General features: G+C 37.3%; 1 protein-coding gene across 1 annotated transcript; it reads right to left on the bottom strand.

Annotated features, from left to right (window-relative positions):
* Nucleotides 1–14,178: 14,178 nt before the first annotated feature.
* Nucleotides 14,179–68,683, bottom strand: ADGRA3 (adhesion G protein-coupled receptor A3). The gene is made up of 19 exons (XM_071556702.1): nt 68,233–68,683; nt 56,171–56,242; nt 49,327–49,398; nt 47,968–48,039; nt 47,013–47,084; nt 45,289–45,449; nt 44,290–44,503; nt 43,268–43,432; nt 35,459–35,660; nt 32,262–32,411; nt 29,463–29,624; nt 28,990–29,193; nt 27,693–27,906; nt 27,345–27,553; nt 22,259–22,383; nt 21,602–21,725; nt 18,386–18,531; nt 15,941–16,036; nt 14,179–15,752 (listed from the first exon to the last, which is right to left on the bottom strand). Exons 1-19 carry the CDS (start codon nt 68,505–68,507, stop codon nt 14,510–14,512), a joined length of 3,978 nt encoding a protein of 1,325 aa, XP_071412803.1. The 5' UTR covers nt 68,508–68,683; the 3' UTR covers nt 14,179–14,509.
* Nucleotides 68,684–72,089: the final 3,406 nt, after the last annotated feature.

Below are 72,089 nucleotides of genomic sequence, written 5' to 3'. Positions count from 1 at the left end.
GTACCCCTGAAACGTGTCCATTGCAATGACAAAAGGGAAAATCTCTGAAGGCATATCTGGACCTGTGTCAGTCTGTTGAACTTTCTCAGACCACTAACAGACCATTGTCAGGTGACTTACAGAAGGGTTTAGAGTTGTAACTTGTTGGTCAACTTGCCTGTGATTATTATTATTATTATTACAGTGCACATTCATATTAAAGTAATTTTGTGCTGCTTTATATATCTGTAATGGAAACCATTTCCACCATGACTTCCACAACACAAAATAAAGCTACAGCAGTTCTAATGAATGACTTTGTCAGAGTTTTCTTTCAGAACAATTTTTGTAATGGTAATATATCCCAGAATTGCCATTTTTGTTCCTAGAAGAATTAAAATGAAAACCCCAGACTTAAGAAATAATCAACAAATTTGAGGCAAAAATTTTGAAAATACTCAATTAACTGTTGCTGGTTTACTTTAATTCATGTATTCTGTGACCTAGTATTGTGGTAGAGCTTGCACTGTGCCAGTTCTTTTCTTGGGGCAATTCAATTTGAGAAAATCACAGCATGAGATCATACTTTTGTCTTCTTGGGCATGGGCTGGAGGTGGAAAAAATTCAGTTTTGCCGAGGTAAATTAAGTTCCTCTCCCCATTGCCACTCTTGTTTAGGCAGGTAATAGGATTTGCATTTTGTTAATTGTTTATGGGTGAGAGGAATAAAAAGATTTTAATTTAACAAAGAATCTAATTTTGGATGGTACTTGCTCCTTCTCTCATCAATATTAATCTGAGGAGTCATAGTATTTTCAAGGGTTAGTGTTGACTTGGGAGAGAGATCTCCTCTTTATACCATGTTACAGTGGTGGGAGGACAAGCTCAGTCTGTGATTGTCGGGAAAGCAGAGTTGCCCTTGCCAGGGGTTACCCACATGCTAAGCAAAGATTCACTGTCTGTGGATTTTGCAGTAAGACTACTGGGGCAAAACAAAGAACTATGATGTAGGAAATATTTGCATATTGACTGCATATTCCTCTGGCTCAGGTGCCTGCAATAAATCACACATGAAAGGATTTTACACTGCAGTATAGAAAAATGTGCACCTTGCAATACAGCCTTCAGAGAGCCATCTTCTGGGGGAAAATGGACATCTGCCAATGTAGTAAATTGTATTTTATAAACAAAGAAAAAAGCAGCAGCAGCAAATAAAACCTTGATGACTTCTTAAAAAAAATCAAAACACAAGACTGTGAAATGGGATTTTACAGTGTGCATTTTCAGTCAGAAGCAAAGATGTCTGTGATCTCTATGTAAGTAATTTATTAGCTCCTAAATCACCTGGGATCTTCTGAAAATATCCATAGGCATTTTTACATTCTTTAATTAACTACCAGGGGATATTTGGAAGAGGGTGAAGCTGCTGCATTTCATATACACACCCACACACATACATGCATGCATACAACCTCTCTTTTAACTTGTAACAGATCCTAAGAAACTAGCAAAAAATATAGAATGAGTAGAATTACCCAGAGAATTTGTGTTCAGTTCTGACATCAACAAACATAGGCTTTTGTTAGCCTGGACCCAAATTTCTGTTCTTTGTTCTTAGCCTAAATAAAACTTCTGTTTGGCTAACAACAAAACCATCAACCTTTCCTTGATTGAAGTGGCTGGTTTACTTTTTGCTCTTGGCTCTCTGCTTTCTTCCATCATTCCTATCTTTGGTTTCAGTGGCTTTTAAGGACAGCTGAATATGCTTTCGCCACTACTGTTGGACATGGGGAACCACTGGAGTCCATCACATGTACAAGTTTGTCAAGACTCACTTGAGATGGGTATAGTAAACAAATATGTTAACTTGGGCACTCATGAGCTATTGTTGCAAAATCACTGTTAGACATTGTTCATGCAATGAATACTTGAAACTCCTGTTCTCATGCTTTAGGAAACTTAGTGTCAGGTGATAATATATTTCCTGTATCTTGAATGTTTACGTGATAAAAATTGCATAGGTTTAGAGATGGTATCGTTTTAACTAGTGCCTTCATCGGCAAATAATCCCATGAAAATTGTAATGATGATTCAAGACCTAACAGACTCCTAAACAGAACTTAAAACTGACTCTTCAAGCTCATACAGGATGCATGTATATAGGTTAAATTCCATTGATTTCCTGGGATTTCCTAAGGAAAGTTTTAATTTCCTGGTGTTTCTTGATACCTTTATGATGATTTCCCTGCCATTTTAGACAGTCTTAATGAATGCTACACTTATTTAAAAATTACCAGGAAAAATCCAGAAGACAGAATTTGTCATGGCATGGCTACAATGACAAGGGTTTTGTTATAAGGGGTTTGTTGCACCACATATTTCTCTTCTGAGATTGAAAGGTGAATATTTCAGCACTGTACTCTTTGCGGAGTGCTGGGTTGCATGGAGATGAGTATATTCCTGTCCCTAGCTTTGAAATTATTTCAGAATCAGTGTCATTATGTTACAGTTAATAAGAGAAAAGAATGTCTTTCATCTCCAGAAGCAATTTACAGCTTACAATAAACTGGCACATAAACTCTTCAGAAGGATCACTTTGTGCATTAACTTCTCCTGCACCTTACAAATCTATTTAACCGTGAGAGTCAAAATGTTTTGCTGAGCGGACATTAGAGCCTGCAGTTCTTTGATTAAACTTCTCACATGGTACAGTGAACGTTAGAATAGCTCCCTAATACAGGTACAGCATTCCAAAAAAACAAGGTAGGCACACTGTGATTTTGAGTGAAAGCTTTGATTTTTGTTAATCTGCTAATACAATAGGATATGAGGGGTTATTCTGCATTTTGCTGGTATTAACATTGGAACCGAACTTAAGCTTTAATACAAAGGCCAGCTGTTATCTGTTTCTCTACAGCTTTAACTTTGGTGTTTTCATACATTTTAGGGAGTGCTGATTGTTATTAATTATAAATCACTTTAATTTATTTAATTCTCTGACTCGGTTCTTAACACACAAGTTGCACACGCACCATATAGATACCATATTTCAGGTTCCCTAATGCAATAAATATATTGGACAGGGCTGGACAGGCAAGGCTATTTTCTGTGTCTGGGATTCATAGCTAGACCCTCTAAGTATTTGGAGTTAATTTTTCACTCACTTCACAGGTGATCAATGAAAGCATCAAAGTAATTTAATATATTATCTACAAAATAATGCAATTATTGGTTTGGGAATATGTTTACATTGTTCTAACAGGATTTCCATAAGAACCCAAAAGCAAAGACTTTGGCAGTTTGGGTGAGGGCTGTTGGGGTTTTTTTATGCTCTTGCATCAGACTCAGAATAGGTGGTCAGATAGTGCAGGATTTTGCAGAGTTAATAACAGTACAAGGACCAGAAATTGTATCCTTTGAATGCACATCAGTTAAAAATAATACAAGGATTATTACTTGAATGCAGTATTACTCACCAGTTTTCTGCATTTTCTGGTTTTTTTATCACAGCTGCACTACGCTCTTAGTTTCTTTGCCACCTCTATAACTGGAGAAGATTTTCTGGTGATGATCTTGACTGTGCTCTCATTTGGGAACTTTTTCCATTTTAATGTGACTGCAGGCAACTTTGAAAGTCTGCTGTCTATTGAAATCCATGGCAACATTCTCTCCATGAGTGATACTGTCTATTGTGACAGGCTTGCATTGCCTCCTTACCATTCTGTTATTCACATTGTTACTTCAGATTATTTATTTATTATTATGTTCCATCCCTATGTTTGTGATGAGTGTCCAATCCTTTATTTTGCTCACAACTGGTACAAGTGGCGTGTCACTAGTAACATAACAATTTATTTCTAACTTTGTCTTAATAAATTTTTTCCTCTATTCTTTCATCTCAAATCTTCCTAGGATCTTTCAGGCCCTTAAAGTTATTTCTGTAATCATAGCCCTTCGGAGTCATGGGAGAACTGGGAGGCAGAAGCAGCAGCAGACAGTGGAGTCCGGTCTAGTTGGCCTCAGAGCCCTGTCATAAATGTAAAATTTTTCTACGAGCCATGTTTTCTTTCATATTTTCTTCTTCCATTCCCATTTGATCTATCCTTTTATGCTTCTTTGCTTCCTGCTCACTTTTGCATGAATAAGTGGAGCACAGTTCATGGGAGAATTTTTGTCTCCCCACTATAAAATACATTTGGATGTAATGCCACTGAAAGCATAAGCATTATTTAAGTTTGAACAAAGGAAATGTCATTTAACTTGTAACTTGAAATACACCAACTTTAATTTTGTTCTTGAAATGAAGAAGGGAATCTTTGCATTATTAAAGATTGGACTTTTTTTAATAGCAAGTTTCCTTAAAACATACAGATCTAAACATTTCCCAGGACTCTCGATTCAATTCTTTACACTTTGTTTTATATGTAGAATATTGTCTCTCCTGATATTGTATGCTTTTAGTTGTCCTCCCACATCAGAGAACAGCTGCTGTCATTCAAAGATCACAGAAATTTGTGGGGAAAAATCAATGGGTTTGGCTTCCTTCTCACTGGGCTGTAGGCAGCTGTCTTTGTATGAAGCTTATACTTCTGGAGGAAAATAGGAGAGCTGAAACAGACAGAATACAGTATGCCTTATTGTATAAAAACATGGATCAACAGTTTTGTTATTGTCCAAAGATTTCCATCTTCCATAAGTCATTTGGTTGATATATATGCGGTGTTTTTCCTTATATTTATTGCACACAAGGCAAATAATTACAAATGAGTCTGTCTGTAATTCCTCCATGGGCTGAGAGCTGACCGGTGATGTGCTGCAGTGGCAGCTCTCCAAGAGAGCTTTTCCAGAGTGAAACCCAGGTTTGTTACTTGCAATTGTTATATACGAGGTCAAGGCAGATCAGTTGTGCAGGTCAGGTTTTGGAAAGGAGTATGAATTTTCTTCCTGCAGAATTTTTAGTATGCTATTCTGGGTGAGCAGTAACTTAGCAGGTAACTCAGACTGTCAAGGCTGGATTTGATCATGGCTAGCATGAGGGCATCAGATCACTGAGATTCCACATCTGTGAAATAAGGAGCTCTGGCCTCATTATCAAAAGGCACATTAAGGTATCAGCAGCTTCCCTTCCAAATACCTGCTTGACAGCACCCTGTCTTTGATTTCATCTGTGCAGAACATGCAATGGAAATGGCAAGTGCAGGGGATGAGGTGTGAGCATTAAGAGGCATTCACTATAGATCTGTAGTTCTGGATACTTATCCTGTAATAAATTGAAAAACTTGTCCTAATATAAAAATACTCTCTTACAGTAACTTGGATCTTTTCAGCAGGCACAATTCAAAAAGAAAAATCCATTTTCTTAAGGAAGTTTGCATGTGTCCTTTTTTCAATAGAGCTATATAAACAGCCTTTTTTTAAGTTATGTTGGCAATGAGGCATATATTTAGAATTTCTGTCATGTTCTTTCAGAAATAAAATATTTGGGCTTTTTATTTTCTGAGGTGTTCTGTGTCTAAAGAATGATGATTTAGTATTCTCTCCCGAAGACAAGGCTAAGGTGATATTACCTGTGGAAAAGCAGAAGCCCAGGAATATTGTAACAGCTCTTAGAAACACCTTCAGATAATCTTTTTCACTTCTGGTTCAGACTCTTAATGGTATCATGCTACTATAGAGCCCATCATCTTTACATAGGTGAACAGTTGTCTCACAGGTAAAATCCTGTGGCCTTGCAGAAATTTATCATCTCTGCTTTCATTTCAATGATGTTGAATAAAGCTTTAAAAACCACTTCACAGTTAAATAGAACCATTGTGCAACAGAAGCCAGTACTCCTGGGGGAAAGGGAAAGGGTGTGCAGGGGATGTAATGTGGGCTTTTTGGGTTTTGCTCATTACACTACATATCTTCAGGAAAAAAATAATTTAGGAAATGAGATACTTCACATATCTGTTTGACAAGCTGAGCTACCAACTTGCTGAGTTAACAGCTGTTATCTGTTAATTCATGGAGGTGGGGAAGCGAAAAAACCCCTCCAAATATGCCTATTTAAGTTGAGCATAAGTTGTTTGACAGCAGGGAAGAAATAATTTTACCCGAGTCCTAGGACTGTGGTAATTACACTGTTCTAAAACACTGTGTTTGGGGAACACAGATCACCCCTCCAATGGTTTTGGCCATTAATTACTGTGGTATTTCTGGCATGAAACCTCACTCCAAGTAATTTTCTCATGACACTCCTGGGTCTGCCTGCCTGTTTGCAGATAAAATCTTCAAAAACAGGCTGGTAGGGGCTGAATTAGAACCGTTAGGTGCCAGCAATTAAACTCCAGCATTATCACCATGTCTAGACACCAGGCACTCTTAGGACACCTCATCACAAGGAGCAGCTTCATCTCTGTGTCCTTACCACAGTGAACACTTTCATACCTATTACACAGTAGTATTAAAATTTTGCTCTCATTCCTTTCGGGATCTGCATCAGAAATCTGTTTTGGTTTCCTTGCCTGTCCTGGGTTGAGCTGGCAAAACACCAACTGTCCAGGACAGGGTGAAAAGGGTTCCTCCTCCCCTCAACCAGCCAAGGGAAAAAGAAGAGGGAGAGGAAAAAAACCCTCAGAAACCAGGTTTATGCTGAAACTAACTACATGTATTTACACAGAGAAGAGAAAACTAAGAGAGAACTACAATATAACACACACTTACACAAGTTACATATATATAACAAGGAATAATTTCCCACTTCCCAGTAAACACAAATTCTACCATCTTAACTACAAATCATTCTAGAGAAGTCAATTCTTCAGAGACAGACTTAAGCAGAGAGAAAAACTAAGAACAAACATTTTACTTCCCTCAGATAACATGATGTTAAGCCGGTGCTCTGGGCTTGGGCCTCCCCATTTCTTCTGGGACAGCAGAGTGTCTTGCTGGCACCACAGCTGTGAAGCAACTGAACAAGCCACACCCACACACCAGCTCTTACCCCTTTTGAGATGATGCAATATGGTATGGAATACAATATTGTTGGCTAGAAGCTGTTAGCTAGCTCAGCCCAGCTCAAGTCAGCTGACAATTTCAGGCCTAATCTGAACTTTAAAGCCTAATTTAGGCCCACCTGGCTAAACCCATAACATTGCCCATGAAGGTTTTTTGGTTGTTTGCCAGCCTGGGGTTGGGTTTTGTTCGTTGTTTGTTCTAAGCATTGGATTAAAAGTCTTTCCATCTCCTTTATCAGAAATACTGGACAAGATTAGAAAAATTCTCCTTACAATTGCCTATTTTTCATTTATACATGAGATTACTTAGGATTTCTTTACAAAACTAATGAGCAAGACATAGGCTGTCTTTCCTGTTCTTAAATCCAGAAACACTAAACATAAGATGGCAAATATAACAGGCAAGAGGAAATCACACTGGTTGAGCTGATACCTTTAATGAATGAAACTTGCCAGGTAGCTCACTTACATCAAAAAAATTATGAGAAAAATATCAAAGTATAACCAGTCTTGTCACAAAGATGAAGCCCACAGCATTCACTTCTCTCTTGGCTACTAAAGGCGACAGGAAAGCTATTGAGGGAAGAGCTGACACTACTCTGCATCGTTTTTATCAGGTGCCTTCATTTTAGATGAAAAGATGCATTTCTTGGAAACCAACAACATAATACTGCTCTAACTTTAATGAGGCATTTTTTTAAAGCTCATTTGTGTTACGCACAAGATTCAGAGAAAACTTCAGCTATGGGATAACCAGAAGACCTTACTTTACAGGACAGGATAATGTAAGTCATCATTAGGAACATGTTGAGGTAGTGGTGGTGGCTATCACATCCAAGTCACTCCAGCATGGCAGCGTTTTGGGGCAATCTGGTGGATTGTTCATTATTCACACGTGGAAGGAACAATGTGTAACGGAGGGAGACGGGTTTGTGACCTGCTGAGACGACTTTACAGAAGTTACTGCAACAGGCAACCTTATTCATCCGCTCACAAAACTCTTATACACTTCAAAAGCTGAATCCCTCCGCAGCTCTGCCACCTTGGCACTGATAATTGGTTAACAATGCTGTTTACATGACAATGCCCGCTCTAATTGGCCGATTACACACATCTGTTGAGAGTGTGGCAGGAGCCGCTGACCTCATTAACTAGTCCTTGAAGCTACAACACGCTAAGTACAGAAACAAGTTCAATACACAACTCACACTTTAGATCTAAGTGCATATAAAATCCCAACAACAATGTACTGGCTTGTCAAATATCTAGACTTTAATGGCCTGAGAATAGGTAGTTTTACATCTGCAACTGTATTTAATAAAGATGGTCTTTCAGCTATCATTTTCTGCTTCACATCAAAATCTTCTTCCCTGCAAACACTATCTGCCTTGTAGTTATGAAGCCATGATTAAATTTAAGTACAGTTGTACTTGAAAATTTGCAAGAGTAGTACCTCTTCAGCCCATAAGAGCTGAAGATTAAACTACAGTCTGATCCAGTTAAATGCTATGTGTCAACAGAGTCGGCAAGTTCATGTATTACAGCTCCTGTAAGAGCCTGTTGAAGTGTCATGCCTGGCACCTTTAGAGATAAGCCTGTTAATGATTAGATGCACACTACATCCGAGTATTTATTCTAAATATCTTGCTCAGCAGCTCCAGATGTAACCAGGGATGCCTCCTCCCCTGAGAAGAAAACTGTCCTTCCTACATGTTTCTATTTCACTAGTTGCATAATAAAAACATCATCAGCTAATGGATGAAATTAAGTCTCTGCACACTGCAGATTTTTGCTGCTCAGATTTGGACTGTGCCTCATAGGCAGAGCTTACTCATTTGTGAATTAAAGGGAAATTGCTGCAAACAATACAGAAAACTGTTCCACAGTGCCACAATGTAGAAGCATGTTGGGGACTGCAGCACACAATCTGTGTTAACGTGTAGCTGGTAAGAGATAAGGAAAAGGCTGCATGAGGAAATGTTGATCCTGACAGAAACAGAATGATCAGTCATCACATAGAACTGCAAGTGGATAAAGTGGAAATGTCAGGTATGTATTATATGAAACAGTTCATCCTGTCAAGCATTGAATAGTGACTCTACAAAGCAGTCCCTTTAGCATTTGCAAGTAAGCTGAAGTGCTCCTCCAGGTGAAAGCCGAAATTTAGTTAGAAGACAAAACATCTATACAAAAGAAAAAGCAATACTATGTCTTTACTCATTTTATGAAAAGTATACCTATGAAACAAACTCCAGATACTTAATCTATGTTATTTAAACAATTAATATTCATTCATTCATGCAACTATTGGATTTGAGGCTTTTCAGTGATGTACCATTTAAAGAGGTATATGAACCTTCTACTATATTCAGCACTTAAGTGTCAAGTGCAAAATTTTGAGAATTGTGTAATAGAAACTAAAAATTTCCTCTTAATTTTATTTCACTGTCTTAAGTCTTGCCCCATTTATTTCACTACAAAGCTCAAATATTATAAGATTTATAAGTATGATTGTACTTTGTACTGAGTAAATGCTCACTTCCGAGAAAATGCCATGTTAAGTTTAGCCCTTAATTTGTATACTCAAATTTTACATTTTGGGATTTAACTGTGATTAATTTTCAAGGACTTCCATCCTCATTAGCAATTGCTGCAGTGATTAAAGGCTGTTTGGATATTTTAAACCAAAGTTACATTAGACATGTAATCAGCTGGCTGAGGCACGCTCTGAGAAGGTCAACAAGCATCTTCTCTGCACTGACCTTTTAGCTTCTTTTGACTTTGTAGAGTCATCCTTCATGTGACTTAAGATTTGGTCTATGTTATGTGAGTGAGCCACAAGTGCCGCCAGCAGAGAAACCTGCTCAGCAGCACCAGCTTTGCAAGGGCTTTTTAAGAAGTTGTTAGGTCAGTGGGGACCAGGCAGAAGGCTGCTTTTCTCACCTGTAGCTAAGGATGACGATTTCCTACCTGTTTCAGCTGTGAGGAGGTGGTGGTGGTGAGCTACCATTACAGAGATGAAAGTTTGACATACTTGCAATCTTACTAATCGAAGAGTTTTCAAAATTTAAGTCTGGTATATAAAATAAATTATACATGTGTATTCACAGATACTACCATTTAATTTCCTCCTCCATCTACCCAAATGTGCATTTTCAAGCAATCTTGGAACCAGAGAAGGTATATAAACCTAATTTAAACTAAACCCAAACTCCTACAACAAAACAGGCCCCCTGTTTTTGAAGGCAGGGATTAAAAATTCACAGTGTGTTCATTTGAATTAGATGCTTTCTTCATGTTTTATGTTCATCTTGAACTACAATGAGAATACTATTTCTCACAGATATCTATGCTATTGTGACCCAACAAAACCAACGCAAACTGATCCTTCACTTTGCTCAAGGATGGGAAAAAACAGCATTACAGTACATCAACAGTTTCAGCAAGTAGCACAGTGTTAACACAGAACTGGTCAAAATGGAATTAAGTAAAAATGAAAGCACTTAGAAAAGTAATTGTTTCTTCCAAAACCTGAAATGTTTCTGCACCTACACTGTTAAATTAATTAGCATTGAAGCTGCTCTGATAACACATTACCTTGAGCAAACAGTAATATAGAGAGCTCTTCATTCAGTAAATGCAAAATACCTCCATCGTCCCATCTTAATTATACATTCAAGCAATTATTGTTTGCATGTGCTAATTGTGTGGTCAGATGTTCCTCAAATAAGGGAAAAGTCCCTTTTCAAAATGTCTTTTTGGTTATAACACTTTAGTCAAAGGTGTCTGTCTAATCCAAAAGCAAGTTTTATTTTCTGCATTTTTTAATGCATTCCCGGAGATGAAAATTAGCAGCACTCTGACATGATGCCTTTCCCCTATATATGCTGGCGTCACTTGTATTGCACACCATGAGGATGTCACAGTTTTTGGAGATATTTGGCTCCATTGTAAATGCCTGGTTTAGCTCTGAACTTGGAAATTGTCCATCTGGCTGCAAAACTTTAATCATTTTTCATGCATGCCTCATTTCAATCAACTTTTTCCTACTGACACTTTTTCCCCTCAACTCAGTCCGTATCCTTGGTAAAACCAGCTACAGTTTTTTAGCCATAAAGCAGGGTGTGCTTATACCCTTCTTCCTCTAAACCTGGTGACACCTGCTTTTCAAAGTCTGTTTCTTCCACTATTATACACTCACTTTTATCATGGTGACAACCAGCCCCAGCTACTGCTGTTTACAGTCTCTCCCTTTTTTTTTGTAGGTAACATAAATTGTCCCCACTTTCTGTTATCTACTCTCCTTGTATATCTGATTAGTGACTGTAGTTACTTTCTCATTGTTCCACAAAAGGGCAAAAATGAGATTCTTCTGTGCTGTTTTTTCCCCTTTGGAGCGATTTAGGTGTTTTTCATGCAAAATTTAATTACAACTCTGAAAAAAAGCTCGCTTTACACTATTAGGAAAGAACACACAAAAAACCTGAAGATTTTGTTTCCAGTTTCCTTACTAAGATACTATACTGAATAACTCCACCTTTTTTAGCGTCTAATAACATGTCTTCCACCTCTCAGTTACACAAATTCTTTCAATTTAAGATTCTTCATGAGAAACACAGTGGATGAGTGTATTGTGCAGTTAGTCAAGCCCCTATCAGAGAATAATGCCTTCATTATCATGGAAGTCAAAGCACTTGTTAGACTGAAAGCAAATGTAGGTATGTATATAGTGGTGACTGAATTGAGTATGTTTATTAGTGTAATGATTTGAGAAATACTTTTGCATTAATGACCCTATATGTACCAAGGATAGGCATAATTTATTAGGCACTTAGACAAGAGCTTTTTTTTACCTCATCAAAATAGGGCAAACTATGAAACTATGCAGAAGTATTACACATAGAATTAATTTTAAAGGCATTTTCAAGATCAGTTTCCAGAAAGACTAAACCAATGTTCAATTCCAACCAAACTTGTGAAGGTGGCAAGTGCTAAAAGCAATAGGCAAGCAGATTCTAAAGGATAACTGATCTTACCCTAAGTCCCTATCATACCTTAAGATAATAAATAATCTGTAGCTGTTTTGACATTTTCCCATATTATATATAGATTATATTATTCTAGCACTATAATTTTAAAGATAACACAAAATAGACTTGATATTTGTATTAGTACACATATTTGTTACTATGAAAAACCCACAGTACAGACACCTGATTAAATACAATCTAAAAGTAACTGAGTTTGGGCTAGCGACTATGTGTAAAGAGTCCTCGATGATTAAATTGCTGCCAACTGTGCAATACAAAAGTTCATCTCAGAGATGGTTCCTTCTCTTAGCACATGCCCTTACACTTAGTGTGTGCAATTCAGTTTTCATGACCTACAGCATTTGGAATGGATTAGGATCAAGCTGCTGGGTTTGACTTTTAAGTTAAAAAATGTATTTCTGCCACCAAGAACTCCTATGTCATATAACAACACACAAATGCAATTACAAAGCAATTAGTTGTCTAAACTGCTTAGATAACTTGTCAAATCGCTTTAAAATGCAGATATTTTATATATATTTGGACATTGGGTTAAAATTCTTTTCTTTGGTAATACCTTTAAGTTCCTTTTTTTGAGTGCCTATCCATAAAGTTGGATACAAACTGAAAGCTACCTCTTGAAATCAGCAAAACAGAATAGCAATCAAAACTGAGTCATACACTTGTCAAAATGTTCCTTAAAGAATTCTTAAATGGTAACTACTCACAAGAAGCAAAAATAGAACCCAAATCCTAGAAACACTGCCTTATCGCAGAGGTTTCTACACTGAATCCAAGATTAATTCAGACTATCAAACCAACTATAGAGGCTGCACTAATTACCTGAATGAGGCCATACACTGCAAATTATTTAACATGGCATTTGAGTACATAGAATATTAGACCTGTATCTGTACTCAGATACATTTTGCTAAAACATCCAACAGTGACAAGCCTGCACTGGGTAACCAACTAGCCACGTGCATACCATCCAATTCCATTTGTTGTTTAAATTGGATTGTGGTGTCAGTACTAGACTATACAGAAGTATTTTTGTTATTTAACATACCTGGTTTTAGAAAAATGGCTATCAGTAGCATAAACAGGTAAACGCCCAAGAATTACAATGCAACTAACAAGGTCAAATTTGTCACAGCAGCAGGATGGCATAAAATATCATGTTGTTTACATTGAAGTGTCAACAAGTATAAGAGACTAAAATTTAAGTATAGAAACCTCATAATTGACAAACAAGCTAGTCTAGAATTCATTTTACATAAAATATTTTTAGCTTGACTTATTTTTAATTCTGCTGCAATTAATTAGCTGAAGTACAATTTTTATTTTTCAAAATTTACACTATTGTAACAGATTGCAATTTTGTACATTATTGTAAAACATTAGCTATTTGTACTGCAGGAATTTACATGCTTTTTAAACCAATAAACTCATTAATATATTTCTGCTAGTGCAACTTCTTTGGGTTTTTTTAAACAAAGACGCTGTATAGTATTGAAGATTATTCTGCAACTACAAGTGAGTAAAAATTAACTTGGAACTCAAAATGCTCTCACACAAGTCAGCTTGTACAGTGACACTGAACCTGAAGACTCTGATTTTGCATACTGGTCATATTCTTACAAGGTTATTCCATGACCACCCCCCCAAGACACCTGCGCTATTGCTCTCCCAGGGTACTGCAACAGAATTGAGTTTTCACTGATATTTGCTGATGACCTTTGCAAATAAGCATCTGTTATCTGTGATTTCATAACCTTCTGAAATACAAATGAATAAAACAAATTAAAAAAAATAGGAGTCAGGTAATTATAAGGGCAAAATAGATTATTATCCAAAAACATTACTGAGTAAGCTAAAACTCTGCGCAACTGCATTAAAGTAAGCCACAGATACCTAAAAACATAACTAACCTATGCAGCAAGTATAAGACAATGATTTGGAGAAAACAAGCTGCCTGCATACTAACAATTCCCTTTAAAATGTAGCCTCTACATTTCAAGAAAATTCTAAGCCTTATGCAACTGAGCTATTTGCACTGTTTGTTTGAGAGACCAAGTATCTTCTTTAGTAACTGAAACTCCTAAGTTTCAGATGTTATTTAAATAATAATATTAAAAAGCCTAAACAAATAACTCCAACTTTGGGCTGCTGGGGAAAATACTATTTATTATACATTTAAATACAAATTTGAAATGTGATGTGGACACATCTGCAGGGTTACAGGTAAAAAACAAAATTGTACAAAGCTGTGTTCTGCAACTCTCAAGACTGATGCTTCAAAAAATTTTTCACAAAGTACCAAGAGTTCATCCTTCTAAGAACAGGAAAGATAATAACACATACAATCTTTGCTGGCAGATTATCTTTGTTCCCTCCCTGCATAAAGTACCTAGAGTTTGTAAACAGTCTCTAAAAGTGTTAATCGCTTTAAGGAATGTGTAATCACAGTTTATATAGACTTGTCCCACAAGGAATTACAATGCTACACAGTAGTTTCATGTTTCCATAATCCAGTTCTAATATTACCAGTACTGTCTGCAGTGAGCAAGGGTCCATCCTGTCCACTGCTTTTAGGTGGTCCATTCTGAATAGCTAAATTTAAGCCGTAAGATTTTTGTTGGTTTTCGAGTTCAGCTGCTATTGGTTTCCTTAGAATATCTTTTTTGTTGTTGGTAGCTATTGTTTTTTCAGTATTTCTGCTACTTTTTGGAAGCGTACTGCAAGCATCACTGCTGTCTTGTTGTGACTGGTTATACTGGCGTTCTCTGTATGCCAAATAGGCCCTTCGGCTCCTTGAGTGCCCTTCGCTGTTGCTTTGTCGAGTTTTAGGTAAGCCATTTTGCACACTTCCTTCCACACTCGTGGGAACGTCATACGCGTATTCCCTCAGTACGGCAAGTCTGCTGGCACGGTGCCCCTTGCTTCTGTTCTTATGATGCCGGCTGGGGTGTCCGTTTGTCCGAAACTGCACCTCTAAGGGAGCTACGTGCATTTTGATATCATTATCTACCGAATGTTCAGTGAGACTGTTATCAAGCTGTGGACCCGTGTTCAGTGGCAGAGAAGTAGGGTGGCACTGAGCTGCTGCAGCTTGTAAGTTAGTTAGTTTACAACCTTGAGACGAGTTTTTCAGGCTTGAGGCACTTTTATTTGTGCATGAAGATTCTGCACTACTGTTGGTACATTTTGGGGCCTCTCCGTTGGTTCCATTAGAACTGGAGGGCTGCACATTTACCTGCACTGAATATGTACTCCTTCCTGGGCAGCAAGTTGTTATCCAAGCATGCCTGACATCTTCCCTGTTAATGCAATGGTGCACCATAAGAAAGGCACTGAAGCATAAACATGTTGCCCCAAAAAAACAGCTGAAGATCAGGTCCATGGGATAATACAGGGAAACAGACAGAGCTCCAAAGATCCACAGTGTGACATACAAAACTAAAGTGAGGCCCACTCCCAGAAGCTGTGCTTGAAAACTGTGCTCATTCTCCAAAGCAGACGTGGAAACCAGTGACACTGACAACGAATCTTGATGAGCCAGTTCCCCGTGTTCATTGGTGGCCAGACGCTGTTGTTCCTCAATGGGCTCCTTAAGTTCATATTTGCGTTCAGGGTGACGTTTTAGTTGTATAAATATGCTGAGAAAATACATACAGTTTATGAAAATGATAAAGCTAGCTGGTCCATAAAACGCTCCTAAGCTAGGTTCCCAAGTCATCCAGCAACTGCAAAAGAAACAGAAGAATTAAAATTAACATCTTCTCACAAAATTCACTTATCTTTTATCAGTTCATAGAAATGGTCTTGGCTGTGCCACATTTTCTGGAAGAATCAGAATTAATTGCAGCAAGTATTTAGAGAAAAGCAAACTTACAAAACCTTACAACAGAGCTCTCAGTTATGTGGTACTTACTAAGGAGCATTAGGTCTGCTGCCGTAATTTCGTATGTTTGCTGCAGCTGTTATTCCACAAACTATGATAGGAATTCCTCCACCAATAAGGTAGAACCTAAAAAATAAATTCAGTATATCAGTGTCTGCTTAATAGTAATTGACTTAGTCACCATGAAGGAAATGAGAGCTTTCCAAGATTTTGGAAATATGCAAGTTATTTATGAACGTAAATAAGATGAATAAGGTTTGGGCTTTGGCATTCTCAGTTGTTTTTAAAGTCTTCCTCACTACGATTTTTCTCCTGTTTCAAGCTGCCTCTCTCTCACAGCTATTCACTCCCACCTCCCACTTGCAGACACTGAACCAAGGTATACAGCATTAGAAGGGAAAAACAAAAGCCATAGTCAGAAGTTGTAAACTGCTGGAACAGAATACAGAGAGTTAAAAGAAAAAGTTGTATTCTCCTGGTCCAGAGATGAACTTTCCTAATACTGTATATACTGTTAAGGAGATCAGTCATAAGAATTCATGTTACTTGGAATTTTTTTTGGATGGAGGAGTTTGGCAGATGGCAGGTGTTGTTTTTTTGGTTTTTCTTTTTTTTTAATTATTTTTAATGGACTCTAATTTTAGAGTTCATACCTCCTGCTTCCCTGTGGTGGTATTAATGAAAGCTGTATATCTTCATAAGGACAAAGAGCATATGTTGTTGGAGTATCTTACTTTCCATTCCAATTTCTATGAATTCACATTGAATTCATTAGTGGCAGATAAGTAATTACTGACAATCATTCCAATTAACAGCACTCAGTCCTGGAGCTTACATCAAATCAGTCCACATTCAGATTAGAATCCACAAGTGAAAACTGCTACTGTGATATACAGGTGACCAGTTGTTTTATCAACAGGAGGCACCTATTCTGATGGTCCTGGACGTTTCCACTGCATTTCCAATAACTAACATGAAATTACTCCTATCTCACTTGACACACAAAACAACAGTGTGAAATAAACTAAGACTTCCTGGTAAGTTGAGATACACTGAGGATATTATATAGTTGCTGAATCCTACAAAGACCAGATTCTGCCATTGGTTTATTCTGTATTTTGATGCAGCAATCAGAAGCTGGCCAGATGGAGCAGAACTTTGTGGCAATATGAGTAACACACAACAGGTAATTTTATTTTGAACATACATTTAAAAGACAACTGAAAAAACCCACATCTTTCTGTGTCACTTCCATGCAAAAACATCACATATCTATGTGACCAAGGAAATTCTTGATCTGCAAGAAGGTAGGCACTAAGAAAGTCCAAAAAATCTAAAGCATGTTTGTTCTGTTCTAATACTCCAGAGTTCCTGCCATTGTCCCACATGAAGTGTTCAGATCTGAAATCGCATGTTTATGTCTATGCAGAACTGAGTCTGTGAGGCGCATAATTTTACTGCAGCATTTTCCAAAGCAAGAACCTCTGAACAAGTAATAAGAGCTGGGAGGAAAAAAAAAAAGGAACAACAGATGTTAAAAAAGGCTACTCAATATCCTGCTGGAAGGCACAGCTGGTGGTGAGCATGGTCTCCTATAGTGAATATAACAGACTTACTTGTTCTTAAAAGAAAGATAATAAAAGTTATGGGAGCAAATACAGAAACTAAGTGGTATAAATAGTAACCTAACTTATCAATTGAATACTTCTGTATACTTGTATGTAGTATTGCAAATTTTACTTGGAACAAAATCAGAAAAGCATTTCTGTTTTTCTGCAGTCTTCATACTTTAAAAATCAAGCACTTTCAATATTTGCCTATAATCAAAGGTAATCAACTTCTGCCACCTTGTGGAGAATTTCAGCGTAGCAGTTCTTAATTAATCCAGGAGCTCAGGAGTCAACAAGAACAAAATATGTTAGTATTTTCTATGAAAAACATTTCACATAGGGTGAATTTCATGGGATAATTAGTTTTTCTCATCTCTAGGACTTCAGAAACAAAATTTTTAAGAGCAATGCTTCATAAAGAACACTATTTTCATTTGCTAATGAGTGACACTCGTCCAATTTTCAAATTTTTGAGTTATTTGTAAATAATTTTTTGAAAACATATTAAACTTTGTTTACTTAAATTGCAGTGTTTTTAAATTGCATGATAACACAGTTCTCTAAACATTGTTCCTTCTATCATAATTTAAACCGTTGGTACCTAAAATCTTAAACTACCAGTGGTGATGCTGAAACACTACCAACTTCTTAATTTACAAATCACTAACACAGCTTTGCATCTGTAATACACTAAGACCAACAGTCCTGCTCATTCTCCTGAACATAATGCTGATGAACAGAAAAATCTGGAAAGAACTTTACAGAACTGGAAATAACAAAACAGTAATGATCTGTTACATTTTCTGGTCAGAATATAAACATAGCAATCTGGGAAATAATGACTCACAAAACCAAAGAGGCTCACCTCAGCATTGGTCTGGGCGGAGGAGGTGGCTCATCAGGATCTTGACACCTTTTTGCTTTTTTGGTAACCTGCTTGTAAATATTACGAGATGTCACTCCCAGCCACAGTACTGTTGCAAGAGTGGAATAATGGAGAATTATCCCAACCTTAAAACAAGAACAACAACAAAAAAAGAATTAACTCCCAAATATTTCCTTTCTACTAAGTTAATATATTAAATACACTACTCACTATAAAGCTGAAATTTTCAAAATCTCAACTCAAGAGAACAAAAACCTTCTCTTATTTTGCATGATTGTTTATATGATTCTAAGTGTCAAAGCATTGCAGTTGTCATAAAAAAAGTGATACACGTTTTGGAAATCCATTTTCGAATTAATTGAATCTGAAATGGCTACATAGCTACAGCTGCCTCTAGGGGAAGGAAAACTTGTTAATGGAGAAAAACTTTACTGGTCAACATTTTTAAGATTACATACCAATCATACACTTTAGGAAACTGCATTTTACAAGAGACTTAACTTTAAAGTGTCTTCTGTTATAGGTATTATTCAAATTGAAACAAGTAAGGGAACAGCAATAACGGTAAGTATGTAGCAGGTGGCAAAATACAGACAGGTAACACTCATCAGCAACCTTAATACAAAGCAAAAGTAGAGAAGGCATGTATTTAACCAGCACAAACATTAATATAAAGTCTGCTTAACAGCAGAATCTGGTTGTCCTGTATTGTCTTACTTATAGGGCAATGCTGCCATGACAGTACATGCACATGGAAGAGGTTAACAATTTAATTAAAAAAAAAAAAGAGTCTTAATAAAGCTAGTGACATTTGTGTATAGAAAGCATGCAGGCCTGAAGCATTTCTCACTCTCCCCCCTTCAGTTATACTGAGCAGATGGAAGTAAGCATTTTAATGCCTGTAAAAAATTCAGATTTCACATGATCTGTAAAGGCCACATACAGGCTTATAAAATAATTTCATAATAAGTAAGCCTCAAAAACAAGAATAACAGATTAAAACCTATTTTTTGTGATAACTTTGGGGAAAATAATTTCTGCTGCACTACTGAAACACTTTTCCAGTTTTCAAGTAATGAACTAGTTTTATCTTCGTATCTTGAAAATACAAGAGAATCTCTAATTCTGTTATGAAGACAGACACAGTTGGGGTTGCTCAGCCTGGAGAACAGAAGGCTCTGGGAAGACCTTATAGCACCTTCCAGAACTTGTTTACAAGGGCATAGTGGGGAGATAGTCCTGATAACCTCTTGATGAGTTAAGGGAAATGCCTCAGCCCCCTGGAGGGGTGCTCCTAGAACCACTGTCAGAGGACAGAGACATCCCAGCGGCTTTCCAAAAGTACTAAAGCCAGACTGGTAAAATTAACAAAGGGTGGAGTGTTGTGAAGATGACATGGTCCTCCTGTGCAGTACCTTCTAATACACAGAGCCCTTCAGGCCTATGCCATCTACCACCCCAAAACCAATTATTGACTAAAGCCACCCAAACCACCTAGGAGAAAAAAGAAGGTATAAAAGCAATTGGGCATGAGCAAAAATGGGTGAGAAATGCCATCATCTCTCTGGGAGTAGCTGAGAGCAGCTGCCCTGTCTCCTCCCACCTCTCCAGACAGTGTAGGGGTGAGAAAAGCATATACTCTTTATATTTTATTTTCCATATCTTCTATTTTACTCTCTTACAATGCTTATTACTTTATACATTCTATCATATTTTATACTATGCCTGTTATATCTTACCTTATATTCTTATAATACGGTTTCACTTTTACCTCAGAACTACTCTGATGCTAATTTCACTGGGATATATCTTTACTCTAAAGGCACCTTATTTACTACCTGTGTTTTACTACTTTAATATTAATAATTATGACTTGCCTTACACCTCATAACTTACTAGGTATGTATCTTACTTTATACTGGTTGGTGTGTTCCTTTAAGGTGTGTAGCTCCCTTTATGTTTAACATGTGTGTTAATGGGAAACAGCTATATTCTTTCTTTTGTGTTACAGAGAAGGTGGTGTGCAGGTCATTTTGTTGCTCTGTGTTACCCAAGTGGCATCTAGATTTGTGGTTTAGGTTGTTGTGTTTCTGGTTAGTAGTTTTCTGTTGTTAGTTAAATCTATTGTTGGGGGTGGCACACTTAACTTTAGTGTGCTTGTCTCTGTAGAATGTTTTCTGCTGGCTTCTCTTGGGGTTTTTGGTCATCAATAAAATATAATCATGCAGCTAAACGTTATTACCGGCAATGCAAATCCCACAATAACTGTCACATACTTGTATTAAGGAAAGTTATTTCAGGTGGGACAAAAATTCTTGCTGTTAAGTGTGGTCCTCATAGCAGTGTGTCAAAGACCTTTCCAGCCTGTGTGCTGCCCACTGTAGGCCTGCAGTGTTGGGTTCCTAAGACTTTGATGTTCTGGCAGGCTTATAGCTAATACCTTCATAGAGAAAGTTCTCCCTGGCTATTAAGTGTGGTCTCATAGCAGAGGTCAAAGACCCTTCCAACCTGTGTGCTGCCCAGTATTGGGAGGTAGTGCTGGGTTCTTGACTTTGATTTTCTGGAGATGCTTATAGCTAGAATTCTCCCTGACTAAAATGGAGTCCTCACAGGAAGGTCAAAAAAATCTTTCCAGCCTGGGTTCTGTCCACTGTTCGACAGGTAGTGTTGGGTTCATAAAGCGTTTTGATTGTTCTGAGGATACCTATAGCTAATAACTTTATTTTAATACACGTGGGACAAAAATTCTTTGCCTTTCTGCCCCTCCTTTTCACATGACAGGCATGTAGTGATAGGACAAGGGGTAATGGCTTTAAACTAAATGACAGTAGATTTAGATTAGATAGAAGCAGTAATGAGGGTGGCAAGACACAAGCACAGATTGCCCAGGGAGGTGGGAGATGCCCCATCTCTGGAAACATTCAAAGTCAGGTCAGATGGGGCTCTGACCAACCTGATTTAGTTGAAGATGTCCCTCTTCATTGCAGAGGCATTGGACTAAATTACCTTTAAGGTCCCTTCCAACCAAAAACACTGTATTATTGTAAAACCAAAACATTAGGGTTTTTGTCTAAATTTTACATTCTGATGAATACTTATATAGCACTGAAGTTCTGTAGAAGGCAAGAGGGGCAAATATATATAGGAGTACAAAACTGGTAAGTAATGTTTTTGAACGTTTGCATGTTTACTTACTGCTTGGCAAATGCTGGCATTCCTGGTCTGAGTTACGCCTCCAATAAACATCACACATGTCAGGAAAATATGAAAGCTCAGGTTAACTAGCATATGCCAGCTTTTTACACTGATCCTGATCACACTGTTAAAAGAAACAAATTAGACAATATAAAACACAGCTACATTACTGTTTTCAGAAACCAACAAGATACACACGATAAATGACATATAATTACTGTTAATGATTGTTTGACTACCACATACATTGTAATCAAATCTAATCTCTGGTCTTTATCACAAGAAATTAAAAGACCCTCCTATTAACCAGCTTTATACATCTATTTGGGGCCTGACTTAAAAATGTTAGGCTTTCAAGCTTTCCCATCAACAGAAATGTAAAAGGCTGAACAGTTCGTTAAATTCTACCATCATTCTTGAACGGTCTCTTCTTTCATCATGAAGCAAAAGTGAAGAATTAAAGGAGAGACATGGTTATGAGAACTGAATTATCAAACTCAAGAAAGATGAAATAGCTATTTGCTTAACTGTTAGTTTTCATCAACCATTTTTATAGGGAAAAAAATCACCAAATGCATATCATGCTCCAATAAAAAAAATAGTCAGTCCCAGGCATGATAAAACTAAATTTTTTAGTCTAGTAATTTTGATTCATACCTGTGATGATATATGTAACTGACCATGACCATCAACAGGCACATTAGCAAAACCATGGCAGTGGCATAAATTACTGGATGCAAAAGATCAGCTGGCTGTGTATATAATTCAGCTCCTGTCAAGTCCTGACAAAAAAAACCAAAAATAACATTAGTCCACAGTATGTTTCTATTTTTTGAGACTGGAAGAATGACAAAGGAAACACAAATTAAGAAGTACCAGGAACCTTCTAGATAAAATGTTTTCCTTCCCTTCCCACTCTCCCTAAACCAACTCTCCCTAAACCAACTCTCCAATTATTTCTTTTGATGCTCCTGGGTTTCTTCTGCAATTACCTGCTATTCTGGCTGACCATTATAAATACAGCCACCAATCTTACAGAATTAAACTTCATATGTGCTTCAAGTTACATAAATGTCAGCAGCTTATATGTATGGCCAAACTTCGCGAACGAAGATTTGGGAAGGGCTGTCCCCACGTGGGTGTGCCCTTCCAGCCTGCGCAGTGGATTTTAGGTGAGGCTCAGCATGCGCAGAACTGGCCCCACTTTTTAAGTCCTGAGATTCATCTGCCACGGCCGAGCGAGCTTGGACAGTGCCAGTGAAGCCCTCAGGACTAGAACCTACAGCACCCGGCATTTCCCAGTAGGTCTCCCATCCAAGTACTAATCCAGGGCTGACCCTGCTTAGCTTCTGAGATCTGATGGGATCAGATGTCAGGGAGGCATTTAACTGCCCGGTCAGCAGCTTATTACACCATTTTCTTCATCTTAAAATATCTCTGTGTGCAGCATATAGAACAACTGTATATTTCAGTTATGATTGTCTTCTTCAACAACCCAAAGAACATTACAGAGCATGTCTAGACTGGGGGGACCGATCAACAGACTAGAGGATCATCAGAAGGATGTTGGTGAGCCAGAGAAATGGGTTGATAAAACATCATGAAATTTAGCAAAGGAAAACATTAAAAGATCTGCATCTGGGATGGAATAACCCCATGCACACAAAATACAGGCTGGGCACAACACTGATTAGAAAACAACCCAAGAACCACTTGAGGTACTGGTAGAAAAAAGCTGCCCCCAAGTCAGGCTACAGGTGACACTGCTAAGACCACACTTGTGTGAGCACAAACACTGCAATGAGGGTGAGCTGATCACTCCCTTCTGTTCAGCACTGAGACAACACCTGGCAGAATTTGAAGCTCCCCAGCACAAGAAAGGGACTAACATGCTGGATGGAGCAAGTCTAATAAATCCCTGGGATGATTAGCAGGCTGAAGCACACAATGTGTGAGGCTGAAGATGTCTTCAGTTTTTAAGAATAAAAGGAAGAGAGGAGAAATCTCATTATTATATTGAACTACCTACTGGGATGGTATAAAGACAACTGAGTCAAACCCTTCTTGGAGGTGAACCATGAAATGATGAGAGGAAACAGACATTACCAGTAAGATGGAAAATTATGATTAGATACAGGAAAAACATTCTCAAGTGGTCACATACTGCCCAGAAAGCATTGTGCCCTTGGAGATGCTCTAGGTCGTATTCAGTCAAGCTTTGAGTATCTGACTTTGAAGGCAGTCAAAATTTCATCAGGTAACTGGACCACGTGGCACCAGATGTTCCTACCAGACTGTTATTCTATGATTACTGTTTAACCAGAATAGATAGCTGATTACTCAAAGAATTCAACAGCTCCATAGCATAAGTCTTCTGAATCCACTCAGTATGACATTTTCATTTACTGAAAAGAAGAAATAATTGTTTGGAAGCAGTTACAAATTACTGGAGTTCCGGGGTGGACACACACAGGCATGACATGATGACTCAAAAAACCCCCCAAAACTTTAGTCCCTTCCAGCACAAAATAAAGTAAATTTTCTTAACTATGATTAGTGGAAAAACCTATTAGAAACATTTTTCAGAATGGACAGGATACAGAAAATTCTCTCACCTACAATTCTGAGTTAGTCACTCTTAAAGTTCTAGAGTTGGCAAAGTTCAAAAGTGTGCTGGGGGAAAGAACAAACTTGGAATTCAGAAAGAACAGTAAAAAAATTATGAGGAAGTTTCAGTTTATTTTGAGAAAAATCAGTGATATACAATCTAGTTTTAAGCTTAAAACAGGTAATCTGATTTCACAGACAGAAAAAGAGTTTTTGAATTGAAGTTTACAATTAAATTAGAGTCAGCAGTCTCTTCACCATTCCTTAAATTGTTCTTTCATCAGAATACAAATATGTTATTCCTAACTAACTCAACACCCTCATTTCAAACTAATTTAATCAGATTGTCAGTTTAATTCTCATGTGTTTGGTTTTCTTTGGCATCTGGAAAAAGGTTCTAAGATACTATGCCTCAGGCAGCCAGTGTCATCTGATTTCAACACTACCCGTGGCCTGGTTGACATCCAGCTGGAGATCCCTGGGAACTCACTGCTGTTACAAGCATGATCAAATGTTTTGTCACACCTGGCCCATGACTACCTGGAAACTAGAACTGGTTCAGACAATTCTGGTTGCTGCTTCCCGACTGGTATCAGAAAATATGATGCCATGCACATACTGGTGCAAATTTCAAGAACAAGAGCTAACAAAACCACGAGATCTACAATAATCTTCTAAAACATCTGAGAAAAACTCAGTATGACTCGCTGAGCTAGCAAAGGCCTTGACCCAATACCCACTAAATCAGTGGGATTCTTACCGATTTCACGAACATTTTCCATCAGATTTACTAAGGAGTGAGGGGAGCTAATAACATTATTTCTGAGCTAAACTGATCCTAAATTCAGTAAAAAGACATGACAGTAAATTAACAGTAGAAAAGACATTAAGAACACTAGGGGGTTTATGTCAATTAGCAGAACTCTTGTTTCTTCTCAGCCACCACTGCTGTTTTAACTTTGCTAAAAACCCATAATGAGTTTTCAGGTGAAGCTCCTGCTTCTCCCTTCTATTATTAAACAGTGGTAAAGATAATTTCCAAATAAATACAAAGTTTTACAACTATATCTGCCTAAAGTACTAGATTAGAAAACCAGGCACTCAGTGATGGGTTTCCTTATGAGAGGACTTTATATTACATTTTGAAATGCATGAAGACAGTACATTACAACATGCTTTCTTCTACACATGCATGTACTAAAGTAAAGTAGCTTAAAATAGGGTGAAATAACTCTGGTTAAGTTATTCGCCATCCAGACAGGATGATGGACTACCGTGTTCAGATTCCTCCTGCCACTGCTGTACATGTATTTGATGTTAATGACAACTGCAGAGTTAAAAAGCAAATTTCTAAAACTGAACCCAAAAGAACTGCCTATGAGCCCGAGACCAGAACCCTGAGTTTATAAATGAAATAGGTTATTATGGCTTTTTTGGTTAATATATGGATAGGCGCTAGGAAAAACTTTTTCAACAGCCACTTAGTCATCCAGATCTTCTGCAGTCTATTAACTGTGTGCAAGGAACATCTATCAGCTGAATACGACTCTGTGCCCTCCACCCACCACTGCTCCTCCATCCTCTGCATTTTGGGAAACAGCTAAACATTTAACCAATAGCAGTTTCAAGCAATACACAATGAGAGCTACTAGCAGAAAGGGAAGAAAGCTGCCCCGTTCTCTAACTTTATTGATTTCTGATTGTTAATGGTTGTCTCTATAATTTACAAGAAGATATTTATATAATCTTACCATGTAGTTTAGGAAGTCTTTACAGAAGGAGATTGAACATGCTTTTCATTTTTTCTCCTCCAGGTGACAGAAATGTGACCAATCTAAAGCATAAGCTCTCTTTACATGCATGCTACACACACAAATCAAGTTTAATTCCATTTTAAAGAATGTGGCTATATTTTAGGAAAGGATTATATATTTTAAAAATATCAAAAAAGGGAACTATAGTATTTTAACAGTTTAAAGTAATTCAAAACAGTATATCCTCAGAGCTGAAGTGAAAAATTGCTCTCTTTCAGCTCTTTTTAAAACCTTCAGTTTCACTTATGTTCAGTTTTTTGATAGCCTACCATTTAATTCTTTTTAGAGGCAGATTTTTGAAATTTCGAGTTTTTAAAGAAAAACAGCAACTTCTCATCCACTGATCAACTTTCTTCTACATATGATTACATAAAAATATGTACTTCATTCCATACTGAGTACATTAACTACAATAAAACTCGTATAAAATTTAAACTGAACAGTATTTCCTAAGTTTACTATTTTGCTCAGCTTCCTACCAGCCTACCACTTTTATGCATTGCATTCCTATCAATTAGTATCTGTGGTGGTTACTGACAAACAGGGTAGCAGTCACCAACCGTAAAAAGAGAAGCTGCCCAGGACAAGTTATGAAATCAAGAGCTCTGGGAAGAGATAAAGAAGAAATGCATCTTCACAACTGAGGAGCAATAAAGAAGATGTCTTGCTCCTTTTTCTACAACTATATTTTAGAACTGGTTAACCATTTTACTGATATCAATATGCTAAGACTAGAGTTCAGATACTCATTTTAACCAATATTTCAAAAATATTTTTGATAGTTACTACGTGTTTTGCTTTTCCATTTCAACCAATGTCTTCGAGTAACAGACCTACATATTCATGAATGAGCAATGAAATAGCTCTTCAGTTATAGATCACAGGAAAAAAAATACCTGGGAAAACACTCCTGTCAACACACAAAGTCAACAAATCTAATCTAATGCAGAGAAGATAGTTTAAAATGAAGGTAACAGTTTAAGAAAACCTGTCATTATTAGATTAAAGTTCATAAAACCCATTTGATTAAAGAGCTCATTAAAATTTCTTCCTATAATATAGTACTTTGCATATGAAAATGCTTTTGCATCTAACATATTCAATAATTAATTCTACTTTGACAGATTTCCAATTAAGCCTCATCTTACCTCAACATTTACATAAACACAAGCAAAACATAAAAGATTTATTTATTATGGCTAGTTTTATGTGAAATGGAATGTGGAAATGCTTGTTCTGTTTAACACAAGAAAAAATAAGCAGAATTGTATCTTGAAATATGTTTTAAGTTCCAGAAAGAAATGCAATTCTAAGTGTCATACCATCAAGACAGCATAGTTGCTGAGGGAGTAGCACTGAATGGTAGTAATATTTTCATCAGACAGAAGGATGCGACAACCATCAGATTTCCATCCCCCCTGTCCGTTCAGTAGATCGAAGTCCCACTGAGCTGCAACCGCATCTGCTCCATGTGCAATGCGCCGCAGTGTCACATTTATAGGGACGTTGTGACTGGCCAGGTTTAAACCATCTGTTACAAAGGAAATGTATTTGCACATCAGGTTCTCAAGAAGGAACACGTTAGCTGCTAAAATCTTTTGTTACATAAACACTAGTCAAAACAAGGAGGAAGTCAAAAATATTTCTTAAAAGTAATCATAAAGACAAACCTATCTTGGTAAGAATAACTGGAGTTACAACTGTGCGACGTTTCCCATCATCAGCCAGATTTGTTGAATTTCCTGTTGCTGGAAAAAGCTTTCCGTTGCGAAATGCAATAAGCTGAAGCTTGTAGACAGATTCATCTGCTGGTCTGATTTCTCTTTTTTGTTTTTGTGTGAAAAGGGAAGCTGGCAACTGGATAGAAGCCTCTACAATTGTGTTCTAGAAATAAACACATTTTTAAAGTTCTAAAGAGAAAATGAAATTCTTTACAGAGATTAAATTAGCAACTCCTTTAACTGAACAGTGTTAGAGATGAATGCGTTTAGCCAACTGTGTGTTGTGACAAACCTATTTGACAGTGTTTCCAAGTAATCCAGAATAAAATAGCTTAATCAAGTTATTAAAGTCTTAAAAATATTTAAAAAGAAGAAAAAAAAACTTAAGATTCTGCAGTTAGCTTACTTTTTAGAGAGAGTAAAGTTGAAGTTGGTTTTGATAAGCATGGGAAGATTAGACTATTGGCACCTAGAAGCAGCAACCAAGACAAGCACACAGACAGAAATGCTGCAATTCTGCAATAGTACTATTCAAAATGAAATGCCATATACAAACAGGGGATTTTTTAACTCCTTATATAAATAATACTTGGGCAGAGAAGCATGCACATAATTTCATACAATTATGTAAGTGTAATTTCTAATGTACATCCTGCAGTGACATTCAAGTAAATTAAGTGAGAAAAGCTAACTGGTAAGTTGGGGAATGTAACTGGGGAAGTGTTTCCCTTTTATACACATCAACATATAGATATATAGAGATATATACATATGTGTACATGTATGCATAAATGCACATACAGAAAAACAAAACTGACCTTTCAGGACTGTTTTCTATTTCATGCTTAATTACAGTATCACTCTGAGCACAGTATTTCAGATATTTAAGGAGACTGGCAATATCTGATTTAATATGTAATGAAGGTGAAAATACAGGAAAATAAAGATGTATCATTATGAACTAGGGAGCATTTCAGTTTCCATATTTACAGAATCTCTGACATGATCTTTCAATTTAAGAACTTCCAATACAGAAAACCACAGCTAATTATTAAAAGTTGTGTCCACTGAAAAAAGACCTATTTTATAATCAAATTTTAGTATTCTTTGCCCCTTTAGTTCCTGTTACAGTTACTCTGGATTACATAAAAATGTTAATTTAACATTAAAATTAATAAGTTTGCTTTCTAAATGATTTATAGCGAGGATCTTATTAGAAAGTCTGTAAGGAAACAGAATATCCAACCTTTAATGCCAGACTTGACAGTGTATTTGAAACATTGCACTTAAAGCTTAATTGTTTATCTAGATTTCCATCAGGATCTCTTCTCCCGTAATCACTGAGTCCCGAACGGTCTGACGTAGCCACTTTCTGAAATACGGTGCATGTCATCCCAGTGAAGCCAGCAGCCTTTATTACATAGGCCTCAAGAGCAATATTTGGAGAATACTGTGACAACAAAAATCAAACATGAAATAATTTCACACACTACAGAAAGGATAGTAAGAAATCTTAAAGGAATTCTCTGCCTTCACACAAAAAAACATCCAGAAAGACCATTTCTGTTTATCTGGCAGGGATAAATCTCTCCAGAATATTGCACTTCTCTCTACAGAAACAGGAGACATTTCAGAAAATGCCAGCATTAAGAAAAATAAAAGGCTATTCTAACTGAAGATCCAACAAACTATCTTCTAAACAAATAAATTCATACTCACAGTAGAATACACTTGAGCACCATTTGCAAGACGATACATAGCAATTTTCTGCAGACACTGTACAATTCTGGTGCAAGCCTTGGCTTCCCTCTGTGCCATCCACAGAACACGTTCATCAGCTAACATAATATTACTTGCTATGTCCACCATCACATCACCGAGCTAACACAGAAGAGAAATAAGACTCTTTTATAGCTTTGAAATCGTTCACCAAGTGGGATCGTTATCAGAAAATACAATGCGAGTTGTCAGCACAAAAAGCAAAAGGAAACTGGTTGCTCCTGTTTCAGTCACCTCTTGTCATGATGAGATATTGAAATACTTGGACTCAGACATTTACCTCCATTGAAGAAAAATTTTATGCCAATGTACTTTGTTTATATTTTACTTAGAAAAAAAATCCACGATATAGATATTTCATTAAAAGTAAAGAGTGCAATACTCCACATTCTGCTATACTAATTGTTTATAAAGGTCTATTTACAACCAACTTTAAACCTAAAATAAACTATAATAATAAAAATAGAAATTGTATGTAGGATGGAAGATAATAAGAGTAATACAGGCAAAATTCAGCATGCAACCTTTCTGCTTCACTTCCTTTCAGCATGTCTAAATTTTTTTGTATTGCTTTCTTCCTTGCCTTTTATTTTACATGACCTGTTTTAGGTCACAGGTATATATGAGACAAACAGCAAACACTTTTAAGTACCAGAGCTGCTTTCAAACCACAAATTACAAAGTTTTATGTTCACAATCCCCACTCTCTATGACAAACAAGTACAAACTATAAAGGGAAGTCATTTATTTAGGCCACAACTTTGCCACAGTTAATGAGCACCTACACTGACAACATTTGACCTACACCAGATATTCACACCATTTAAGGAGCAGTGACAAATACTGGACCAAAAGCAAAGATGAGTCTATTTTCTGAATTGACTGAAATGCAATCCACAACAGCTAAATTTAGGGACTGAAATTTTCTGCCTTAACAGACATCAGGTAGTGTGAGGAAGACATATCCTTTACCATCCAGAGTTCCCAGTTTCTTTTCAGAATATTACTAATAAGGAGAGAACACACTAGTTTGTTGGGTTTTTTCATTTTTAATCATTAAAATAGACAAGAATTGGAATTTAAAAATATTTACTATTTTGACAACTGTCTCTCTCAGGGACAGAAATTACAATCAGTAAAAATTCTCAAGAACTGACAAAAGCTTCTCAAGAACCTTTTGCAGGCTGTAGGCCTTTTCATTATGTTCTCAAGAAAAAAATCTTAGTTAAATTCATTGAAGGTGCTTATTATGATTTAATACTACTTGAGAAGAGGTAGCAAGTTTTACACATCAAATACAGTGATTTTACAATAAATTCCTAGTATTAGGATCCTGAAGTTGCAGAACTCAAGTTGTTTCATACTTTTAAAAGATACTATACATTATTCTTTCTCCTGCTTATCAAGGTATGTGCAAGTTTTTCCAACTGTATTGTGAATTCAGACAATCTGCGAAGAACTTTCTAAACATTTGTGTTGTTTCTTCTGATACGAAAGAGCTTTTAAATGAACCTTTTTACAGTTCATAGTATTAACCTTTCAGAATAGCCACTGTAACACAAACTAAGGATCAACGGTAAGCAAACGAAATCAGTATTAATAGCTACTAAAATTATTACATGAAACTGCACTCATGTTTCTTGAATCAACCAGCAAATCAAAGGCTGGCTTCAAGTCAAACCAACTGAAAATAAAACCCACTGTCTAAGACCCACGAATTTAACTTGATTTTTTCATAGTATCTATTACCTTTAAATATGGCAAAGTAATGTCAGATTATGTCACTCTACAGACAGTAAATCACAGTTGAGAAACAATTATCCTTATAATGCAATAAATCATCCAGGAATCTAAAACATGTTCCTATTTTAGACTAGATAAAAAACAGCCATTTAATGAGCTGCATGTATAATTCCAAAATAAGCCCAAAAAATCCAAGCTCTGATTGCAAAAAGGAGATTTGGCCGGAAAATTTTTCAAGAAGCTCTGCAAAGGATGTAGAATCTGCATTTATGGTTTGCTGAGGGGTGGATGGGTAGAATTTGGAGGTTTTTGGTTTGGTGTTTTGGTTGGGGTTTTTTGCACAAATTGAGGCACTGTGGTCTCCAATTTCCCAACATGCACTGTACAGTGAGCTCAATAAAACCTCTGTTCAGCAGTGAAACAGAGAGTTCCTACCCATTGGTGGATCTATTCCACTACCTGCATTTTTCTCCCCAACAATGAGCATTCTCTAAGATTTTAATTTAATGTCTTCTCTTACATCCTGCAAGATAGAGGAATACTGAAAACCTTAGAGATAAAGCTCAATATTGAATAAAGACAACCTACCATGGTGGAAGGGGAGAAGATAAGTCTTGTTTTATTCATTATTGAGAGGATCTCTGAGGCTTTCATTATTAGTATTTTTAGATAAGAACATACCAATGAAAACCTGTGTGACCCACTCCATATTAAATAAAAACAGACTTACTGTACCTATCTCCCTGCTCCAGTGCTGACCAGAGGTGTTACTCACATTACAGGTCCAGTGAATGCTGGAGCATCTCAGCGCGAATGCAAAGGCTGTGACCATGGGTCAGCAACTTCAGGAACCTACTAAACAAACAAAAACATGGAATAGAATCTGATAATCCACTAACTCAGTGCCTGCATAACGTTGGGAAGGTTTCACTGCTCAGAATAGTTAAGGACAAACACTCTGATTATCTTTAAAGTGATGATAAATTATCCAGTTACCTCTTTATATTTTTCAGCAAATCTTCCAAATTTCTCTATCATTTCAGCCACAAAAATAACATCCATCTTATCAGAAAAATTTGCTGCTTCAACAGTGTAAGCCAAGAGCTGTCTTGCTGTTGCCACTGCATTAGTAAGGTTGAGAGGCATCTACACAAAGAACAAAACACGAGCATTTTGAAAAAGTGAAAAGTAAGTACAAGGTAGAGACATGTCATCAATTAATAAATAAGCATTCTCTCAAAGAGGAGAGCAATACCCACAGGGATCACTGTGTTTCAATCAGCCAAAGACTACCATCTCAAGATTTTAAGCAAAACATTTCTTACAAGCCAGTGAAGCAGCATTCACATCTGCAGCCAGAAAGTGGGTTTTGTGCTATTGTCCTAGAAGGCAGAGCTATTGCACCAAAAAAGGAGCAAAAAAATCCAAAACAGTACTATCAAATGCTTGTTTTCATGTTCACCAAAGCCTAGGCATGACAACAGAAAGCTCCTAAAATATAGCATTTTAAAGCAAGAGAAGCCAAAACAAACTCAAACACACCACTGCTGTAGCGTTCACTCTCAAGTCTGTAATTATAGAAAGCATTTGGAATGGAATACGCACACAAAACCCAAGACAGATCTCCTATGACAAAGCTCATGACTTGGTTCCTGAAACAAGCTCCATGCTGGAAAACTCTTCACTAAATAATACACAACATCAACATGCCTGAGCTAGCAGGGACTGAAAACGGAAAATTTTACATAGCACAGTGGAAAGCTGTGCAAATGTTATCAGCTCTTGTTCAGAAGCTGTTTATCCATGATAATCCAAACTAGAGAGGCTCTGTCTCCCTGGTTTTTGGTGTTCAGATATCTAGTCTGCCTTACTGAATTTGGAATGTGCTATATAAGCACAACTATGTCTTTGTCCTTGCTGGTCTCAGCACTTGTACATAGAATTAAATGCAACTAATGGAAAATAACTTTTTGTCAATATGCTAAAAGTCATGCATTTAAAGTGCAAATAAAGTTCAAAGTCATAACACATGCAGAACAAATTCAACTTTCAAATTCAGATATTCTGTATAATTTCTTTGAACTTTTTTCTTTAATAATGAATTTATTTTCACCTGAAATTATAGCTGTTCAGTACAGGAACAAGAACAGTGAAATATACATGTTCTTGTACAAATGTTACAAGGGTGTAATTCCATTTTAAACTTAGACCCTTACTCCATTTAAAATACTTGGTAAAGTTCTAACATTCCAAACAGCTCAACTACCTTTTTGTTCAAAGGCTTTAAAGATGCTTATAATACCATTACATTCGAGACCTACTCCACATAAAAACGCAGCTCTACTGAGTAAAAACCAACTCCTAAACACAAAACTTGACACTTCTCCCTTTAAAAAAAGAAAAAATTGAAAGCTCTATTTCAGCATGGCATCTGTTTTCATGCATTTTTAAGTAAATAATAACAAGTTATTTACTTCACACATGAAAATTATACTTCTGCTTTTCGCATGATACCAGTCTAACCCACACATTTTAAACTTCCTATCACAAAAGCTGGCAGCATTTTTCCACAACATGATAAATGTTGGCTAACCAAAAGCACTTATAACAGGCTTAAGTATTTAGGTTCTAAAGCAGTTGGACTACAGCCCATAGGCAGGAGCAGCACGGAGAAGTCACAGGTCTTGCAGGAAAAGGTGGATTTCCAGGTAAGAAAAAAGCAAACCAGTAGCATCAAAGCAAGCACTCAAGCCAGTTGTGTCCCAAAAAGGGACGGACTAATCCCCAACATCATCTCTCGCCTGCTAACCACTCATTGAGAAACATCACCCTTCATTTCAGACCTTAAACATGTTTCTTGTGACAAGCCATAGCATGCACCTCTAGTGCTAGAAATATAAAGCAGTAAAAATAATTATGTCAACTGATAAGTTTATCTTGGGCCAGAACAGGCATTCCCTTTCTTTTCCTTCCACCCTTGCCATCTTTCTAACACCAGTGCTCACGGGTTCTCAGGGAACCAGAGCTATAAAAAGCTATGTCTGCATTAGTAATCAACGAACACAGAGGGAGCAAGTCAGTAACAACACATCGACACAATATGAAGTTCAATACTTTTGCCTCAAACTGGATTTAGCCCAAGCAAGTGGACATCCAGACTCCATTATGTATATAAATCTAAGACATCCAAAAGGAAAAATATTAGTTTAGATCCCAATTGTCTCAGTTAGGGGCTGTGATGCTTCAGATAGGCACTGTGAAGTTTATTCTAAAAGAATGTGATGTCACTGACTGAAACACATGAGACCCACCCAATGCACAGAAATCCTGCCCTGGGGTCAGACAAGCACCACCGGTCCCATGTTAAACATGGGTGGTACCAACATCATCAACTCAGGTGACCAAGCTGTATTATTAAAAACAAAAAAAATCGACCACCAAACAAACTCCAAAATGCCACAGCAAAAACAATGTCATCTTCATAATTTCACCTGTTGCACTGATCTGACAGCATACACTGGAAAACAAGCTTAAACCAGAGCTTCAAAGCTTTATGGAGTAATTTACAACACAGTACCTACATGTACAAGGTTGGTATATCACTGCAGAACAGCACTTGTGAAAGTGTGCATTAACTAGATAAGCCTCAAAAGGAGCTTGGAGCTGAAAAATTTTGTTTCATAGCTCATTTAAATTCTAGAATACGCTCATATCCTGGTAAGTGCTACCAGATTAAAGAAGCCTAGTTAATATTCACTGTTTTCACTAGTTAACTCTCATTAGTCACACCAAATCTATTAAAGATTTACAGCAACAAAGGCAGAACAGAGTTCAACCACTCTATTAATATAATCAAAAGAGCTGTTCTCCATTACAGCTTAAGCCTGCCTTGTTTCTCTGTAGCATGTGGGCAGACAGAGCACGCAGTCGACCAAAATAATCATGACAACCACCATTTTTTATGTTTTACACACAAAGAATAAAATTTTCCTTGCACTTTCCATCTGGAGGCATTCAAAAGAGATACTAAATCAAGCTCTTAACCTAAACCTACAAGTTTCACTATAGTACTCAGAGGCATAGCTCATCTAGACCACCAGTATTACCAGGTTAAAAAAGATGAAGAGTCTTTTGAGGTTTTATTTTCCTTAATTGATTTTTATGATTTGATTTTAAGGAAATGCACAAATTACCTGATTGAACATGTAAAGAACTCGAGTCACATCATTTGCATATTGGCACCTGGAGTAGTCCTCGTCTGCCCAGTACCCTCCCCTGTCGCATCTGCGCCAGGCTCTTCTCTCATCTTGTGAGCTGCCAGGATATATCCCACTGCCAGCAGAATAACGTGTACACAGCAGGTATGCTGTGATGCCTGCCAATGTTCTGGGCCACCTGGGGAGTCAAAAGGAAAAAAATCCCACATTTAGATAAATTTACATGACAAGTAAATAAAAGGATTAAGCACTGCAACATGAAATAAAGAGACACTCAAAATTAAGCATCTCTAAACTATTTAAAGGGCCACCTTGGCTCCTCTTCAGTATTTTCAAGCTGTTCATATTTGTGTCTATTAACACAATGAGTTCTAATGCTAGCGTGTTTTTTTTAATTCTTTCATGAGGTTTCAGGTGGAGAGAAGATGCTTATAAAATAGTTAAAAATAGTTTACATTTTTTAATAAAAAACCTTGCCTACTTCATGAAAAAAATCCCTGTCAACACTATCTAAAAACAAGCTGAACACTAGCTTTCTACTTGTCCTGTTGACATGCATCAATGTAACTTTCAAACAATTGCATTCACATCAGTGCCAAATTGCAAATATGAGCAGAAGATATTTAGTAGTACTTAAGAAATAGTAGTAGCAGTAGTACAACCATTTTGACTGATCCTGCAAACAAACAAAATACCAAATAGAAATTAATGGGAAAACAAATTGCTCATAATGTTAAGAAAGTAGAAAATAATTCCTTTCACTGAAGGCATGTGAAACTAAGCACGTCGTAAGAAAATCTCTAACATTCTCTCCACTTTCTCCTCTAATTTTACTGTGAATTTCATCTGCATAAACATATACACAGATAAAAAAGAAATAAAGAATAAATACAAAAATTAAATTGCAATACAGCTTTAATGCACTGATTATTCATGAGACCAGAACTGACTCAAGGAAAAATAAGAATAGAATGAAACCATGCCTGAATTAAGCTGCAATGCTGAGAAGAGAGAAAGACAGGGGAAAAGAATGCCCCACTTCTGGGGCATATGCATAAGGAGTATTTTATCATTCAGAACACTAACACTTAAATTTCTTAAGTTTCAAAAGTAAAAAGGACACATACCTAAATTTTAGAATGCTACATATCTCAAATTCAACAACCCAACATAAAACATTTAACTAAAACTGAGAGCAACTGAGCTTCATTTGCTCATCCCAGGTTTTCTGTACCATAAGTACAGTCAAGCTCCTTGAACAGCCTTAAGAGCTAATATACATTTTCTCAGTTTTCAGCATTTCAAAAGGCCTTGCACAAAGCAGTTGCATCCAAAAACTGAACTGGTCAAACAAAAAATTCTGGTGGATTACACTGTGATTCAAAGTTTCCTTTTTTATCTGGGCTGGATTTTTTGGAAATGGCCATTTATTTACTGTTATCATACTAATTAAGAAATGCTCAGAACATATCTATCTTTGACAAAAATAAAGAATTCTATGTTTGCAGGAGTATGAAGTAAACACCTTGAAGGATGTTCCGTTTCCAGGAAACTACAAATTTAAGTAATATTGCCAAAACAGACAAACTGAACAAGTCAGCACCATTTTTCTTCCTTATTCATCAGTTAAGTAACTACTCTTACTGAAGATGCTAAGATTTATCACAGTTCTTCCTCAGAGAGCTACATCCAGGGATGGACCACGGCAAAAGGTTACACTTCTCAATTGTGTTAAATAATAGCAGAGATAAACCTTTTGAGGTATACTGGAAGTCTTCTCTATCTCAAATTCCTACTTATTCTTCATCAGTTCCAACAGGTATGTTCAGTAATGGAAGACTGACTCTTATTTCAGGCCATTTTGACCATTACTTAGTTTTGGGCAACAAGCATCAAAAAGACAGTTGCTGGTGGCATCCCTATATTGCACAGGTCATGGCAACAACTACAAAAGAATTCAAAGTCAGTAAGAAATTTAATGCAAAAGACTAGACGATAAAGAAAACAAACTAAACTAGAAAACAGGGACTTAATTTTAAGTGCCTTTTATAACAGCTTTGGCATTACAGGCAACTTCTCTATATTGTAGTGATATAATTTTGTTACGACACAGAGACTTGTTACTGTGACCATCACCACAGTATTTGAACACTGAAAGAGACAGAAGATTATCTGGGTATTGTAGCAAAGCTTCATCCAGCCTAGCAAATAAGCATTCACTTAAATTCAGTCTCAGGAACCACTTCAAGTAATTAACAAAAGTGTCACCATCATACATTACCAGAAAGGAAAACTTACACCAGATTTCATGGCAATGGAGGTGGTTAAAAGAAAAAAATTTAAGGCTAATAAGCACAGATTTTAAATGTCTGGAATTATACAGAGCTATTTCAGAGAATGCAAATTAATTTAAAAAAACAGGTACGGATTCTGCAATGGGAACAGAAGATTTTTACAATCTTTTCTCCAATAAGGAAGAAAATGTAGCAGAAAGGACAAAAATCTTCCTTCGAAAAACTAACAGCTTGTGTCACAATCCCAGTAGTAACTTCAGTGCAACATTTACATGCAAGCTAGCAAGCTAGTGAAAACATCACATTGGATTGTGTCTGGCCAACTCTGATCATGGAGAGAACAAGTTACAGATCTGCTGGGGAGGGAGGGAGAATGAGAGGCATAGGGGGACACTACACATGTAAACTTATCTCTGAAATTTCAGTAGGAACAAATTGAAGTAAATTCTGATTCAACACAGGCTGGAAAAACAAGTACAAAGATAAAATACTTCTATGTTCCCAATTTTTACGTTTCCATAATAAGCCTTCAATGAACGAAGCCAAAAAGAACACAGGCAGATGAGGACAAGTAATAAAATCAGCTGGCACAGCTGTTAGAAGACATGCAGCCCCACAAATACCTTGCATAATACACCCAAACCTTCACTTCCAGAATGCAGAGTCAGGTTTCCACAAATATTGCCACTGGAGTGCCAAAACATAATTTCCAAAACCATTTATCAATGCTGAAATTTTTTAATTAATTTTCCACATCAAAGATGCCACTTTGAAACGGGTATTTGTCTCTGTCCTTACAGACAATTTTCCAGAAGTTGTATTTTTCCAAAGCATTTTCAGTTAAAAGTGTGGTTGGCTCAGTTTTGACTGAATGTATCGCCTTACAGACTGAGTGTCACATGACCTTAGGATAATTTAAATGCTGTGGTCCTGAGATGTTGCACGACACAACATCCAAGATGAATATTTTTACTGAAAAATGGCACATGCTGCTCCTTTTCTCACTATTCAGATCTAGTGGTACAGAATTAGAAAAAGAACACTTTCTCCTTGGTTTCTCAGACTAGGACTCAAATGAAAAACAAGTTTTTCAGGAGAGCTTTAAATACAATGTCTTTAAACAAGCATGATTTCTAAGCTGTATGTATCTTCTGGAACTTCTGTAGCCATCACACAGAAAAATGTGAGTTTCAGTGTTTAACACTACTGCAAAGATTATTACAAGATTATTTGCCTTTTCTCTCTCTTCATATCTCCACTTTGCCTATTTTTATTACCCCTCTCTTTCTCTTTTGTTACTGTCCTTTTATTCCTGTGGAGTTTATTTTGCATTCCTACACAGCACTTTATCATCTTTTGCCATAACCTTCTCAAAAGAATACAAGTAATGCTAGGCAGTCTTATAGTCTGTGCTACCTTTAGAACACATTTCACAGAATCACAGAATATGCCAAGGTGGAAGGGATCCACAAGGATCACTGAGTCCAACTCTTCACTCTGCACAGTACTATCCCCAAGAGTCACACCATGGGAACAAGAATATCATCTAAATGCTTCTTCAACTCTGTCAAGCTTGGTGCTGTGACTGCTTCCCTGGGGAGCCTCTTCCAGTGTCCAGCCACCCTCTGGCTTTTAATATCCAACCTAAACCTCCCCTGACATTTCCTCGGGTCCTGTCACTGGTCACCACAGAGAAGAGATCAGTGTCTGCCCCTCCTCTTCCTCTCACAAGGAAGTTGTAACTGCAGAGAGGTCTCCTCTCAGTCTCCTCTTCTCCAGGCTGAACAGACCAAGTGCCCTCAGCCGCTCCTCATGCGGCTTCCCCACAAGGCCCTTCACCATCTGCATTGCCCTCCTTTGGACACTCTCTAATGGCTTAATATCTTTCTTACATTGTGGTGCCCAAACTGCACACGATATTCCAGGTGAGGCCACCCCAGTGCAGAGCAGAGTGGGACAATCCCCTCCCTCAACAGCCTGGTGATGCTGTGCCTGATGCCCCCCCAGCACACGGTTGGCCCTCCTGGCTACCAGGGCACTGCTGACTCATATTCAGCTTGCCATTGACCAAAACCCTGAGGTCTCCCTTTCCACAGCACTGCTTTCCAGCATCTCATTCCCCAGTCTGTACATACATCTGAGGTTGCCCCATCCCAGGGGCAAATTCTGGCACTTTCTCTTGTTGAACTTCCTGTGGTTGGTGATTGCCCAGTCCTGTAATTTGTTGAGTCTCTCTGTAGGGCCTCTCTGCCTTTGAGGGAGTCAACAGCTTCTCCCAGTTTTGTGTCATCTGCAAACTTGCTTAGTATGCCTTCCAGTCCTATGTACTAGTTACTTTTAAGTAAGATGTTGACGAGCACAGGGCCTAAGATGGAGTCCTGCAGAACCCCACTAGAATTTAGATATCTACAGACACATTTTACTGTTGAAACCAGTGTATTACTTGTATAATGACTTAGAAAGCTTTCTACTAAACCAGACATAGAAGGTGGGCAATTTAAAACTCACAGCTTTCTGCTACAATCTCACACACACAAAAACAATACAAATGCACAATGTCCCGAAGAGAAATGCTTTTGAGGAACAGTATTCCCTTGTCTTCTCTCCATTCACAATACCACTTGTACGGGTACGAGTTTGTTTGCAATCCAGTGGTGAAGGAGATAGAGAAACCGATTCCAGCTTTAACTACATTTCCCTTACTCCCCATTTTTCCTAAACGAATATTAAGCTGCACCATTCTCAGTCATGACCTGTTTTCCTCCCAGTACCTGTATGAGATGACCTGAGAAGGCATTCTCCCTTGTCGATGAAGCTGGAGAGGACATCCCTACAGCAGGGCTCAGAAGGTGCTTAATGGCATGAAATTCTCACCATCCAAACAAAGGTCATGTAAGTCTGTATTCTTAATTTCTTGTGAGTCTAAGCTTGAATATCTTTCACAGTTTATTTAACTGCTAGCAGAAGTGCAAATTGGGACTGTATTAACACTTATTTAATTACTCTATAATTAGATGCTCAAAATTTATCACATATACATGAGAGTAGACAGCTGTGGGGGGAAAAAATGGTTCATTTACTTTTAAGTACTGTAATTTCATTTCGGGGAAAAAAAAACCCAGACAGTGAAATTATAAAAGAATCCTTTCCTTCATATGTATTAATTCTGTTTTGAAAACATTCATTTGTTTAAATGAACAATAACTTTTTTACAATGAGCTTTTATATCATAATTTAATTAGCTCACAGATAGCCCTGTATTTTTTTCTTATTACATCTAATTCTCTAAATTCAACATGATAATTACAAGTTTAAAATATATTATATCCAGTGAATAACAGCTTTCAAAAAGACAATTCTTATATTTAAGAAACAATTCTATCAACTACCAGCATAAAATTACATTAAACAAAACAGTTAAAGGACTTACTGAAGCAGAAGTGTTTTAACATGCAAACTGTACATTCAATTGATTGGTTCCATATTCATGGATATTACCTGAGTAAGACTTAGAAGAATATTTAATTTAAAGAAAACAGATTCCATGACGAAGTTTTTGCCTAATCTTTATAAACTATGCTAAACTATTACTAAGCCAAAGACACTGAAGACAAGCATCGTCTTCCGCTATCTCAGTTTCCCCATCTCTGCAGGGACGCGGGAAAAAAAAAATCTAGATGCCAGTTTTGAAACACCTTCCAAGTTACAATGACTAACCAGTTTCAACTCAAAAACTATAAAATCAAATTCACCTAGGATCATTTACAACCATCTGCTCAGAACCATTTTCTCACTAGTCAAAGCATTATTTCCATATGCTCTCAAAGGTGAAAAATTACTCTTTATTATTACTCTACCTAAACTATGAGTGGAAGTCTGTTATAGTAAACCCTGGTATCATGAACTTTTTGATAAGCTGAACATTTCCTGAAATCTTATTTCTTTCTACTGAATTCCAGAGGGAGTAAATCCTATTACACTGAAAAGTCACTGAACAGCACAGGTTAATTTAATGGAAAACACTTTGAAATAAGCCTTTACCATCTGTTTTCACCTCTAATGGCAAATCAAAGAAGAACAATTCACACTTGGATCATAAAAAATGCATAAGTGATTTAAATAGATGTGTTCTTTGATGAATACAGCATGCATCTGTTTGACTTTCTTTGCCTTTTATCTTAAGCAGCAAGTTCGCATTTTCTAATGTAATGCTTATCCCTGCAGTTAAAACCACCATAGTGCAAAAAGATATGCACAAAGTTTCTTACATAAATAATTCCCTAAAATGTGAAAGTGAAGTTCTTCAGTAGTTCCAAATTGCACTTGTGCAGCAAGTGATCTTGACACAACTTTCTTTACTAATAGTTGCTCGTATTGCTTTCTTCTCAAACTGTCCAACTAATGAATATAAAGAAGATGAACTTGGAACTAACACTATCAGCCAGGACTTTACCTAAATTTTTGCTACAACTGGATAAAACCTATTGCACTTCAAAGCTTGTCTTGTCTCTACCTTCAAAATTATGTCCCAATAACATGATTTAACTTACTTTTCGTTCCTTAATATAAAAGATCTATGGTCTTAAATTAACTATAGAAAATGACTTCAAACAACTCTAAAGTACACAGGGAAAGGAAGAAAATTTTGTGTCAACAAAAGACCAAGCAGAAGATCAATGCAGCCAAGCAGCATAAGAAAAGTGAAATGAGCGGATAAAAGCGGTTTTTACAACATTAAGAAACCCTATGCACCGCAGTGAACACAATGCTACTACATACATTAGTTCTCAGTAGGAGCTACTGCAGGGAGGTACAACACAGAGTAGTTATAAAGGGAATTACCTTACATATAGAGAATCTATACAGAAGCTATCTGTTAGAGCTGGCACCTCCAGGAGTAACGTGTTGTTAGAGTGACCAGCAGCAGAAAGATCAGAAAAGGGAAAACAGGTGAAAAGATAAGAACAAAAGATAAAATACTCTGCAACAGCCAATACAGTGGAGTATCAGAGCTATCACTACAGTGCCAACAATCATTAAAAGGAAGCAGTACTATTCACATTACTTACTCTAATATAGTGATAGAAACCCTCGAACTACATAGTATATTACTCACAGTGATTCTATTGTATGTGAGCAGAAGGATTTTAAACAGAGAATGATAAGCTGGTAGAAATCACACTGTCAGTACATGGTCCAACTCTAAATTACAGGTAATCTAAAGAATTTTAATTCTATTCCAATAATTCAAATGATTTTTCAAATGTCATAGCTTAATTTCAGTTTCTTTCAAGGATCTGTTAACAGGCTGAAGGTTTATTTCATGGTATAGCTTCATGCACTGCTGTTAATACATAATCTGGAACAGTTAAAAACTTACTACACACCATTTACAAGCTAATATCCACATAGGTTCTTTGAAAGCATAAAATCTTAGTTAAAACCAAAATTAAATGAATTTTCCTCTTTAAAAAACCCCAAGGTTACTAACCTGAAATCCCCTTTATTGTTCACAACCCTCTCTGGAGGGCAATACTGTGCAGAACTTTCTAATACCACAATGTCTACTGTCCGTGTGTTATTCCCACGTCTGGTTTGTATGTGGCAACCCCAGTTTCCTGTGGAACCAGCCTGAATGTTTGAGATTGTCAATGCACTGGGAAGATAAAATAAACAAATAAAACCCAACAGTCTTGCAATGAAATTTATATAAGCTTTACCAAAAGATGAAGTACAGAAATACAATGAAGAAACAACAAATTACATGCAATCATGAGTGATCTTACAAAATCAGAGTTATCTACAACTCAAGGTACTCTAATAGAGAATTATTTACTATTCTTCAACCTCTCAATATTGCCAAGAAAGGGAAGTAAAAGCACAGTCATGGGAAAAAGTCTCTTGACTGCAGAAAGAAGAGATGAGAAGTCCAAATTCCTTAAGTGTTATCAATGGTCTTCAACACAAAACTTTTAGTTTTTCCACAAAGGCCAAACTAAAACAAATTCCTAAATGCATGATTTGTTATAAAGACTGAAGAACGAATTCCATATTATAACTACAGGATATATAACCACTCTGTAGATGCTGAATAAGTCAAGAGTAAAGAATCCAAAAGTAGTTTAGTTAAATCCCTTGTTTTCAACATTTTCATCATTTATAATTCTAAGAGAACAAATGTACCCTACCACAAACATACTTTACATGAACTGCACTGGGTAAAACTTGAAGAAAATTAAAACCCTAGTGCAAACAGTTCTGGGCAACCTGCTCTAGCTAATCCTATTTCACACACATACGTTTGACTGATCAAATCTCTAGACCTCCTTCCTTAAACTTTAAAGTAAGCAGCAGATATGTCAAGTTACAGACCTCCTTCCCTGCTTGTGATGGTTCTGTCTACACATGTTCACTCGGTGAGAATACGAGTGGACTTTACTGCTTATGGAAACAGTCACTAAATCAGAGCAGAAAATAAGGAGTAGGAAATACATTTTGTCACTATGGATTCACCTTGCAATCAGTGAGCAATTATGAATCATCTTTTTTTCAACAAAAATACCCTGGGACTCATCAGTTTCCACTATCTTCCCATCCTGATACCACAAGACTTTCATGTCTTGATCAATATACGAAGCCATACACTGGAAGGGCAGACTGTCTCCTTCAAACACAACCTGACGATGAGATGGAGTCATATAGAAAGATGGTAGTTCAAGTGGTGGTTCTAGAATTCAAGAAATAAAACCACAATTAATAGTAAGAATCTGATATAGACATCATTTTCAAAAGAGAAAACAGTGAGTATCAATTATTGATATAATCTCCTTGTAAGTTACATCCTGCAAGATTTATATAAACATTTAATGCATCAAGTATTGAAAAATACAAATTATCATATTCTTTTTTTAAATGTGTACTCATTTAATATATTTCAAAAGTTTTTTGGTAGCCCACATCCAAAAGAATGAAAAAACCAAATTGGAAGGAAAAATATATTTATGCATTTTATTTCTTCACAGTTTCTCACTACTAAGACTTAAAAACCACAGAAACAAATATTTTTTTTTATTTTTACAGATGGAATAATTGTAATACAAAAAGGAAATTAAGTAAACTGGTCATGGTTTCATCACAAGAAGTCTACTCAAGAAAGGAATCAGTGTGTAGGAAAGTAACTCATAAAATTAAGATCTTTTTAACTTCAGAATTTTGGGGTTAGAATAATTCATACATCTAAATATAGAGTAGCAGAAAAAAGGAGTTTAGAGAATGCTACTCATCCTTTGTTTCTACAGATTAACATCCACAATCATCAATTTACTTATTTCCAAAAGCAAGCAACACTGAATGACAACCTAATTTCGGCCTTTGAAAAGGAGTCACTATTACCACGGTCGTTCAAGTGCTGAACTTTAGAGATATAAAGCAAAGCAGAAAAAGTTTGTTCATTAATATTAACAGAACATGGAATGCTTTAGAAAACATGTATCAGTCGTTGGGAGTGCTTACCACAGGTCAGAAGCTCCTGCTTAACACCGGTCACCATCTGTGACTGAAGTGACTTGGGATAGGCACACTTAGTCTCACGTACAGTTATATTTCTTTCTTTTAACCACTGATGCATCCACAGTATGTTGCAATCACAAAGAAGATAATCAGTTTGAAATTCTCTGCAATAAAAAATAGGTATTCACAGTGACGAACAGCAAAATGTCAAGGTCTGAAAACTTGACATTAATAGCTGCGTGATGCCTCTCGTTGTCACAGGCACACAGAGAAGCAGCATACTCCAGGATACAGCTGAGTTCCCTGCCTCTGCCCACTGGAACATACTCTAATCCTCTGCAGGTTGTGGGCTGAGAGCAGAAGGACATACTCCCTGAGAAGAGGAATTCTCTTCATAAATGAGGAATGTCTAATACCAGCACATGAAAAAACTTCTAGTAATTTCCTTCATGCAGGGGGTTCAAGCATATGCACCATCATAACTTAAGAACACACTTCACTGCTTAACTTTAAAAATCAAATGCTTAAACAATAAAATCAACAGAAATATAAAAATAGCTTCTCACCCATTTCATTTTCCAGAACCACTAGTCACACAATTTTAGCCTGCTTTATGAAAATCATAAGGCTCTTAATTGATTCATAAGCTCTTCTCTGTATAATTTAGTACTTTCTACTAAAAAAAATATACCTGTCCCCCCCATAGATGTCTGTTGAATCCGCTAAATTAAAAGAGATTAACGTTAACTAATTTTGTCTGTTTGGGAATTAATAATTTATCTGTTTAGAAACAGTTAAAAATATACCAAAACATATGGCTACGTCTACACTGTTTGTTACACCTAGTGAAAACTTTTATTTTGCAAATGTCTAGAGGATAACACAACATCACAGGCAGAACACTTCAAACACTAAATCAACATTCCTGTGAAACTCCACTTGGTGTTTGTTCACAGGAATTCCTCCAGGTACACACATTTTTAATGGCAACGGTTATATTCAGGTTCTCCTGTCAGATCTGTGGTTTCTTGGACAGTGGCCTTTACACACACAATTACAACATGAGCAATAACAACTTATGAGCAATTAAAAGAAGCTCGATAAAGGAAAGAAACATTTGCTTTTATAAACAAGAAATTAACCCAGTGTCAAAGCCAGAAATCAAAGCTTTTGAGAAAGTCCCAGTACAGTGAGCCAGTTGTCATGACTACCAGGAGAAATGCAAGCTAATAATGAGCACTGATTTTTTGTCATTTACTTTCTTCCATACAAAAGATTACAACTCGTGATACTAAGAGAGTGCAAAATAACATGAGATTGAGATGTAACCATTGTTACATGTAACAAAACTGTAATGCCTTCGAAGACTATGATCTTCCTTTAAAAGTACCTGTTCCCTTTGTTATAGAGGTATGAAATGCTATCTATTTACCATAAATAAATGTAACATACAGAATAAAACTTCTGGAAGCCCAGATGCCAGCAGAGCTCTGTTCTTTCAGAACTATGTAATAGATAGTGTGCAGCTTTTTAAAGGGGTTGTATAAACATCTAAATATCTGTACATACATGTACTTGCCTGTCCTTATTCAGGGGATAAAAAACACTGTTAGGAGGATTAAAAGTACAAATACAAAGCTGTAGTATAGGCAAGCATACATAGTATGTTTTTCTGTTATGAACACACGGGAACATGCAAATAAAGATTACATGCGGTATGTACTTACAGAGACTTCAGTGAACCAAGATGATCAAATGTTCCCTGTGTAACTGTAGAAAATAGATTTCCAGAAAGATTCCTGAGAAATATAAGTATCATTATTTGAATCTTAGGCTCAAACAACTGACATGTGAAACATAAAAAAACCCCCTTCAAGGTAACACTGTTTTTTAAAACTACAAGATACTATTATGACACTCTGTCATAGTTCACAAGTCTAAGAATAATAATCAGGTATCAATAGCCTAGCAAAAATACCAAAATAAACTATTCCCCAATACTTCTGGTGTAGGTGAAGAATTTTAAGATTGTGAAAAAAAATGTGAATGCAAATACTTTATTTTTAATTAAAGCAATAATAAGCACATGCTGAGCAAAGCTTTCAAGAAGCTTAAAAACTCTATTCACAGTGAACAGATGTGTTCCTATTAACACGCTGTAAGAAGCATGTTTGATCCATCAGAATACTTTTTAAAAAATATTATACATATCACTTCCTATATATAATAGTGATAAGCACTTTGTGTAAGGAGCCAACAACCAGGGCAAGGAAACATTCCATAATCATACATGTTATTCACTTAAAAGCAAATGGACAACTACAAAACACATGAGAAATCCAACTAAACATACCCACACTGATGCCACTTTAGGAGGCATGGACACTAAAAGATTCTATAACCCTGAAATATTTTTCAAAGGAAAATATTTTGAACAGTTTGCTAGTTACTGCCCTCTCTCTTGCTATACCTTCCAACAAACTGGAAAATGATTGCCTGGGCCACCAGAGCACCAAATGGTATGGGGTTTGGGTTGGCCCCACTGCTCTTTCAGCTTGCTGCTGAGTGAAAAAGCTGCCTGTCTTCTAAGTGCACACTTAAACTGCTACCCTTAAACCAAAGAATGTTAACTTACATAAATCTAAAATGTAATTGTATTTATATAAAACAAATTATACTTACAATCTAATAAGGTTTACAAGTCCTCTAAATATATCTGCATTCAGGCAGCCTATTCTGTTATTAGTTAAGTCTCTATAAATAGGAAAAAGGAAAAATTAGAATACACTGGTTTATTTTCAAATTAGATACAGTCTGCTAACAGAAGCATTTGAACTCGCATTTATGAGTAACAGATTGCACCACATATGTATTTGGTCTTTTTCAGCAAAACACACAAGGTACTATTGTATGGGTATATATACATGAATACAGACTCTTTAATGAACCTCTTAAGTAACTACAGTTTGCCCATACACAGTTCAAAGAGCCTCATTAGCAAATTCCATATTAGAATAGGATGGGCTTACATCCCTACCACATAAATTTTCATATTGATGCAGCATATTTATTGTATGTGACACGTCATTTAATTTTTAATGTGTCAGAGACCTATCCCAAGGCATGTATTATACATGAATAAGTCCACTTGTATTTATACTTGGATAAATATTTAAATGCTATATATTTTTCACTAGGTCTTAAATCAAATTGTCAAAAATTCTTAAAGGAATAAAAATTAAGCTTGCAAGTAGTAACAAACCAGAACTGGTCCTTCAATTTTACTTTTAAGGTTTTCAAAAGTGCTATTACCTACATACTTTCCTTTTAAGTAAGCCAGATCAGCTGACCAGTGACAAATGAACACATATACTATAAAAAAATTAAGAAGGAAAGACAGGGTGGGAGGGAGGTAGTGGCAAAATCACTAAGACTTAATATTGTCACAGATATTCCAAAAAACTGGACTGTTAAAAAAAAAAAGAAAATCATCATGCTGACATCTTGTTTTTCTAGTTTCATCTGGTACAGAACTTTTACAGCCAAGGCATAAATCCCCCAAAAATGTGTTAATAGGAATGTTGGCACAAGTTGCAATGAAACAGCATTAACAGTGCAGTAACTTCAGCATATTAATAGCAAGGCACTCTATGTTCCACTATGATCTATGGAAAACAATAATCAGAAGGTGTTTAACATTTAACAAAACACGACTTGATGGCATCAAAGCTCTGGATAAACATTCACTCAGTGATGTTTCAAGCCACTGAAATACAAGAAGAACGGAATAATACAAACGACTGCCAGTAAGAACAAGTGAGACTGCCAGGCCACAAGCAGTGGATGTTCTTCAGTCATAAGACTGAAAGCAGGTTTTCTTTTATACATGTGTGTATCTGTGTGTATAAATTTAGACAGCATATAAATATATATTCAACTTTTAATATATAATAGCTTTGCTGTCTAAATTTCCAACACCTAAGACTCTGAGGGTTTTTTTGTATGTGTTGTTTAAACTGACTGGTTAGATATATTACTTACAGCCTTTTCAGAGATGAAAGCCCCAGAAAAGCTCCTGGATCTACAGTACTAATGAGATTGTTCTTAAGATCCCTATGGGGAAAAATTAAGACATTACAGTTACCATAAATTACACTTTAAAACTGATATACATGCATGAAGATACACCAAACTTCCCTAGCTTGTTTGACAACTTCCAAAAAAACCACGCAAAACTAACATCACATTTTTACTAACTCTAACAGAATCTTTCAAAATCTGTATTTTAACTATAAGGGGGAATAGAAACAACATGTGTATTCCCTTAAATATTCTATCAGTTCATATCACATGAAAGAGCATAGAGTCAACGATACTTTGCCACAGTGTCTGAACAGATTACAGTTATGCAAGGTGAGATATTTGCTTATTACACAGTACGATACTGTTTAGCACAAGGTTGTCTTCTTTAGCCTATCCAATTTTCAATACCTCAGTAGTGCCCAGCCTACCAAAAGAAGCAAAACATGATCCTAAAAATACACCAAAGACACAACACTGAAAATTTCCACCCACATTCCTGGCAAAAAAGCAAAGCCCTAGCTGAAAATCCCAAATAAAGTGTGTGGAAAAAACTTCAGAGCAGATTTTTAAATATTGTTTCCAATGATTGTAAGGAGAACTGTAAAGTAACCATGACATTAAACTGCTTTACTAATTGTACAAGTGATATAGGAGTTTTAAGTCCTAACTTGAAATATTCTGCAGATACAGCTGAATTTGAAAGGTCACAGAAAGCAGCTGACAGCATCTATAGGGTTTTGAACAAACGTGATCAGTGCATGAAGACTAAAATTATTTTTACCTCCTTATTCACCCAAGATTTTTATTGCACTACTATCCGAAACTTCACAGACACTCATTAATACAAGTAAAATTTCTCACTCCTCGGTAACACCTGAACATTCTTCATTTGAAAAGAAAATTAGTAACTTCATTTAAAAGCAGTGTTTTAATATGCAAGACTAGAAAAAAAATCTCCTAAATCTACCACAACATTAAGAATTCTGCCTGAAAGAGAACTGCACAAGAGGATTATATCTACCATCACACAGATATGCATGACTGAAAATTCAACTCATCCCAAGATTTCACAATAGCATTTCCTTCAGACAGATTAACAAATCATAATACACCAGTGTCATGGCATGTAGATCACACTTGAATGCTGTAAATAAACATTTTAAATACTTGAAATACTTTGAATTTACCTTGCAATACAGTAAATAATTTTCATATATACACTTATTCCAACTTTATTTCCTTGCCCTCTATAGTGGCAGTATCAGGAGCCTGAAGAACTGGCTCTTTGAGCAGGCTTATAAACACCGTACCAGACCACGACAAATCTGACAATATTAAATGTTACTCATAGCTTATTTACCATCAGTCTTTCGGGCAGCAGGGAAGAAAAATTATACTTACTGTTCATATCTTAAATTTTGGCTTAAAATCATATAACTCCCACTTAAAATTTCACTGTTGAAAACACCAAAGGAGAAAAACCTTCACATCATGGCTTGGAAATCCACTAGTCCAGGCTATCAGTGATCTTTAATTTCACTCTGGAAATGCAAAGATTGCTCCCTGATACAGCTCTTTCTTAAATCCTTTGCAATGGATTCATATAAATGAATGTCAAAAGTGTTAGAATTTTCTCAACCTGCAACTACAGCAGTTGTGGAGTCTCAGGCTGGGTTTTTTTTTTTACTCCTCCCAGTGGCACTCCTTAATAGGCAATAGCTATGTATCCATCTACCAAGAAGTATTAGAAGAGGGAAACTGTGAAATAAGAGATACCTAGAGGTGTCACAATTAACAGAGCTAACTAACATGGCTGGCAGCTCTTCAGCTGCCAGTAGAAGATGTTCATACACAGGCTGGTACAACTGCCAGAACTCCAGCATCTAGGACAGTTTTGACATGAAGAAATTACAGTAATGGTTAAACGAACACACTGATATAATTCTCACATAGAAGGGAGGTGGGGCAAACAATCTCATTAGAAAGCTGTGTTTGGTTTTCAAGTTTTCATTGTTTTTAACACGCATAAATACTTATAAATAGTTTTAGCAACAGGAAGTTAATAATCTCAGACATTGATTTTAATTTCTTTTGGCAAAGCTCAACCAAGATATAGTTATAGATAATTATTTATCCAAATAGAAGAAAATCTGTCCAATATAAATCCAAAAGAAGAATATTTCAGTTAGGGTAACATCTTTTATCTTATAGTAACTATATTTTTCACCAAGCAATTAAAAACACTGCTTAAAAAAAAGGCAGTAAAGCAATCTGACACTGATAACCTATTAAAAGATTCTTAATTTCTCCCTAAATTTAAGTAAATAAGGATGCCCCATATTTATCAGTGAAGGCGACTAACTGATGTTATAACAGTAGAAAAACTTGGGGTTTAAGAATGTATTGAGGTCAGTCATGTAGTCCAAATTCTGGCTCAAAGTACAACTAAATCAGATCAGCTGCTCCACTGTAACATCCAGTAAAGTCCGGAAAACCTCGAAGACACAGATTTCACATCACACAACTCTCTGACCATTCTCATTCTAAGAGATATTGCTGTGTCCAGTTGGAACAGGCTTTAACCAAAACCATGATTAAGTGGGCAAACAGCAACTTAACAACAAGCAATAATATTTTTAAGGCTGGAACACCACACTTAATGTTCTTGTTAAGATGTGAAAAACACCTTAACGAAGATAACTTAAATTTAACTGTGGTTTGCCATGTAAAAAAGAAAACATCCTCTAATTTCATTAGACTTTATAATGATGTTTCAGTAGCCAGTTGTCTATGATTTAAAAGTTAGCATGACAAACTCAGAATTCTGAGTCAGAAGGGACACACGAGGATCTTTAATCAAGACCAGCTTTTAAGTGAATGGCCCATATGGGGATCAAACCCACAAGCCTGGCGTTACTAGTACCATGCTCTGAGTGCACATATACACACTAAAAAATTTACTGCTTTCTACCTCAGCACAATGAAGACTGTCTTAATTATTAATAAAGCATCCTGCAGGCAAAAAACAAACTATGCATATATACATATACTGACATGTATACATTATTTAGCTTTCTGAACTACCACTGGATATATTATCTTTTCTTCCTTAACTCAACTTGAAAATGAATGTCAGACAGGAAACATATGAGCTACCATGGACTCCTCCTATATGAAGTGCCTTTTCAAAAGAGAAATGAAGGAAGAGGAAAAATTAAGTAATTACAGAAATAGGTTACACATTATATAAAGTCAGCCAATCCTTCCCACAGCTCTAAGGGTGTAGACTTTTTGCATGCAAATCCCACAAATGTTCAAGACTCAAATTTTAAGTTTCACAGAATCACAGAATGGGTCAGGTTGGAAGGGATCACAATGGATCATCTGGTCTAACCTCTCTGTTCATGGAGGGTCACCCTAGAGCACATTGCACAGGATTGCATCCCGAGGGTACCTGAATATCTCCAGTGAGGGAGACTTCACAATCTCTCTGCACAATTTATTCCATGTACAGTCCCCTGCACAGCAAAGAAGTTCTTCCTCATGTTCAGGTGGAACTTCCTGTGCATCAGTTTGTGCCCTTTGCCTCTTGTCCTCTTGTCCTATTGCCTGGCACCACCGAGAAGAGCCTGGCTCCATCCTCCTGACACCCTCCCTTCTGACACTTAAAGGCATTCATGAGTTCCCCTCTCAGGCATCACTCCATTAAACTGAACAGGTCCAGCTCTCTCAGCCTTTTCTTGTAAGAGAGATGTTGTAATCCCTCAGTCATCTTTGTTGCCCTCCAACAGACCCACTCCAAGATCTCCATGTCTCTCTTATCCTGAGGAGCCCAGAACTGGACACAGCACTCCAGATACACCTCACCAGGGCTGAGCAGAGGGGCAGGATCACCTCCCCTAATCTGCTGGCAATGCTCTTCCTAACGCACCCCAGGATATCACTGCCCTCCTCTTGGCCACAAGGACACCCTGTTGGCTGCTCGTGGACTGCGTGTTATCCACCAGGATTCCCAGGTCCTTCTCTGCAGAGCTGCTTTCCAGCAGGTCAGCCCCTCAACCTGTACTGGTGAATGGGGTTATTCTTTCCCAGGTGCAGGACCTGCATTTGTCTTTGTTGTTGAATTTTGAATTAATACCAAAACATAGCATAACAGTGTCAGAGGAGATTAAAATATTCAGCACCTTTTTGTACATAGACTTTTATTACCATTTCAGACAAAGTCTTTGACCTGACGTTGTTATTTGCATGGTTTTTTACCTGTAAAGTACATGTAGACATAGCATAGTCATTTCCTACTACAATTAACAAACATTTCACCCTCAGTAAAGTAAAACTATTCTTTTGGTAAACTTATCACCTTCTTTCTAAAATAATGCATTAACAAATTCACAATTTCATAAATTAACTTTATGAATAAATAGATTTGAGATTGCTACTTGGGGCCATCATTTTTAATGTACTACCTCATAGTTTTGGCACATGCAAACTACAATAAAAAGGGAATCTCTCCCTTTCAATAGTAACAGTGAAGAACTGCCAGATGTGGATAAAGTCAAGAGATTACATGTTTGAGTAAAATGATAACCTAAGTGCAATAAATTGCCAGCTGCAGATACCATATATCCAAATTTACCTGAAAAATTGATAAAGTAACAGAAACCATTTAAAAATATGCACATTTTCATTCAAATGTCCAATAATTAAACAGTAGAAAACAAGTTTAATATGTTAACAGATGAGTTATGAAGTTGTGATTATTGATTAAAACTCAATCAAACAATTATTATGCAGACGCATGTTCCTGGCATATTAATCTGATTTAGTTTTTTTAAAGGCTTCAGGTAAATATATCAATACCTCTAAATGCTACCTGAAAACTACTATGGAGAAATGGCATTTTTGAATGTCTCAATTAACTATTTATTAACTGAATATCACTATTTATTAACTGACTTTGTTATCTCTGTTTCATCTCATAATTTAAATGTGGGGAAAAGAACTTATCTACAAAGAAAGAAAACATTCATAAGGAAACAAGGGGAAGTACAAGAAGAAAAAATAAAAATAAGCAAGAAACTGTCAGAAAAGTGCAATTTTCAAAGCATGTGAGTTATCACAATGAACAATAAGGAAAACTGCTGAACATCATGTGAATGTTTAAAATAGTTACTGTGGCTTTCAACTCTTTTCTTTTACTCTTAATTATCCATTTAAGTTTGAAAAATTATTTTAGATAGTCGTTTCTGTCCAAGATCACAAGAGCATTTAAAGCAGAAAAGTTTACTTTTACTATAGTTAAATATCTATTGCTTTTAAATAAGGCCTACACGTACAAAAAAAATCATTAACAACCTGTGTACCACACTAGTTATCCCTCCATTTAGGATGAAGATACCTGGCCATTATTAATTCTTTGTTGAATAACTAAATCCTACAACAGTGTTATTCAGATGAGACCATAAAAAGTGTTATTCAGATGAGACCACCATACCTTCTAAAATACTGCTATACCAGCTCACTTTAAATGATCAAAACATGATGCCTTCCTGCTGTCTTTTGCTTTCCATGAAAGAAGATATTAAAATAACAAAAAAACCCCCAAAACACCTCACAAAAGAAGACATTAAAATACCTTATATAAAACACAACCCTTAAAAATGACAGAAGAACGCTGCATTCTTACAATTTTAAAGAAAATTAGGACTTGGATTCATGGAGAAAACATAAATTATCATCTCAGTCTAAGCAGTGTTTCAAGTATTTCCTGTCTGAAAATTGCAATGAGTTTCAACTAACAACAACTGTCAGCAAATGCCTTTATTACCTAAGCAAATGCCATCGCTGCTGATAACCTGGCTTCTTTGGCACAATGGCTTACCTCTTCAATAAAGCTCAACTGCCAGTGCGAAGAAAAATCTTTCTTCTGGTATGTGGGAGAGGGAATGGTGGAAGTGTTTGAATTTATTTAGGCCAGGTGACTGGGACTGGAGCCTTAAAGTTTTAGAGGAAGAATAAAATACTTTTAAACCCCTGAAGCAAGAAGTCATTTGGAACCCTTCCTAGATGCTGTGAGATGATTATGAAACTGGCTACTTTCCCAGTCAAATGGCCCAGAAAAACCCTTATCTCTAAAGTTTGTGCTTGCTCCCAGGTAGATCAACCTGCCAATCCTGACCTTCTACCAGCTAGAAAAAAGCTGACTATAACAGAAGCTACAATGTGCTGCTTCTTATCCCATAGGCAACGTATCATCTGACAGGTAAACTGTAAACAGGAAGAAAAAGATATCCAAGAAGTTATTCCCATCAGACTCCTGCCCCCCATACATTCGGTATATATCAAAGTTTTGAAGAAAGCAGCAAAACTTTTAAAATTAAAGTCAATGGATTTATAACAAATCTAGCCTCTCTTAGAGGGTCTAATACATCTTCTTCCCCCACAAATATACTTTGCAATGGTTCGACAAAGGGTTTGACGCTTCATAAGAAATTCAAAAAGTACTTTTCTTCACAACCAAAGTTTTTGTATTATGAAACCACCATCAACAAAGTAAATCCATTTGTCAAAGCATTCCAATGAACTTCCCACTGAAGCTCTCTCACTTGCAGGTGAGATTATTCTGCTTTTGCTGTTACATGCCATTAATGAAGAGAACGTTTAACTATGTTACCTCTTCAATCACAAAAAGAAAAATAAAAATAAGAACACTAAGATATTTTGTTTTCAGAATTATTAATGAAATGTAAACAGTATATCACTTAATTTTTAAAGTGAAAATAGATTTTTTAAAACTACTTACAATCTTTCAAGAAGGTGTAATCCAGAGAAGGAGCCATTTTTCAACTCTGTTATTTTATTGTTACTCAAAATCCTGTAAAACACAAACAGTCAAGAATATATTGTAAGTTTGGTAACAAAATTATTTGCCGCAGCTGACACTTTTGGTGTAAATCTTTTTGCTTAACAGCCTGTATATCAAACTACAATGCCTAGCTCATTGTCTTGAGGTGTATACAACAGCACTCCATCAATATTATGAAGGAGAAAAAGAGGACTTTATGCTCTATGCCCTAAGCACCATGCAAGCTTATTATTTAACATTTGAAACAAAGTACACTCGTCTAGGATTATCCTAATAAAAAACCAGAATTGGTGTAGTAGAATATGAAGTATTAAAAAAACCAATCTGTACAATCAACATTATTTTCATCTGTACCCGTTTTGGATTTTCCAAACCAGGCAGCATATTGCCTATTTCCCATTTACTCTGCTGCTACTTTCAGCTACTCACACACACACTCACTTCTCCCAGGCTGTGCCACCTTTCCCAGCCATCCTTCTCACATTCATCCTACTCCTCAATGCAATCGTTTTAAAACATCTCCAAATAAGCTCAGCAAGCACTTCTATCTACCCTTTCTTCTCTTTAAGGACCACCTAAGTGTGAATTGCCTTTTCCATTGAAATAACTGATCAGGTCCACCCTGTCAAGTACCGCAGCCTCCAACCACAGCTGTCAGCAAATGCAAATTATCCTCAAGGTAGGAAACTCTTTTCAGAGGTAGATGTTTCCTTATTTAGAAGGACCTGCTTTCTATAAAGCTACATAGTTCTCTGTTGCAAAAAAAGCGCCTATTTTCCTTTTGAATCACTTAAAATTTTGGCATCTGCCAAACTCCTTAAAAAAGGCTTTGCAGTACAACACTCTGTTCCATAAAGAATGCCTCATCTCACCCGTTTTGAAAACACCTCCTGCCAGCTTTATTTGATGTTCCCCACTTCTTACAGTGAAACACGCAGTAATCAATTCCTACCTACCCTCTCTTTACCACATGTAATTATGCAGAAAACTAGATGTCTCTTTACAGATGCAAACCTCATGTTTTACTTAATTATTCTTCACATAAAATTCTTAATTTGTGCCACCTTAAACATTTCTGTGCTCTTTCCAGCTTTATTACATTCAAAAAATGTGAGGTAAGACCATCAGAACTGAAACAGTAGTATTCAACACACAGACAAGACACAAAATCTACACAGTGAAATAATGATGTGCTTCCTATGATTTCCCTAGCAATTCCTAACATCTGATCTGCCTTTATCACTTGTGCAAAGAATCATCTTATATATTAAGACAGAACTTTTTCACACCCAATATATTTTTCATTTTTTCTACAATGTGCTGTTGCTGCCGCCATTTTATTGCCCAATTAATCCAAAATTCTTTGTTTTGCCCTCATTTTTATTGCATCACTCAACTCACCCAACTGTATCAGCCGCTTACTCACAGTCTTACAGGTCATTAGGAAATTAGTTGTACACTGCAGGTCTCTATGACGCCACTCCACTAAGAAAGAACCATTTACTTCCACACCCACTTCTTCCCTCTAGAAAGTTAACTGCTGATAGCATAACCCTCCCCTTAAGGCTGACATAATACTTTCATCAAATGCCTTTAGCAAGGAACTGAGATACACCTTTTAGAAAAGCCTCTATGTCTCCTTGTAACAACTGGATCATCCTTGTCAATATTTTGCTGATATTGAAGACCTCCAAAGAATTGTGAGGAAGAGCTTCCCATTAAAGAAGATGTAAATTTTCCATGGTACCCATACCTTTATCCAGGTACCCATATATTTATTATAGATTTTACTGATTTGTTCTACACAAACATCAGACTTGGGACCATGTAGATAGTGAGGCACTTACAAAAATGAGCATTTGTCATTCCTCTAGACCTCAGAAATCAAGTTAATTCTAAGAAGGACTTGAGACATTCATCGTTTGACTTTTTATCCCCAAGTTCTTCTAAAAGCTCTCCAGTCACGCCATCTTGTCTTGGAAATTTATTCACTCTGTCAGATAGTGCCACAACTTCTGCTACAGTCACTTCAATTTCAGACATGTCCTCTATCAAGTGCATCCTGCAAATGCAACATGTCCCTGCACCTCTTTAACTTACACCAATTACATCTTGAGGCTGGATAACTATTTTTGCACTTAAAACTGACACTATGAGATTTCTTTCTGGTCTACAACATCTTTCAGATATCCTTTATAATAGCCATAAACCAAACACACACACACACACAACTTCTCTTTCCTCCAATGACAAGGATTCATTATGTGTTTTAAAGTATTAATAAGATAAAAACTAAAATACAGAAATACCAGTCTATGAAAACAGCATCCTTTTGACACAACCATATATTACTCTAGGCAGTTTTCTTCTCCAGGTTTCTCAAAAGATTGCCTCAAGCCTCTGTGGTTTAGACAAACAAAGCAGGGACCTTTTTGTTTAAGAGCTCTGGATTTGAGTCAATCTCTCTCTCATCTCACATACAGAGTCCCAACTGCTGAACAAACTATTTGAAAATCTTTCCATTTTCATTCTGATGGAGGGAAGGGTTGAAGCCAATCTTAAATCTTAACAAGTTCTGATGTTGAAAGAAGGAGATGCCTCCCATTCCTTCTGCTCCCCTTAGAGTCACACAAGTCATCTCAAGTCACGCCTGGTGGCCATTGCTTCACAAGCAAGAGACAGTGAACCATGCATATACTCAAGGAATCTTTCAAGAGATTAATTTATATGCCAACTGCAAAAGTGTGATCAACACATTATGCTACATATCAGATAATTCCAGGTGAAGACTGGTCACAGGCATGGTGGAAAGAATGAGGGGAAAAAACACTTAAAAGTATACTGAGAATTTGTTATTGTGTGGGCCAGTAATGCCTGTACTGTGCATAAGTGTCAGCTAAGAGCATCTGCTCTTGTGAAAATACAGTTCTGTAGTCAAGTACATTAAGCTGTTTTACAGGAAGAAAATATGGAAAATTGTCCTTTGGTTTCAGCTGCGATAACCTAGATGACTGAACAAATGAAACATGGTGTTGTTTTTCAAAAACATATGTACAGATCAAGGAAGCCAGGCACTCTTAAAAAAAAAAACACGTGTATTTCAAGGAATGTAACGTAATAGAAAACCAGTATACACATTTGCAAGACTGCAAGTGTGGTGGTTATAATAATAATTTACTAATTGGAATACCTGCAGAACTAGTAAAATTTAACTGAAACATTAAAATCACATTCTTAAGTCTTTGAAGCTACTCTCACTTCTATTCAAAGAGAAAAATGTTTCAATCTAAATAGTAAAAATGGTGGGTACAGGACTCATTCAGTAAACCCAATAAAGTACACCTTTATTTTAACATTCTTCCTGGTTTCAGAAATGTATGCAGGAAGAAAAATTGCAATAATATATAAAGAAATAACTGAAGGAGCTTATAAAAAGTCATTAATAGTTAATGCAAACTGAACATAAGATGTAACAGCAGCAGCAGGAAAAGACAGCCTGATTTCAGACTTACAGAGAAATTAAGAAAAAAATCCATGAGGTTCACAAAACATTTAAGTTAAGACAAGTAAGCAAGCAAATTATAATCCTTGACAGTACAGAAATAACATGTATCTTAGTTTTAATTTACTTCATCTTAAGATTTATTGATTTACCTGTATTTTTCCAGAAAAAGAAGCTATTCAAAATGGAGCCAGGATCACTTCAAAAAGAGCTATAACTGTCTGAACTCAATTTAAACAAAATAAAAATTACAGTTCTGTAAAAAAAAAATTAGTTTTCTGACATTGCATATAAAATAATGGGCCTAAAGTAGAAGGATTTGAATACCTGTGCACAAGGTAAATTTCTCTCTTGAGTGTGATGTACAAGTTACAGTCAGGCTGATTTAGTGTTTTCTCTGCAGAGGCTGTTAGTTGCTCAACCATAACGGTTTAGTACAATAAATGATAGATTTTACAACACTCCTTATAACCTAGAACACTTCATCACACTTAAAAATGTTGTAAGTGTAATCTCAAAAAAAAATGCAATTTAAAACTTGCTATTAATATATTTAGTCTATACATTATGAGGAGCATTAAGAGATGTGGCATAAGAAGACAAAACCCCATAAAGCATTCACCTCAAAGTAGATGTTTTATAGTCACTTTCACAGTTTCTGTGCATTAATGTACAGTGAAATGATGGACTATTATGTACCATTTAGACACAGGATATTATTTGTGATCAATAATAATTTTAAGTTACCAGTTTAAGACTGTAATTTTTCCTAAGATAAGAGGCCAGTAATTCTGAAAAAATGCTAATTTTCCATCATTAAGAAGTTTAAAGAGAAAACAGTAGAGAGTTACCATTGAGATGAGACCTTCACTCATCCCTAGCTTGTTCAACTCTTTAAACAAACGTCTTTGCAACATAATTGATGTATTTAAGTTTCATGAAAGGGTTTCCATGGCCCAATGTCATTGCTGTTCCATATTTCTTAAGAGCTCCATATCAGAATTTTATTTTATTTTATTTTAAATGATCAACAATGCCTGCTTGGAAGGCATGCACTTTGCTTGTCCAATCCTTACATACCAGAAAATAAAATGTGGAACTAACACAGGCAATGTTAGTTACTGTGTTAAAAAATACAGCCATGGGAATTAACACAAAAAACTTGAAAGAACAAGCAGCTGAAAAAGAGGTTCATCTCAAGCCACCATTTATAACACATTTCCCTCTTCCTTTGACTGAGCAGAGTTGTAGAGACAAAGAGATGACGTGAAATAATATATCTCCAGCAAAAAAAAGTAACAACCACCTCAAAAAAACCCTTAAACTCCCCACAGCTTTTCACCTATTCCAAGAACACTGCTGAAACGTTTCTTTGTTGAATAAAGTTCGGCTCAGAAAACCCTTTTTCCATTTCGCTCCATACAGTGGCAGGATACTTTGGCAAAACTCTGCAAAGAAACAACTCTGAATTTTAACTTATTGGCAAGACCTTTAGCAGTAGATGCACAGTTACTAGCACGCAAAACATAAATGTAGTCAAACTCAATGTCTGTCCTTTGTACTACAATTTTAGCAATAGATACTAAAGATGATATACTAACTTATTTTTTTTCATACAGAAGGAAAAAAATCATGACTGCATCCATTTTCACCATTAAAATAAGGAAATAACCATTATGTGGAAAAGGTTTTGTTCTAAAGAAATTGTTTTGGCTTGTCAGCTATAAAACAACTCGCTAAGACAGTAGTCATCTAGATAGGAATTTAGAATGCATCTCTAAACTTCACAAATTAATCCTTTCAGAGGGTATTATTAAAACACACACACACATCCATTAACAATCTTACCAGTCACAATGGCCATCAAGAAGCCTGTATGAAGACTGGGAGACACTAACTTTTAGCTGAATGCTGAAGTAGCTTCTACAACACATTTTAAGAGACTCAAATAGAGAGCCAGGAAATAGAAAATAAATCATATCATTTCATGATGACTATACTCTAAGGACTGGGAAAGCAGCCACCAGCAAAAGTCAGATGAAAATAACCATCTGCACAACCAAGAAAAATGATTTCTGCAGAAAGTCATGAACATGTAGAAAGAAATACATTTTTTGAAGTTTATCTTGTAGAAACTGTGATTTAACAAGGATATAAACTCAGTATTTTTCAACAGTCAGTATTTCGACTTCTAATGAGTTACTGGTGTCAAAAGAAACCTAGTAACTTATTGAACAGAACATGAACACTACTTGCTTCAAAGTAACTCTGAAATGAAAACACTTCACAAGCTTCACACAGAGAAAGAACTATGAATCTTTCCAAAGCCCCTGACCAAAGGAGACAGTGGTTTCCAATTCAACAAAAGCATTGTACTTGAGGAAGCTTAGTAATGAAACATTTGTGAAATAGAAGTTTGCAACAGATAAAAGATTTTCTGTTATTTAAGTATAATGAATATTAAACAACATTAAAATTGTAAACTAAAGCACTCAGAACTAATGAAATTACAGAAGTAAAACTGTGTCTATTTATATTGCTCCATTTTAACTGGTAATGTGCTAACTTTACATAATCTAATGAACATTTATTTTTCCTACACAATCCCTACATCATTCAAGCAACAATGCTCACTATGCACTACCATTAGAGAATTTTTTTCTTGATACTCAGTGTAAGGCCAAATGCCTTATTTATTGCTTTTCATTAAAACCAAACTGTTTTTAAAGACAGAAATTCTTTCCTTCCAGTGAAAGAGTGTCAATCACTGCAGCAACTCAGCAAGTTTTCTACGTAAAAATACTAAATAAAAATCATCTTAGAAAAAGGACTGAACTGGGGGCAAAATAGAATGCAAGAATGATTAGCAATGTTGCTGAAAATGATACTACTTTCAAAAGAAAATCTTGTGAAATTACAACCTTACCAACCAAACCCCTTTTTCTCATACTTATTCCAGGTTCAAAAGTCTACCTAAGAGAAAATTCAAAGAACACAACAAAATCCAATTTCTTCCAACTCTTACTCCGAGTTGCCATTTCTAAAGCTGAAAGAAAAGCACTGGTAACCTAACTCTTGTAATCACTGCATTCTAGAAAGCTTCCTCCAAGTTCTCTCTCCCCTGCTTTTATCCATAGCATCTGCATTATTTTAAGAGAAAACGATCAACTTTTTCTGCAGCAACCATCCTGTGTTACTGCCTTCTGCTCCCTCCTGAGTTCCCCACTTAGCCACCATTTGTACAATTTTTAGGATTCCCACTGAATTGCAGTTCAACTTGAAATCCTGAAAGCCACCATGCGTACATGCCAAGAGAGTTACTCATTTCACAGGAAATACTGCATACAGATGCCTGGCCAGCCACTTCTAGCTTCAGCTGTTATGGCCAATAAATTCTCTGTGTCACATCACAGCAGTATTAATTACAGCACACACTGTCACACCCAGTCTCACACGTATTTACACTTCCTATCGGGGTACCTGCTCTCTCGAAAGTGCTTTGTCTAGACACGTTAACAAGCACTTCCTGTCAGCTGCTGGCACAGAAAGACACATTTACAAAAATTTATATCCTAAGCATACAGAAGTAAACAGTTTTTGGATAGTTTAGCTCCCTGAACTGACTAGGCATGGAGCCAGACAAAGGCTAGTACTGAGCCAGGGAGGGGAGATTAAAAACCCCACAAATATCCACACAGTGAGAGACTGGGAGGGGAAGGTACAAACACACCAGCTCCAGTTTAGGCTACAGTTTCACAGACAGCTGGATGCAGATGTAACATTCCTCACTCAGGGGGAGAGATCTCCTCTCCCCTTTCCTTGCTTCTCATCATCCCAGTGTCAGAAGCAGGAAGAGAGGGTTGAAAGAGACCTCCTTTCTCCAGCACAAAGCTCTAAGGTCTGGTCACTGCAACCCACAGAAACTCCAATGAGCCCACCGACACACAATTTTGAGAATTGCTTTAAATTCCTCTTAAGATCAGAAGTTGCTATCCTAAAACAAAAGCTTGAGGTATTGGAAGCAGTTGTCTGCTTTGTTGTCTGGGTTATCTGACAGGATGCTTTTAGAAATCTGAGTTTCAAGGTAAAACGTACTCTAAAAACACAGCTAATTAGTAACAAGTTCTTGTATCTGACAGAAATAAGCCTTTGTTTTCAGATGGAAAAAGCACATCATGTGGACAGTACCACAAGAGTTTTCACAGACTCTGTTAGAGCACTACCATTTCCTTGTATGATCCATCAGAGTGCCCACTGGCATCCAGTCACTAAGCCTGCCTTTAGTGGTTCTGGCGATAGTTGCTCAATTTTCGAGAATTCTTGCTCACCTCACACTGAGCCAGTTTGCACTCAGCCTTCAGCACCTTATTTCCACCTTCACTCCCTCTTAAGTTCTGATTTCTCACCTCCATAACAAACACATTTATTCAAAGAAACCCACACTTCCATCGCAGCTCCTCCCCAAATCCCAAAAGTAGTTTCTGCCTTTTAATCCAGTCTCCCTGTCTTTCTTCACTCTGTATCTAGACTCTAACCCCCTCCCTCTATCTCAAAGCACCTTTTTTCCCCCTAGATTGAATAGATGTAGTGGAAGGCACGGACTGAACTCTTAGACAAAGCAGCTGAAGACAGCGCAGCCCACAGCCACCTAACAGCCATAATGCTGGAGACTTGTCTGGATGAATCCTAGAACACACAGTCCAGTGCAGATAGAATTGTGGAATTAAATTGCCTGTTTCTTAAATATCTTTAATCAGCCTGCATTTATTACATTTGGGTTTTTTCCCCACAAAGACTTCTTAGTTGGTCTGTCTCATCTAAAAGCTCAATCCCCTACTCCACAAGTAACAGCTCTGCAGCCTTGCCAAGACTGGTTGACCAGCTTGGATCACACACACCACCAAAGCAGGGCGGATCCTTTGGGACTTAAAAGCTCTGCACTGCAGTGCTCTGGCGTCCCATCCACTCTACGGCAGCCTGAAGATCCACAGGACAGCACTGTACAGCACCACTGGACATGCCCTGCGGCATTACAGAAGGAGGAGCCAAACACAGTATTCCACATAAACAGTAATTAATGGATATGATCTTTAGAACTCTAAAGGCAAAAAGACACTGCAATTTTCACTGCTAAACACACAGTGAGATACAAAGATGAAAATTCTTACCTATTTATTGTGTAAAGGCTAAAGATATTTCATAGACTTTCAAGATTTTATAAATCAGTATTTAAAAACATCATTTATGTCACAAAAACACACTTTACATGAAGTTCTTAAATTTAAAATACTTTATTATCACTGATTAAAAGAACTGCTCAACTGTTTTTCATCTTCATGGATTAACTATTAGTACAATGAAAGCATTTAAACTGAATAGATTAAAAACCTAAACTGTTATGGTGAAGATACAAACTAAATAAGGCATTAATGACAAATTCATGAACCTGCAACATATCTGGCCCATGCAAAGGACATATAAACCATTAAATTCTGAAAAATCTAAACTTGCAGCTCCGTAGATGTTTTAAATTACAAAAATGACCTCTGAAATATGAAACAAACTGATACAGATACACCCTTCATTTGCATCCCAATCAGTCGTTACTATACAAGGCTAGGAAAAAAGTCCCTTCCTTAGCTATAAGTAAACTTGAATTCACTTTGGAATTTGACCTACTCTGCCCAGTAAAGCAATAGGTAGTTCCACCTGGATACTAAAGGAATCTCAGCTTACTGTACTGCCAGAAATCCTAAACATTACTTATTCTCCCATGAACATCTCTCTATAATTTAATACTCCTCTTCCAGTGTTTTCTTTTCTTCCTCAATAGTGAAACAAAATTATTTTGTCTCTTCTCAATTGAACTCCAGTTAGGATATTTTTTCTGAATTGTAACTCAGGATTTTAATAACATTGGCCCAAATTACTGGGACAGTAACGTGTTTTGTGGCAAACACAGACAAAGGCATTTCATAAATTAAGTGACCTTGCTTGGCTTAGCAATATCATTACTGACCACCAACTACAATGGTGTGCAATAGTGAAAGAAGCTGGCCAGCATCCTCAGGTGCTACCCAATTATCCTGATTTCCACTGATTCTCACATTTCCTCACTTTTTAGAGACTTTTGTCCTCAAAAATATTTGACTAGGGAAATGAAATTGTAAATGCTAAATGCACAGTAGCTGATCTGCTGAAAGTCTAAGAGTTTGATCAAAGATAAGGATTAAATCTGGGTTTCCAAAATGCATATAATGACTTCATTTGCATCATTCCCAGATCACTCAAAAAACAAGATGTTATACAAAACTATATAGATTCTTCTTTTTAAAATTGGTTTGTGCAAAATAGAGTCAACGTAGAAGAAAATTAAGTGAATTAAAATGCAGCTGATTTACACAGTGATTTATTTTCAGCTATTTATCTCTGCAGAGATCCAATAATCCAAATAGATATAATAGAACTAGTACTTATCTTAATAGAAGAATCCCACAAGAATTGAGATTCAAGATAACTTAGGACAGTTTGACTCTAATAAGACAAACTTCCACTATCCACCAAGAGCTGCAATTCTAAGTACCAGCTTGGGAGGAAAAAATAACAAAACTAATTTTTGGCAAAAGATTAAATAGCGATTAACCAAAGCACTACTAATCATCATGTTAGTGAAATAGTACTTGGCAACAAACCCCAAAAAATCACCAACACTTTCTATCCAACTTAACATGGATTTGGTAATAATAATTAAAAAATAAAGAAAAACAAAACCAAAACCAAACCACAACAAAACACTCAGATATGGAAAGTCATGCCTCAAGAGTCAACAAACTCAAAAGATCATGAATCTGAACACAACAGTTAGCGTCCACTCTCTTAGAAAAAGCAGGAGCATTGATGTAACACTCCTTCCCTTATATTTAAGCAAAATTTTAAAGTTTGCGTTCATTAAATTGTATCAATGCAGATATATTTATTGCAAATAACAATGAAAAAATCCCATTTTTTCTTGCTATGTCTATTTAAAAGTTCAAAAGGAAAAATAAATGTTTCAGAAGTTATTATGAACTTCAAAGGCCAATTAATTGCAAGCAACTACTTAGCATATGTAAATATGCTCTAGATATTGAAGAAATATGAAAATCAAGATGAAAGATGAGCCATTCTCCCAAATTCTTCTGTCACTGCAATTACGAACAAATATCCACTCACAGCAAGGCCACTGTGTTTGGTATCTGCTTGTCTTTCACAGCAATCAGAGCTTCAAGTTTTTTGAAACAGTGATTCAAGTTTTTTGAACCAGAAGACCCCCACAGTCAACTTCAGCATAACAACATCTACTTATATCAAATTTTTTATGGATAATACCATATTTTTAACATTTAATCAGTTGTAAAGCACTTGAGGCTAACAAAGACTAAAACGTATTTGAGGCTCAAACAGCCATTCCCTTCTACTTTTTAGTTTGTTTTCTACTTCAGAAACTTCACACAGCAGCATTTATGGTCACTTCTCACAAGTAATTGAGAAATATTCCCTGAACCCTTGCAGATTGCCAAGTGAGAACTTCTTTAACCTTAATCACCTCTCCTTTCTTTGGCTCTTTTCTCATAGGTCTAGTTCTATGCAAATGATGTGCCCACACCTCAATTAGACTCCCTGAAGGAAGTCCTTCCTTGGTGTTTCTGCGCTGTCAAAGTTCACAAAAGGAGCAGTCTGTTGTTCTTATGACCGAACTTCGTATATTCTGTACTTTTAAAATACTGGATTACTAGTAGATCTTTCAAACCTGTGATTTCCGGTTAAGGAGATAAACATGTTAAGCTACACCCCTGTTTCTTTTCATCGACTCTCTTGCATACCACTTGATTGCACTTGCAACTGGGCTCCCCCTGTAGGACCATCCACCAATTCGATCCAGTGCTGATGATGATCCTTGCCCATGTCAGAGGTATTAGACCAGGTGATCTTTAAAGCTACCTCTCAACACAAACCATTCTGTGAACTTCCTTGCTAGAGTGACTGGTTAATGTCTCAAGAAGGAAAACTACTTGCAAATCCTTTCTTTACATGTGCGCACTCATGTCTAAGTGAAAGCCAACGAATTTCTCATTTCGGAGTAAGTCGTCCATCCTGTTTGAAACTTACAACTCAAACGGATAAGCGAGGCTTGCCTCCACACAAAAACAGCACTCGTGCTGCGGGATGAAGGACAAGGGGGAGTGCGGGTATGCTGCTCCACGGGGCGGGAGGGGCTCCGCGGGACGGTCCCGCCTCGCCGGTGAGATACGGGACGCTTCACTCCCTCTTAAAAACCACCATCTCGGGAAACTAAGGGAAAACATGAAAAGCACACCCGCTGCCGGGGCCTTCTCAAGCAGCAAAGAAAGGTCACCCACGCTTCCACTCTCCTCCGTTCTACCTCAGGCCGCCCCCCTGCCTCGTCCAGGCCGCCCCGAGGCCGCCCCCCCTCGCCCCACGCGGGGATGGTACTCACAGGGTGACCGTGCGGTTGGGCAGCACCTCGGGAGGCAGGACCTGAGCGAGCTCCAGGTTGCTACAAACCACCTTCACCTCCACGGGGCCGCCGGCCGCCGCTCTGCCGGCGCTCCTGGGGCGCCCGTCGTACTTGCAGCCCGGGGGCAGCGCGGCCCCGCCGCCGCCCAGCGCCGCCAGCAGCAGCAACGCGGGCAGGAGCCACGCCGGGCGGCGGCGGCGGCGGGGCGGGCGGCAGGGCGGGCGGCAGGGAGACCGGCGGCCCGGGGGCAGCATGGCGGGGCTGCGCGGCACCCGCGCCGCTCCTCCCGGGCACGGGCGGGTGAGGCCGGAGGGAGGGAGGGAGCAAGGGAGGGGGCCGGGTCCGCCCTGGCCTAGCGGCGCGGGGGCGGCACCGCCGCCATGCGGTGCCGCGGGGCGGGAGCCGAGTCTGCCGCGGCCGCGCCGCCTTTGTGTGGGACCGGCCGGGCCGAGGGGGGCGGCAGCGCCGCCTTTGTGTGGGGCGGGCGGGCCGAGGGGGGCGGCAGCGCCGCCTCCAGCCGGGTCCTGCCCCGCGGCACCGAGCGCCCCCGCCGAGCCACGCACACACTGCGCAAGCGTCGCGGGCGCCGCGATGTCCCGCGCGTGCGCGGCGCCGGGCCGGGGGAGCTGGCCCTGCCTGCCTTCCGAGGCCCTGCGTGTCCCTCCTAGGCCCTGCCTGTCCCTCCCGGCCCTGCCTGCCCTCCCAGGGCCTGCCTGTGACACCCCTGCCATCCGCACGGATCAGCACCGCTTTGGCCCTTCGTGCGCCCAGTTCCCAAGGATCGAAATAGAGCGTTTTGGTTTCCCTCTCTGCTTCCATGACTTGGCTCTTGCCCCTCTGCTCTAATTCCCTAGGCGAGGCAGTGGGACTGTTGCTGGTCATGCTCTATGGAGAAAGGACAATCCCCTGCCGAAGTGCTGGATGGCTTTCAAAACTTAACGCCAAGTAAACAGCACTTGTAAGACATTTGTCCTCAAATCATCACTGTAAGATGGGGTAAGCAGTTACTCCCATTTGACAGCCAAAGAGTCAAAGTATGGAAAAAGTTATTTCAATATCATCAATCTCCAGTTTAAAATAAGCAACAAAAAAACCCACAAAAAATCCCTTAAACACCTACGTACAATGTGTGTTTTCATTGCACACCTGGGACTGCTTTTCTGGGTATAAGTAGGTCATGTTCTGACATTTCTCCACAGCCAGGCCAGCCAGGCACAAACACTGTCATGCCAATGACAGCTGAAATTCTCAATACGTTCTTTGCCTCTGTTAGGTGTGAGGATAATAAAATAACTGTGACCTAACTCGTAATCAAATTACAAGAACTGGCAGCACCTACTTTAAAAAATTTAAGACAGATTGTGCAGAACTCCTGGGAAGTTCTGGTCCCTAACTTAGAACTTACAGTGCCCCACCCTTGCAGAGAAGCACTGGCAAAGAGTACCCTGCAAAATACCTGACAGTACACAGAAATGCCATTTTAGATATTGGCAGTAACAGCTGCCAAAATGAGTTTTACAAATGCTTTAACTTAAGGCGTCCTTGAATAACGTTGAACACTCAGACTGTGACTCAGTTTTAAATGCAACCTAATGAAAGACACTGGCAAACCATCGTAATTGTGGATTGGAACAAGAGGAACAGAATTGCAATAAATCTTCACAATCACCCTTTACTCCTAGACTCTGTGGCCTCTTGCAAATTAAAATGGAACCTGTCCCACGTACTGAGATTGTCCCTGAACTTTAATATTAGGGTTGTGTGCCACTGAGTCACTCAGCAGGACCAACCTGATCTGGGTGAGATATGAGGCCACTGTTTGAACTAAATTAGGTCAGGACACAAAATGCAAAGTTGACAATGTTTTCTGCTCCTACACTGTATTTATACCAACTGTAAGAGAAGAGAGATCTAATTAGCGTAAAATTCACCAGTATAGAGTTAATTCTTCCATTTTGGGCTTCATTTCAAACAAATTCAAACTGCAGAGTGAGTTTGTATTGGAACAGTGCTTTGTATCATACAATCTTAGCATTTTTGATCTGGCACCAAGAGTTTTAAAGCCAGATTGACTGTATCAAACAATGGGCCGAGATATTTTTCTCCTTGGAAATAGTGCTGGGTTAAACAGTTCCTCCCTTTTGCTACTTTCTTCCCATAACCTTCAGCTACGTCAATAACATGACCCTATTCACTGCACAAGTACATAAAACGTTTGTACTGGGTGAAGGATCAGCAAGGAGATAGGGCATGAAACTGCCTCTTCTGGCTGTCTGGGCAGTTTATGCCAGTTTACGCCATTGATCCCACCAGAATTTTGGCACGGCATCACCACAATTTCAGCGTAGCTAATCAAAATTGCACTACTGGAGGGAACATTCTCATGGTTTTTCTCAAGCTGCTTGCTTCTGTAACTTACCTTGCATTTTCGGCAATGCATATGTTTTGACCAGTTGCATCAGTGAGATGATCCACACAGTCACATAAACTAAAGGTCATGATAGAAATGGTGAACTGTTGCTTTTGGTGCCTGTGATCACAACCCATCTTAATTCTCTCTTTTCCTATAATCCTGGAGAGTCAAATTTGTTACTACTGTTTTTCATCTTAATATCAGGCCCAATTCCTTTCCTTCCAATATAGAGATTTGTATGCTACTTACCCTTGATGTTTATGAGCTCTGTTTGCTCTGTTCTTTTCCTCTCCACTGAAACTACACCTATTAAGATCTCTAACTATGGATCCCAGTTGCAAAACTACAGCTTTAAATTATGTCTCTGTTTAAACTCTTGCTGTTGAAACCTACAAGTATTGTTCTCTGATTTTTATTCTTACTTTGACTACTTTTGCAGTGAAGCTAATTCCATGGTCTACTGCTCCTCACCTGTTTTCAAAAAGCTTGAAGGCTTCAAGCAAAAGTCTCTTCTGGAAGGCTTATTCTTTCCCCCCATCTTTCCTTCTTTGTGCAAATTACTGCAACTTCCATTCTGTGCCAAATATTTGAAAATGTATTTTCTTACATTGACTCAGGAAAGCCCGTAATCCAGAACATATGCTCCACAGGAGTCACCTAACAAATTTCATGTGTGTGTGGTTTTTTAACTGCAATATACCTTTGTCAAGTTTATTAGGTCACTACTTTTATTGTAATTGTAGTGACCTGAGAACATAAGAACAAAGTTACATCGTATGTCTGCTTCAAAAACCAGTCTCCTTTTGCTCCTAGTTTCCCAACAGCCTCTTCACTCTTAGGTTATATGCTCTCACTCTTGCTCCACCTGCTGTAGTTATCTGATTGTTCAATAAATTCAATTCAAATTCAATTCAACTCAACAACTAAGCTAGGCTTTTTTTGTGTCTTTAGTTTTCTACCAGATTATTGTGTTGAATCAACTTAGAAAAGGGTTAAAAGTGCGTCAGAGGTGGAGCAAAGGGAGGGCATGAGGGAAGAGAGTGGAACCTCCAATCGGGGCAGCAAAGTAAGCCACTCTATGTAACTTCAAAAAAGACAAGGTTTGTGTGGGGAGGCAATATGTTTTATTATAATAGTTAATATAGCTGCAAAAGACGAAGCAAGTAGTTCCCAATATTTACTGGCTATAGCTGGGATGGAAACTACTCTAAAATATTGCCTCTTTCTGCATTTCTTGCGGTTTTGTCCGTACTGAAAAAATCCAGACTTTCTTTCTCTCAATCCCCTCATTCTCCATCAATGTCAACAATCTTGTTGGTGCTGATAATGCTTTCCTTGCAGTGAGACATGTAACTTGAACTTTTTTGAATGCACTTTGCTTCCAGATTGCCAAGAAGCATACTTTGTCCTTTTCTGCGTGTAA

This window comes from Pithys albifrons, chromosome 5 (assembly GCF_047495875.1).
Source record: "Pithys albifrons albifrons isolate INPA30051 chromosome 5, PitAlb_v1, whole genome shotgun sequence".
Taxonomy (NCBI): Eukaryota; Metazoa; Chordata; class Aves; order Passeriformes; family Thamnophilidae; genus Pithys; species Pithys albifrons.
This window is presented reverse-complemented; position numbering and strand designations above follow the sequence as displayed.

Bases quoted from the DNA above. Each gene is read 5' to 3' on its own strand.
- ADGRA3 (XM_071556702.1), bottom strand. From the start codon at position 68,507: ATGCTGCCCCCGGGCCGCCGGTCTCCCTGCCGCCCGCCCTGCCGCCCG. The intron at 56,243-68,232 runs GTGAGTACCATC...TGTGTTTTACAG, and splicing joins CCCAACCGCACGGTCACCCT to GATTTTGAGTAACAATAAAA. The intron at 22,384-27,344 runs GTATGACACTTA...TTTTTTTGTCAG, and splicing joins GCAACTATGCTGTCTTGATG to GACTTGACAGGAGCTGAATT.